This window comes from Saccoglossus kowalevskii, chromosome 15, assembly GCF_978046115.1.
Source record: "Saccoglossus kowalevskii chromosome 15, keSacKowa6.1, whole genome shotgun sequence".
Lineage (NCBI taxonomy): Eukaryota > Metazoa > Hemichordata > Enteropneusta > Harrimaniidae > Saccoglossus > Saccoglossus kowalevskii.
In genome coordinates this window covers 16,177,027-16,249,115 of record NC_140655.1, presented here as the reverse complement: position 1 = coordinate 16,249,115, position 72,089 = coordinate 16,177,027, and the positions used below count along the sequence as shown (strand labels likewise).

The 72,089-nt window shown below is 36.0% G+C and overlaps 3 protein-coding genes across 3 annotated transcripts in view; 1 reads left to right on the top strand and 2 right to left on the bottom strand.

The window, feature by feature from the left end:
* Positions 1-23,083: 23,083 nt before the first annotated feature.
* On the bottom strand, positions 23,084-27,243 carry LOC100375774 (nicotinamide N-methyltransferase-like). The gene is made up of 3 exons (XM_085508479.1): positions 27,114-27,243; positions 23,975-24,182; positions 23,084-23,534 (listed from the first exon to the last, which is right to left on the bottom strand). The coding sequence occupies exons 1-3, from the start codon at positions 27,241-27,243 to the stop codon at positions 23,084-23,086; spliced, it is 789 nt and encodes a 262-aa protein (XP_085364605.1).
* Positions 27,244-30,896: 3,653 nt separating this feature from the next.
* On the top strand, positions 30,897-69,401 carry LOC100375631 (high affinity cationic amino acid transporter 1-like). The gene is made up of 4 exons (XM_002737494.3): positions 30,897-31,398; positions 64,156-64,604; positions 64,883-66,038; positions 66,721-69,401. Exons 1-4 carry the CDS (start codon positions 31,167-31,169, stop codon positions 66,876-66,878), a joined length of 1,995 nt encoding a protein of 664 aa, XP_002737540.1. The 5' UTR covers positions 30,897-31,166; the 3' UTR covers positions 66,879-69,401.
* A 1,920-nt stretch (positions 69,402-71,321) lies between these two features.
* LOC100375482 (uncharacterized) overlaps positions 71,322-72,089 on the bottom strand; it is a 2,948-nt gene continuing 2,180 nt past the window's right edge. The window contains exon 3 of the mRNA XM_002737493.3: positions 71,322-72,089. This exon is cut by the window's right edge and continues 43 nt beyond it. Coding sequence (XP_002737539.2) covers positions 71,360-72,089 — 730 coding nt within the window. The 3' untranslated portion in view covers positions 71,322-71,359.

The window sequence follows — 72,089 nt, the reverse complement described above, 5'->3', positions numbered from 1 at the left end:
GTATGCTTAAAGGGAGATGGTCACCGCGACTCATTGTGTATGCTTAAATGGCGATGGTCGCCGCGACTCATTGTGTATGCTTGAAGGGCGATGGTCGCCGCGACTCATTGTGTATGATTTAAGGGCGATGGTCACCGCGACTCATTGTGTATGCTTAAAGGGCGGTGGTCACCACGACATATTGTGGATGCTTAAAGGGCGATAATCACCGCGTCTCATTGTGTATGCTTAAAGGGCGATGGTCGCCGCAACTCATTGTGTATGCATTAAAGGGAGATGGTCACCGCGTCTCATTATGTATGCTTAAAGGGTGATGGTCACTGCGACTCATTGTGTATGCTTTAAGGGTGATGGTCACCGTGACTCATTGTGTATGCTTAAAGTGGGATGGTCACCGCGACTCATTGTGTATGCTTAAAGGGCGATGGTCGCCACGACTCATTGTGTATGCTTAAAGGGAGATGGTCACCGCGACTCATTGTGTATGCTTAAAGGGCGATGGTCGCCACGACTCATTGTGTATGCTTGAAGGGCGATGGTCGCCGCGACTCATTGTGTATGATTTAAGGGTGATGGTCACCGCGACTCATTGTGTATGCTTAAAGGGTGATGGTCGCTGCGACATATTGTGTGTGCTAAAAGTGGGATGGTCACCGCGTCTCATTGTGTATGATAAAGGGCGATGGTCGCCACGACTCATTGTGTATGCTTAAAGGGCGATGGTCGCCGCAACTCATTGTGTATGATAAAGGGCGATGGTCGCCGCGACTCATTGTGTATGTATAAAGGGCGATGGTCGCTGCGACACATTGTGTATGCTTAAAGGGCGATGGTCACCGCGACTCATTGTATATGCTTAAAGGGCGATGGTCGCCGCAACTCATTGTATATGATAAAGGGCGATGGTCGCCGCGACTCATTGTGTATGCTTAAAGGGAGATGGTCACCGCGACTCAGTGTGTATGCTTAAAGGGTGATGGTCACCGCGACTCATTGAATATACTTAAAGGGCGATGGTCGCCGCAACTCATTGCGTATGCTAAAGGGCGATGGTCGCCGCGATTCATTGTGTATGCTTAAAGGGAGATGGTCACCGCGACTCAGTGTGTATGCATAAAGGGTGATCGTTACCGCGACTCATTGTGTATGATTTAAGGGTGATGGTCGCTGTGACTCATTGTGTATTCTTGAAGGACTATGGTCGCCGCAACACATTGTGTCTGCTTAAAGGGCAATGGTCGCCGCGACTCATTGTGTGTGCTTAAAAGGTGGTCGTCGCGACGGATTTTGTTTGATACAAAAATATACATTGTGTAAAATATAGTGTTTGGACACACAAGACACGCGCTGCACTACCGTGAAGACCAGGCTGTGTATTTTGATTATGACAGTTTTTTACATCCCCGCCGAAAACTACGCTGATGACTAAAATCGGAGCCTGGGCTCGGAATCGAATCTGATTGGCTGACACTTTCAGCTTCATTCCAAATATAAACATACGTGAAACGTGTATGTGACGTAATATTTCTTATATCGTTTTAATCTGTTATCGCCCGTATATGAACAAACAAATGAGGGTTAGTATTAAATACATTACAAGTCAGAACACATTGAAGTTGGTATCCGCATAATGGTATAAATTAAATACATTACAAATCAGAACACATTGAGGTTGGTATCCGCGTAATGGTATAAATTAAATACATTACAATTCAGAACACATCGAGGTTGGTATCCCCGTAATGGTATAAATCAAATACATTACAAGTCAGAACACATCAAGGTTGGTATCCGCGTAATGGTATAAATCAAATACATTACAAGTCAGAACACATCGAGGTTGATATCTGCGTAATGGTATAAATTAAATACATTACAATTCAGAACACATGGAGGTTGGTATCCACGTAATGGTATAAATTAAATACATTGCAATTCAGAACACATGGAGGTTGGTATCCGCGTAATGGTATAAATCAAATACATTACAAGTCAGAACACATCAAGGTTGGTATCCGCGTAATAAAATAAATCAAATACATTACAAGTCAGAACACATCTAGATTGGTATCCGTGTAATGGTATAAATCAAATACATTACAAGTCAGAACACATTGAGGTTGATATCTGCGTAATGGTATAAATCAAATACATTCCGATTCAGAACACATTGAAGTTGGTATCCGCGTAATGGTATAAATTAAATACATTACAAATCAGAACACATTGAGGTTGGTATCCGCATAATGGTATAAATTAAATACATTACAAATCAGAACACATTGAAGTTGGTATCCACGTAATGGTATAAATTAAATACATTACAAATCAGAACACATTGAGATTGGTATCCGCGTAATGGTATAAATTAAATACATTACAAATCAGAACACATTGAGGTTGGTATCCGCGTAATGGTATAAATTAAATACATTACAATTCAGAACACATCGAGGTTGGAATCCGCGTAATGGTATACATCAAATACATTGCAATTCAGAACACATCGAGGTTGGTATCCGCGTAATGGTATAAATCAAATACATTACAAGTCAGAACACATCAAGGTTGGTATCCGTGTAATGGTATAAATCAAATACATTACAAGTCAGAACACATTGAGGTTGATATCTGCGTAATGGTATAAATCAAATACATTCCGATTCAGAACACATCGACGCTGGTATCCGCGTAATGGTATAAATCAAATACATTACAAGTCAGAACACATTGAGGTTGATATCTGCGTAATGGTATAAATCAAATACATTACAAGTCAGAACACATCGACGCTGGTATCCCCGTAATGAAATAAATCAAATACATTACAAGTCAGAACACATCTAGGTTGGTATCCGTGTAATGGTATAAATCAAATACATTACAAGTCAGAACACATTGAGGTTGATATCTGCGTAATGGTATAAATCAAATACATTCCGATTCAGAACACATCGACGCTGGTATCCGCGTAATGGTATAAATCAAATACATTACAAGTCAGAACACATTGAGGTTGGTATCCTTGTAATGGTATAAATCAAATACATTACAAGTCAGAGCATATTGAGAATGGTATCTGCGTAATGAAATAAATCAACTACATTATATTACAAATCAGAAAACATTGAAGTTGGTATCCTTGTAATGGTATGAATCAAATACATTACAAGTCAGAACATATTGAGATTGGTATCTGCGTAATGATATAAATCAAATACATGACGAATCAGAACACATTGAGATTGGTAGTTGAAGTGCTATTGTCAGTTTTCCAGTATCCACAAACATGTCGGCGACCGATTTGTCTATACAATAGTACATTCTGTATAACTAGTTCGTACGTCGAACACGTCGACACCGTAAAAAGATGAAGTAAGCAATATACATTTGATTTCAGATTGCTGGTGGTGTTGTGGTACATAGTAATTAGTATTCAACTCGCGTATGTGACACATCGCTATAATCGTAAACAACACACGATTATTAGTACTTTTTCAATTATGACCCCTATATGACGAAAATGTCGGGAATAAATTACTGGGTGATAATTAGATTATTGTGAGTGAAAAAATGTGAGCTAGGAGCAATTGTAGACTAAGATAGATTGGAAGGTATTACGACCAAATGCCGTGGGATATACAATGGGTTCTTAACCATCTATGATGTGACATTTGATATAAAACAAAATGCCTCAGGATCAATTAGTCTTAGTTTCGTCTCCACTAAAACTGCTGTTGTGGCAGGAAGTAATATTTCATCGCCGCTCCTGTGAGATGTGTATTTCTCACGTTAGACGTGGCCTGTATTTATAGACTATGACGTCACACGTGTCATTCTCTCTGTATATTACAGTAGTGACTTTCAATATAACTACAGAAAAAATACATTATAATACACACGCGACCTTTCCGGAATACCGGAATAAAAAATCATAACATTGGTCACGCCCTCTAGTGACAAAGCGCTGCTATGGCTTCAAAATGCCGTAAACAAGTGTAAGGCAATGTCGTTAAAGTAAAGTGTGATTTGTTTTTTGTATAGTTAGTCGTAATTTGGAATAAAGCAAACCTGTGATAAAACAGTAATTCTACCAACGGCTACCGGTCAATGCAATATTGACGATGTTCACGTTAACTCTCACACGCACTTACGTAACTATGCCATCTAGGTTTGAATTTTTGTAATTTATAATTAGATTAACTTTGGGTAAACAAAAGAATCACCATATGCACTGCTGAGACCGTGGCAGTGGGTGCAACAGCAATATCATCTAATAGTCCGGATTTTTGCATCACAAGGAAAACAATTATATTACCAGTGAACAGATTCATGTAATAAAGTGCGAAATCTTCGAGACAAGTTAAGTCAACGTGTATAGAGAACTGTTGGATGAAAGGACTTGCTGTGTTTACCGATGACCGACATATTGAAGGTGACGATGACTCGATTGAGGTAGCCGTTGGCACTCCGCTGAAGCTATCAGACACTCCCAGCAGACAGTGGAAGCTAGCAGACACACTGACAGCCACAGCCTATCAGGCATAACAATACTTTAAATCAAAGTTCTTTACATCTTTTTGCATCAAGTAATCATAGTTTGACTTCAATATATTAATGTAAATGGCTAACATTCATTTAAACATAGAAATTCTAACAAATGTCTTCACTACCCCTGAATGTAATTCTATGTGCCTGTATATAAACACTATTCCCAATATTTTATTAAAAATATTGAGTGTGCACCTTAACCACTTGTGTGGTATGAAACATACATGTATTGACTGCAATTTGTGACAGGTGACATTTGATATTTTGCTGACAATTTTAAAATATGGAAATCATAATTGTGATAGAACTGCCCTATCTATTTACTAGCAGACACTAATTAAGTCACTAATTACAGTGAAATATTGAGTGTGCACCTTAACCACTTATACGGTATGAAACATACATGTATTGACTGCAATTTGTGACAGGTGACATTTGATATTTTGCTGACAATTTTAAAATATGGAAATCATAATTGTGATAGAACTGCCCTATCTATTTACTAGCAGACACTAATTAAGTCACTAATTACAGTGAAATATTGAGTGTGCACCTTAACCACTTATGTGGTATGGAACATACATGTATTGACTACAATTTGTGATAGGTGACATTTAATAATTTGCAGACAATTTTAAAATATGGAAATCATAACTGTGGTAAAACTGTCCTATTTGCTAGCAGACACTAATTAATTAAGTCACTAATTACAGTGAAATATTGAGTGTGCACCTTAACCACCTATGTGGTATGAAACATACATGTATTGACTACAATTTGGGATAGGTGTCATTTAATAATTAGCAGACAATTTTAAAATATGGAAATCATAATTATGGTAGAAATGCCCTATCTATTTGCTAGCAGACACTAATTAAGTCACTAATTACAGTACAATTTTGAGTGTGCACCTTAACCACCGATGTGGTATGAAACATACATGTATTGACTACAATTTGGGATAGGTGACATTTAATAATTAACAGACAATCTTAAAATATGGAAATCATAATTATGGTAGAAATGCCCTATCTATCTGCTAGCAGACACTCACTAAGTCGCTAATTAAAGTAAAAATATTGAGTGTGCACCCTAACCACCTATGTGGTATGAAATATACATGTATTGATTTGGGATAGGTGACATTTAATAATTAGCAGACAATTTTAAAATATGGAAATCATAATTGTGATTGAACTGCCCTATCGATTTGCTTGCAGGCACTAATTAAGTCACTAATTACAGTAAAATATTGAGTGTGCACCTTATCAACTTATATGGTATGAAACATACATGTATTGACTACAATTTGCGATAGGTGAAATTTAATAATTAACAGACACTAATTTAGTCACTAATTACAGTCAAAATATTGAGTATGCACCTTATCCACTTATATGGCATGAAACATACATGTATTGACTATAATTTATAATGTATTGACTATAACAGCACTGTAACGTTTTTTTGGGGGAAAGTCCAGGATTATTGAAGGAACCCGTTTTTGACTGAGTTGCTTTCGTGTTTTGACGCTTGATTGACACCTGCAACACATATTCATTTTTTTTCCCAATTTCATATTTTTAATTTTGTTCCATTAAATCATTTGAACACTGCTATTACAAAACTGGTAGGAGGTAATACATTTGGGGCGAAAGTATTCAAAAATCAGTTTTTGGCTGTTGCAATGGCAGTGGTGCGCCAGGATTTGTTTTCAATTAGCGACGGTACGACCTACCTGAGAAGTATGAACAAAATCAGCCGTTTTGTGTGTGTGTGTGATTTCTTGTGTTTTCACGTATTATTTCTTCCGTGATTCTTTTTTTTTGGCTTGACCGATTTTGCTCAAACTTGGCAGGTAGGTCACACCTTCACCCTAGTTATTAGGAGAAATCTGGAAAAAAAATGGCCCACCGTTGCCATAGCAACATCCAAAAAACTGGTGTTTTTTGATAGCTTCGTGCCAAATGTATCTCCTCCTACCAAATTTGGGATAAAACAACTCAGACATAGCTCATTCTACTCAGCTTGAGTGTGGGCACAAAGTTACTATTTGGATTTTTGATATCTTTTTTCATTATCGAGAAATTTGACCCCAAAGTTGGGTTAACTTTTCACCAGCAACGGCTTTTAACTCCTCTGAGATTTTTGTTTGGCTAGGCTGATGTTGTTGAATGAAATGCTTTTTGATAAGCCACAGACATGATTAGTTTAATGTTGAAAAACATGCATATTGATTATATAAGTACTAGTAGCTTCGCGGTAAGTGGCTTTCGCGGTAAGTGGGTTTCGTATTGGGTGGGTCTCACAGGTAGTGGGGCTATATGACAGTCTTTTCATCGTTGTTGAGAATTTTATATAGTTTTATATTTCTTCAAAACATGCGCTTTTCTGGGAATACCATTCTCAGAAGCTATTAATTTGCCCTTATGATTTGTGATGTTGCTCTGGCAGGAGTTCCAAAATAAGACCCATGCTCTGATAATGCCCATAGTTTCAAAAACCAAGAAACATTATCATTATGATCTTATTGCAAAGGATAGTTCCGATAATATTCCATCAGTGACACATCTCAAGGGCGTACTTCACGATCAGTATTATTTACTAAAATATTTGTTTGTAATTTTATAAATTAGCTTGGCAATTTCCACCCCAATTAGATATAATGTGTACATATTTTAATAAATAAAATTAAAGATACACCAACAAAAATTAAATATTAATTATTGGCGTTCCGCTCCGCTAGGATTGCCCTTAATTAACGCCAATTGTGACTTAGTTAGTGTCTTCTAGCAAATAGAACAGTTCCACCATAATTATGATTTCCATATTTTAAAATTGTCTGCTAATCACAAATTGCAGTCAATACATGTATGTTTCATAGCACATAAGTGGTTAAGGTGCACACTCAATATTTTTAATAAAATTTTGGGAATAGTGTTTATATACAGGCACACAGAAATACACTTTCAGGGGGAGTGAATACATTTATTAGAATTTCTCTGTTTAAATGAATATTAGCCATTTACATTAATATATTGAAGTCAAACTATGATTACTTGATGCAAAAAGATGTAATGAACTTTGATTCAAAACATTGTTATGCCTTATAGACTGCGGCTTCTAGTGTGTCTGCTAGCTTCCACTGTCTGCTGGGAGTGTCTGCTAGCTTCAGCCGAGTGCCGTTGACGCCCTTGTCAACACTGCAAATACACATAGTTTAAACGACTTCAATCAAGAAACGGTTGTGAAGTGGATCTGTGCAGATGACGACGAACCGACATTCGAACTTGTTACTGATGAGGCTATTGGCACAATCTTTCATCCAGAACCAGAACAGACAGACGACTCGGACGAAGATTATGGTACTGTCGACAAATAAAACATTCACCCACCTACAGCATCCGATGCCTTGCAAAAACTTCACACGGATTTATCATTTTTGAAGCGGTGTCCAGTGATGACTTGAATTGTTGCAATTAAACAACGTCAATCCAGTATCACTATTTGTTTTTAATCAAAATGGGTAGCGACCTAATCTTGATCGATTCGTATTTGAATACTGCCTGACACATGTATGATACAACATACAAGTAGAGGTCGACGCGAAGCGAATAGACCTAGCTCGAGCCATTCCATTAGAGCGCGTCCGTTCCATTACAGAGCGTTCCATTAGAGAGCGGTCACGTGACGTGTGATCACCTGACAAGTGCTGGATACACGCTCTAACGGAAAATACCGTTAGGTTTAACGAATTTACGAACCGTTACAAAAGAGTTTGCTAGTTCGAAGACCGTTTTTGTAAAAGCGACAGCCTTGGTCGATACACTGTTCATTTACACAATCTTTCCTGGCACCATACGCACTCACACTGTTAGCGGCGGAGTGAAACGCGCCCATGTCATGCCATTAACCGATTACTGACGTTTATGTATTTCATGTCTTTGGCATGAAAGCTATAAAATATATAAAATACAATGCCTTGCTATCGTTTGAACATTTCAAATATTTAATTAGTCTAGCGTTTTTTTTTCATTCCATTAGAGACGAGTCGCTCTTCATTTCATTACAGGACGGTATGACCCAATCCACTCTCTAACGTCGCTCTATTTACTTGAATTGATATGGAAGCTATTAAATATATTTAATACAATATATTCAAACAGTTTTGAACATTTCAATTATTTAATTTGCCAAGCGATATTGTCATTCCATTACGGACGAGTCGCTCTTCATTTCATTACAGGACGGTATGACCAAAACCACCCTCTAACGTCGCTCTATTTACTTGAATTGATATGGGAGCTATTAAATATATTTAATACAATATATTCTAACATTTTTGAATGTTTCAATTATTTAATTGGCCAAGCGATATTGTCATTCCATTACAGACGAGTCGCTTTTCATTCCATTACAGGACGGTTTGACCCAAACCACCCTTTAACCTCGCTCTATTTACTCGATTTGATATGGAAGCAATTAAATATATTTAATACAATATATTCAAACAGTTTTGAACATTTCAATTATTTCATTTGCCAAGCGATCGTGTCATTCCATTACAGACGAGTCGCTCTTCATTCCATTACAGGACGGTATGACCAAAACCACCCTCTAACGTCGCTCTATTTACTTGAATTGACATGGAAGCTATTAAATATAATTAATACAATATATTCAAACAGTTTTGAATGTTTCAATTATTTAATTGGCCAAGTGATCTTGTCATTCCATTATAGACAAGTCTCTCCTCATTATTTAGAGCCCACTATGGCAGAAACCACTCTCTACGTCACTGTAGTTATTTTATTTTACATAGGAGATGAAGAATATATGTAGTAAATTTCAATTATTTATTCGCCAAACGATTTTCATTGTTTGAAGTACGCACAAAGGCTATTGCTGATTCAGTTGCTATTCAGTTGCTAACTGAATGAATGATGTCTAAACATCATATACATAAAACTATTTCCTGATTATAGCGACGTTAAATCCATCTCATTAGGCGTTGAATTACGTCACCTTCGGTGGTCGTCTAATTTATTCAATGACATATATCGCCGGCAGGCAAATGGTTTTTTGAGCTGGACCTGTATTTGGAGTCAATACAAAATATTTTGATGCATTTTGTTTCCTGGGACGATAGACTTGATGAATCGGTATGGTGGCATGACATCATCCTTGGGTATTTTTTTCTAATTTTGCATAAATCCGAAGTGGTCATCACGATACCATAACACGGCATATCAACACCTCCAATTAATATTTGTTCGTGATTTAAAAAGCGACATTCTTGTTAAAAGGTACTAGAATGTCTCTTGAGCGAATCATGTGATCATTTTAACATTCCTTATTTACATAACTCCAAGATAACCGCCTTAGTATTATACTATTGATTTCTCCATTAGAATTGTGTTTAGTTCAAAAATTAGTCTAGTATTTGTCAGATAAGAGAAGAATCTGTATCATTGGTATGTTTAATTCCTGCGTGATTTTTATAATTTGAATGGCTATAATATATGCATATAATAACATTAAAGTGCTTGTGAAATGCCTGCTATTTTTTGGCCAAAATCATTTATTGGTGCATCAATATCAGTATTTTTTACGTTATTAAGTGTAAAATAAATTTTCAAAGTGAAAAAATGGGTTTCAAATGTAGGTTTAAAATTTTATTTTAATGTATTTTAAAACGAGGCTCTTCATTAACTCCTCATTTGCATACTAGTACTCAAATATCCTTTTTGACATATGAAGGATAACTTGCTGGTCAGCGTACATTGCCGTTAATGTATGTAAGACGCATTTCTTATTCAATTTTTTTCAATTGTCTTTGACTGAATTGCTACTCAGGTATTTGTTTCTCGAGGATGAGTGGACCATATAGACCACATATTATCGTTATAAGTTTATCGTACAGGGTTGAGTTAGATACAAAATATATCCTTTCTGACGCGCCTGGTCGCCGCGATCAACCGTGTACTGTACAATCACAGTCAATTGCATTGTGGTCGATGAAGTCGATTGAAGTGCCGACTACTATTGCCGTACAACTCTCAACGATCGCCATGTCTTGAGTTATCGCGATTGTCATAATTACGACATCACATTAAAGAATACGTGGACGCAAAATATTGACAGTCCACTTATTACACAGATCAAATTGCAAGAAAAGATCACAGAAGTGTGAAATCAATACCAATCACAAAACAATTCAGAAAATTTTAGACAGCATAATTAAAAACAATTGCGTGTGAATGCTGCGTGATTTACTGTTGACGCATCGGTTTTCGCGTCACGTCATTGCTACCTCTTACATAACACGAACTATATTAGTCTGGAAGCTACTTCTCAAAAGCCTTCTAAAAACGGTTTTAGCTGTACCCCACGTCAAACATTGTGGAAACAGACTTTTCTTACGCAAAATGATCTGACATTTTCAAAAATGCCTGTTTCCAGGGCGGAAAATGCCCTAAAAGTGGTGAAAATTGACATGTTATTATGGCAACCTGAAAATATTATGAAATCATTAAAAGATCTATATTTTCAATACATATGAAGATATAGAAGTAAAGTTGGTACCAAAATGTAGATCGTGGATTGGCCCAATTATTTATGACATCATATATGCTAATTAGCTAATTTGCAATAACACTGTCTTTTTAAAGAAAATTATATATATTGCGTGATAGTTTTTTCAGGAAGATACAGTCTTCACAACACTATTTGCCCAATTATTTATGACATCATATAAGCTAATTTGCATATTAGCTAATTTACATATTACTTAAATAACATTGCAATTAAGTTAACCATGTACAAGCATTTATCTTATCGGAAATAGATAACTAGGGGTTATCGAAATCCATAGGATTGTGTGTAGTCATAAAGCTAAGATCCCACGGAAATCTCGTCTCGTACACTGCGATATTTGGAACGTATTTCAATGAGTACGCGACAGAACCCGGGACGCTTTAACAACAATGCGATTGATACAATTTCCGCTTTGGGAGAAGTTGTTTCTTTAACCAAACAAGGTATATATTTCAGTGAAATATTCAAACCATAGATTTTGATATTTAATGTCCAACAGGATTGATAATCGCCAAATCTTTCAGTTCTTTTACATTTCAAAATACGAGACAATGTTTTCATGGGATCTTGGTTTCATGACTTACAACATACTAACACTTAATTATGTACCCTTGTCTCATTGATACTAAACATTTCATAAACAGTTGTTCCTTACGCAAGATGGTTCAGAAACATTCTATTGTCACTTTCAGCTTAGAGTGTGGTCACGATTATGACATTTGCATCCCTGGTAAATAATAAAATCAAATCATGTTTGTTACCAGCGATCCAAGTGCCATTTATATGATTACAGTCTAAGCTGAAAGTGATTGTAGACCATTATGCGAGGTGTGGGGAATACTAACTAAATGGTCAGTTTGGTTTTCAACTATCAAAGTAAAATCCATTTGCGAAGATTTCCTATTGAGGAAACAATAAACAAGAGGAGCAAAATACCAGGAGGAATTCTTGGAAAAAGCAGAAATCAAAATGCAGTTGGGAGATGGATTGAAATAACAGATGACCGCTCATAGATAACTGAAAACATCAGAAGATATGCTGGTATATCAGATGAATGCAAGTGGCTCTACAAAGAGGCAGGACCCTCCCGGATAAAAGAAAAAGATGAGAAAGATGTGAGACGTGTAGTCAAGGTCCTTGCCAGCATGTTGAATCCATTTTCTAAATCAGAGAAGTTAACTTCAATTTCAACAGGGGTAGCAGCAGAAGATAAAACAGAGAAGTTTCTACTACTCAACAGAATGGTGATCAACTTTGTAAAGAGTTTGTGAAATGTCGACTGATCAAAGCTGAATCATCAGAGTCTGCTGAAGCATACATTTTTGAAACGCTATCGAAACAGAAGCTTCAAACGTAAACTTAAAGTTACGGGGCGAAATTTAATCATCAAGGCAGAACATTAATTTTTCTGCAAATTGGTGTGTTTTGCAAGGTCACGAGAGCTTCACCTATTTCAGGGCAGATGCAGACAGTGATTATGACTAGTGATGATTTAAAACACTTTAAAAACACAATTGAACCTTGAAAACATTGGACATGTATTAATCTAAGAAGGTTTTGTATGATTTCCCAAAACTAGTTTTGTAAAGTAACAGAACATAAATTTGAAGTGTTTGCACAATTTGCTGCAGTGCAGATGCACACTTTCTTCAGGGTTATCATTACTGTTTTCATGTAAAACCAAGACACATGACATGGTGAATAGTTTGCTATAAAGCTTGTTCATTTTGCATAATTGTGCTTAGTTCTGTATGCAAATAATTTGTATAAATATTTTTTTTCAAATCTGATTGCCATGTTCATAGTTGTATTGTCTTATTTATAACATGTTATAATTATAGAAAATAAAATGATAACCTTCAGAATAATATTGAGCAAAAATAGTGTTGTGAAGACTATATGTTCCTGAAAAAACAAAACACGCCATATATACAATTTTCGTTGAAAAAACAGGTTTGTTGGTAATTTCTGAATATGCAAATTACCTAATTAGCATATATGATGTCTTAAATGATTGGGCCAATCCACGATCAACATTTTGGTACCAACTTTACATCCGTATTTTCATATGTATTGAAAATATAGATCTTTTAACGATTTCATGATATTTTCATGTAGCCATAGCAACATATTAATTTTCAGCCTTTTCAGGACATTTCTGTTCTGGAAACAAGCATTTTTGAAAAAGTCAGAACATCTTGCATAAGAAAAGTCTGTTTCCAAATTCTTGGCCTTAGCTTCCAGACTATATGGTCTCTTCAAAATGTTATCCAAAATCCCAAAACATTTTGCCAAGTTGTTCTTTTATAAATGGGGGCAATTGTTTCGCGTGGGGGTTTATGGTATGACGGTATAAAGAGAATGTCCATCCCAACTTTTTCTCATTGATTTTAGGGTTTTCGTATACTGATGTTACAACTTCGGATCGTTTGAAAACGCGTAAATTCGCACACCATTACGCCAAAAATATAACGTTTAAAAAAAACGCTGACCGGAAAATATATATCGTTAATATTATTGTTAAATGACGCAGTATTATAAAAGTATAGTACAAGAGCATGGCTTCCTCTCATATTTTGGCGTTTGATGGAGCACTTTTAATTCGGCTAGAGTCGGAAAGCCGAAAACAGTCGACTGTTTCAGGATCGGTGGGCATGGCTACAACAAGAGAAATATCTCAAATTTACTCGGATACGAATAATCATTTTCAACCAAAAAATCAATAATTGTCTATTTCAGTGGAACACAAACACAAAACGGTAAATGTGTGGTTTGGCATTTCACAGACACAGGCATGTTCTTTGTAGAAATCATGACTATTAGCATAAATATATAATAAGCAATCAATAACATATTATAATAACAAAATATACTGGTTCAAACAATAAAAACTAAATACATGCTAGTGCACAGCTAGCTGATCTTGTTGTAACAATCTTCTATGTGACATTCACATATAATACATGGTAGTCATTTTACTTTATACAGTCATGCATTTTTGGTACAGGATACTCTCACATGAATAGCTATATGAAATGAAATACTATATTGGAACACGCACCGCTCATCAAGTATTAGTAAGACTTTGTAATCTCATCACACATTCAACAGTGAAGTATAATATCTAGTGCCGGTGCACCATACTTAAATACATGTTTCATCACAAGAGCTTGCAAGTGAAAACGTTCTCTTTTTCAGTTGTGGTGGTAGTAGCGTTTTGTGTTGACATGCTATGTTTGCGAACTTTAACTTAACCTAACCTAAGGGACCATATATGGGCATCAGATTTTGTGAATTAAAGATAGATAATTTATACATATTCCGCAGTAGATTCATCGAAAATTCTTCCAATATTATACACATAACCTCAAAATTTTTATTATTGGATGTAGGTACACCAATGAAGAGATAAGTCATGAAGGAGAAGTGATCCAGCATCAGCATATCTCAACTTCTCATGTAAAGAAATATTAAATCATTACGCTACAAGCAGTGATGAATGTAAAGCTAAATAGATGTACATGTATAATGTATCGGCAGTTGATACTTATCATCTGTACTATGTATATATCCATCTCATACTTCACTATTGAGAGCCACATCTTAATGTATAAACTGTAATTAACACCGGAAATACACAACATAGCACAATACCTAAGTGTTGTCCATGTATGCTCTTTGACATATTTGGCTGTTATTTTATAATTAAAGAAAGTTCGTCATAAAACACATTTAAGAATGCTATTTAATGTCATAACATAGCAATGTTCATGTGCTCGAACCTATCATAGCAACACACTAGGCTACAAAAGCTTATAAACAGAAATATTACCTGCAACAGAATTGCAAGATGAACATGAAACACCAACACTAGTTCATGTTATGCAATAGCTATTTCTTTGTTTCAAATACTATACTCGATAGTGTTACCCTTTCTCAATGCGATCCTGTATGAACGAGTCATGAAAATACAAAACTACCATGTGTTATTATTTGGATGCCACACAAGTCGCCTGTAAAAATGAGATGACAGCAATATGAGATATATGATGCAGAGAACTATACTTGATATGTAAATTACAGTGCATGTATCTTCTGATTATTAGAGATGTATCAGTAACATGAACATGTACAGGTATGATAGTAAAACAATATATAGGTTTCATCAAGGTATTTGTATTACAAGCATTATTAGGAAGAGTATTCAATATCTTATATAATGCTGACCATTATTATAATTTAGTAACTACTGGTGCCACACAGGCATTGTAACTTCGAGTTACGGGTGACATAGATTTTTTATTTTGTTTAATGTGTTATGTTTTCCGTAACTGGAATTTCAGTTAACAGTTAATTCGAAATTTATTAGGTGGTTGTCAAAGAAATTTTGGTCAATAAATGCCATGTGGAACTAATTAATTATTAATGTAAGTCAGTAATTTAATTACGTATATTAATAAGCAATTAGTAGTTTCTCCATATGTATCTCAAGAACCACTTAACAAGCATGAGTAAAAGTTGAAACTCTGGAACTATATATGTATGGTACAACAATTTTCCTTACCCTGTTGTATCGTATCTTTGGTAGAATTATTAACTTCATTACTGTTGATCACATTTCGAATTGTACATCTCTGACAGTTTAGAACGGTTTAACACAAGATTGAAAACGCATGGGTTTTGGGACTCATAGTTACGCGTAGTGAAAAAATGAACGTGTAATTATATTTTATTCAGAATATCTGGGAGTTATACACATAGTGGTTTTCGTTTATGACAGTTGAAGTTGCTGTCATGATTTATATTTACATGTATTTAGTGTATATGAGTATATATCTTTATTACCATCAACTTTTAATAATTTAGGAAACAACGATATATAATTCATTCCACCACATCAACACCGATGTATGCGGTCAAACATGGGGAAATATATTTTGCTTGAATAAGTTCCTGTAGGAAGATGTAATTAAAGATGCATTCACACAAATAATTTGAATGTTATATATTAAAAGAAAAGTCTGACAACATAAGAACATACAATTTACAGTTTTTTCATATCACTGTTCATTCTCTAGATATTTAACTTTTTAATAATTTATGTAGTATTATGGGTAAAGTATGACATCATATTCTCTGTTGTCAGAAATTGACAAATGATTTCATCTATAACTTCGAGCTTCAAATTGGCTGAAAGTGTAGAACGTGGTAGCATGCATGTACCGGCGCCAAACAAGCATATAAAAATAGTTGTCAGGACGGAAATGTAAATACTAGTATTCATTTGTGTGTTTTTCTACCAAATGCTCAAATGTCCTTATATTGTATACAATTTATCAATGTGAATATATTATACGGGTGATATATAACCTGTTGGCAACAAAAAGAAACAAAACAATGTCATTCTACTTTTAATGATTAAAATAATCATTGTTATTGTTTTCACGTTTTTGGCATTATTTTCACTTTATGTTTATTTGTAACATTCTAATTTCCATTACTACAATTATACACGTGAGTAATATGCACACTGACAATTTGAACAAATTCGCTTCAGTATTTTCTCAAATTTTTTAAAACAGTGGATATGATGTCACACTTTACCCACAGTTTTTTGCTGGAGAATCAATATGACGGACTACATAATAGTGATGAAAAGTTGAATATATAGAGAATGAAAAGTGATATAAAAAACTGTAACTTGCTTGCTACAGTTGAAGAGGTCTTTCTTTAGGGAGCATTATATTGTTTGGCTTGACTTCAAAGTACATATCATGCACAAATCATATCTACTATATAACTGGCCCTCTAAGTAAATAAAGCCAACTAAGAGTAATTTAAGAGTGCTGCGTTAAGTCACATTTGAAGTAAATTTCTCGCTACCTAACCACTATATAATAACATGCTACATAGTTATCTACTAAATGTGTCTAAAGAGCCGCCATCTTATAACATTCCAACATTGTAAACTATTCTAACAAAAAAACAAAAAAAACTATTCTAACATGCATTTTTCATCAATATTTGATGCCCTTTCTTAGAAAAGTTTGGTGACCCTATATTTTTATTTCAGAATCTTTACCATTATAGTAACCCAATCCCTCTAGCTGGATTTCTGAGTATTTTTAGTGGTAGAAAACTACCCTAAGTAGGCATTCACTTTTTACACCCTCTGGAAATCAGTTATCTAGCGTGTTTAGAGTGCGTTATGATCCTCGCTTTGGACTCAATTCCGGCGTGCGCAAGTGACGACCCCCGCTTTAACTAACTTTGAATTAAAGGAAATACTACTATGACGTTGTGTGTTTCATGACTTCATTAAATAACATGTTTTTATCTGATCAATAGGCATGTTTACTTCAAGCATTAAAATCGTGTTTACCATATTCTGTTTATACTTATCATATTAAATCGATGGTTTGTGGAATAACTATAGGTAACGGGATGAGCACATAATACGTGAATATGGCTAATCAAATTATTGAAATGTTGGAAACTGTTTGAATACATTATATTAAATATAAAGTATAGCTCACATTTCAAATCAATAGGATGACGTTATGGGTGGTATTGGTCATACCGTCCTGTAATGGAATGAAGAGCGACTCGTCTGTAATGGAATGACAATATCGCTTGGCCAATTAAATAATTGAAACATTCAAACCTGTTAGAATATATTGTATTAAATATATATTTAATAGTTCCCATATCAATTCAAGTAAATAGAGCGACGTCAGAGGGTGGTTTTGGTCATACCGTTCTGTAATGGAATGAAGAGCGACTCGTCTGTAATGGAATGACAATATCGCTTGGCCAATTAAATAATTGAAACATTCAAACCTGTTAGAATATATTGTATTAAATATATATTTAATAGTTCCCATATCAATTCAAGTAAATAGAGCGACGTCAGAGGGTGGTTTTGGTCATACCGTTCTGTAATGGAATGAAGAGCGACTCGTCTGTAATGGAATGACAATATCGCTTGGCCAATTAAATAATTGAAACATTCAAACCTGTTAGAATATATTGTATTAAATATATTTAATTGCTCCCATATCAAATCGACTAAATAGAGCGAGGTTAAAGGGTGGTTTGGGTCAAACCGTCCTGTAATGGAATGAAGAGCGACTCGTCTGTAATGGAATGACACGATCGCTTGGCCAATTAAATAATTGAAACATTCAAAACTGTTAGAATATATTGTATTAAATATATTTAACAGCTCCCATATCAATTCAAGTAAATAGAGCGACGTTAGAGGGTGGTTTGGCTCATACCGTCCTGTAATGGAATGAAGAGCGACTCGTCTGTAATGGAATGACACGATCGCTTGGCAAATTAAATAATTGAAATGTTCAAAACTGTTTGAATATATTGTATTAAATATATTTAATTGCTCCCATATCAAATCGAGTAAATAGAGCGAGGTTAAAGGGTGGTTTGGGTCAAACCGTCCTGTAATGGAATGAAGAGCGACTCGTCTGTAATGGAATGACAATATCGCTTGGCCAATTAAATAATTGAAACATTCAAAACTGTTAGAATATATTGTATTAAATATATTTAACAGCTCCCATATCAATTCAAGTAAATAGAGCGACGTTAGAGGGTGGTTTGGGTCATACCGTCATGTAATGGAATGAAGAGCGACTCGTCTGTAATGGAATGACACGATCGCTTGGCAAATTAAATAATTGAAATGTTCAAAACTGCTTGAATATATTGTATTAAATATATTTAATAGCTCCCATATCAATTCAAGTAAATAGAGCGACGTCAGAGGGTGGTTTTGGTCATACTGTTCTGTAATGGAATGAAGAGCGACTCGTCTGTAATGGAATGACACGATCGCTTGGCTAATTAAATAACTGAAATGTTGAAAACTGTTTGAATATATTGTATTAAATATATTTAATAGCTCCCATATCAATTCAAGTAAATAGAGCGACGTTAGAGGGTGGTTTTGGTCATACCGTCCTGTAATGGAATGAAGAGCGACTCGTCTGTAATGGAATGACACGATCGCTTGGCAAATTAAATAATTGAAATGTTCAAACTGTTTGAATATATTGTATTAAATATATTTAATTGCTCCCATATCAAATCGACTAAATAGAGCGAGGTTAAAGGGTGGTTTGGGTCAAACCGTCCTGTAATGGAATGAAGAGCGACTCGTCTGTAATGGAATGACACGATCGCTTGGCCAATTAAATAATTGAAACATTCAAAACTGTTAGAATATATTGTATTAAATATATTTAACAGCTCCCATATCAATTCAAGTAAATAGAGCGACGTTAGAGGGTGGTTTGGGTCATACCGTCCTGTAATGGAATGAAGAGCGACTCGTCTGTAATGGAATGACACGATCGCTTGGCAAATTAAATAATTGAAATGTTCAAAACTGTTTGAATATATTGTATTAAATATATTTAATTGCTCCCATATCAAATCGAGTAAATAGAGCGAGGTTAAAGGGTGGTTTGGGTCAAACCGTCCTGTAATGGAATGAAGAGCGACTCGTCTGTAATGGAATGACACGATCGCTTGGCAAATTAAATAATTGAAATGTTCAAAACTGTTTGAATATATTTTAATAATTATATTTCATAGCTCCCATGTCAATTCAAGTAAATAGAGCGACGTTAGAGGGTGGTTTTGGTCATACCGTCCTGTAATGGAATGAAGAGCGACTCGTCTGTAATGGAATGACACGATCGCTTGGCAAATTAAATAATTGAAATGTTGAAAACTGTTTGAATATATTGTATTAAATATATTTAATTGCTCCCATATCAAATCGAGTAAATAGAGCGAGGTTAGAGGGTGGTTTGGGTCAAACCGTCCTGTAATGGAATGAAGAGTGATTCGTCTGTAATGGAATGACAATATCGCTTGGCCAATTAAATAATTGAAATGTTCAAAACTGTTTGAATATATTGTATTAAATATATTTAATAGCTCGCATATCAAATCGAGTAAATAGAGCGACGTCAGAGGGTGGTTTTGGTCATTCCGTTCTGTAATGGAATGAAGAGCGACTCGTCTCCAATGGAATGAAAAAAAAACGCTAGACTAATTAAATATTTGAAATGTTCAAACGATAGCAAGGCATTGTATTTTATATATTTTATAGCTTTCATGCCAAAGACTTGAAATACATAGACGTCAGTAATCGGTTAATGGCATGACATGGGCGCGTTTCACTCCGCCGCTAACAGTGTGAGTGCGTATGGTGCCATGAAAGATTGTGTAAATGAACAGTGTATCGACCAAGGCTGTCGCTTTTACAAAAACGGTCTTCGAACGAGCAAACTCTTTCGTAACGGTTCGTAAATTCGCTAAACCTAACGGTATTTTCCGTTAGAGCGTGTATCCAACACTTGTCAGGTGATCACACGTCACGTGACCGCTCTCTAATGGAACGCTCTGTAATGGAACGGTCGCGCTCTAATGGAATGGCTCGAGCTAGGTCTCTCTCACGCGAAGGTGTACTGTCTGAGTGCATACTTTGAGGTATCTTCGTAATAACCTTATTATTATTATTCCAAGGATACATCATGGGAATGCCGGAATCTAAAAAGTTTAGAATACAATCAGCGAACTTCTTTGTGTAGAGTCCTGTCAAATCCGGGTGGCAGCCATGTTTTTATTATTATTAGAGGACACTTACGCGCGTAATCATTCCATATTTGGAATTCGCATTTCCTTATATGGGAGGATGAAAATACCGCGTAAAATACCGTAAAATTACGGCACGCTGTAACTTATGGCGTTACGGTGATAGATGTATAATAATATGTAATAACATTTCAATTAACTTGTTTAATTATTAATCACGACCGTGATATTGAAAACACACTATAAATAATCCCATGTGTGTGTAAATGCTTTCTATTTATTTCCAATGCATTATTCCCTTTCACGAGACCCCTCGGTAAGTTTTTGCTTGGATCCCGACACCCGCGACTTATAATTAGCGAGGGGCCACCATATTACGTCAATGTTGACAAAACAGTAATATATACCTTTCCTGAAAAATTATGGAAGCGGTAACCTTCATGTAGTATATCACCCGAAGCTATGTTATTGAACGATAATTAGTCATATACAAAAAAAATAACACTTCGTGAAAGGTAACATTTTCAAGAAGTCACGTGATTTTAAAATCTTTAACACCAATCAGCGTAAGGGATTGCACACAATGCTCCGCGCTCATGTCGAGCTTAGGATTCCCACTTTTGTTGAGTATGAGAATACTTGTTTTGGGTGAATTTCATTTGACATAAAACACTGAAAATGTCAGATGTCGTCATGACATTAAATGGTTAATTATAATGTATAGAAGGTTATCAAAACAACTGACAGAATAAATTTGAATTACACGAAATTGTAAAGTAATTATTTAACTTTAAATACAGAATTAGACCCAACGCTTGACCAACAGTGTAATGCTGCCCTCTACGGGAGAAGCAGTGACGCATACGTGTAACATTGCTCTCCTAATACCATGGTAACCATAGTCAGGGGAAGAGTGAACCTGATGACGGCAAAGAATAGAGCTCTATTTGAGGGCAACAACAAGTCTCGTGTCTCTCCCGCTGTCAATGAGATTTCGTCGGCCATATGCAAATACGGTCCATTGTAGTATATTCGCAAATCGAAGATAGTAGATTTCATTGGCTATGTTTCAAAATATGAGGAAACTTTCTACTGATATCGATGACGTTAACATCCCACATTCCACATTTCATAGATCTTTGCTATTTTGTTATATTTCATATTTCAATAGAATGATACATACATTTTTCTAACATCGACAAGCAGAATCCCAAAGAGTATAATTTGGTTTTGTAATGTACCACACAGCACGTATATAACATTATAACATAGGTAAGTGAGCAAAGCACACTGTCTTAAAATGGTTTATTAATCAATGTTCCAAAAAACACAAACATCAAACCATGTTTTGAGTTTTTTTTCTCAGAACTGAATATTTGATTGAGAAACAGACTGTGAAGTCAAAAGTGCAAAAAAAAAAAAAAGGAAAATCAGAACTGAGTCAATACAATCGACTGTCTCTGCTACACTAGCTGGTTTTAAAAATACGGCACGATAGTAATCACGATAATCTGTCAGTTTTACTGCTATTCAGATGTGTTGAGTCAAGAACACATGACACGTTAAATGAACCGACAAGTTTTCACCATTGACTTTTGTGCTACACCGAGCCGCACTACTTTTTACGTGTCAATACAATCAGATCGCATATAACACCTAACAACATTTTATATTCTGATCCATGAAAATAAAGTAGTCCCGAAGGAATGACGTAAGATGTAGTTATCGTAGAAAGTCCTCAGTTATTTCTTCATTCTGGCCATTCTTTTCAAAATTTTAATAACTCGAAAGTTGTAAAAGTGAGTTTGATATTCTATGTACAGTAACGATGCACACATCAATAGTAACATACCCACGTTATGTTGGTGAAATTATATATATGACAAATGCACAATACCTTTTGCTTTGATGATTTAGTACTGTAACATTTCTTCTTGCATTGGAAATTCTGGTGCATAGAGGCAAATACGGTCTATGTAGGTACAGTTTAACACATGCTACGACAAGTGCATGAAATTCACAATAGTTAGTTTTTTACCTGAATTAGTCGGCGGCCATGCATATAAAAACATTCAATCAAACGGTACTGTTGTACGTATATTATTGAGTGCTTTCACATGGTACAATTTATCGCAATTGATCGATATTTTCAAATCAATTATTATCTTAATTGCAAATACAAATGTTCTAAAATGTCAACGTAAAAGTCAATGTATGTAGTAATAAGTAGTAACACAAAGTACATTAGGACAACAGTCTTGGATGGAAAGATTTTTTCGATTGTTCCACCTTATTATCATTGCGTATTATACTACTTTCGCACGCTCTGCGTCCTAGCTTTCTTAGTGGCTGTCAGGTAAAGAAACCCACCAATATTTAGGGCCGTCGTATCTGAATCCTCTCTATAAAACACTTGCGTTGTTTCAATGTCAATAAACCCGGCTTCTTTGAGCGCTGATTTCACAAAACCTTCGCTGACCTTCAAAATAGGGAACTCCGTCTCCCCGATAGTGTACGATGTACCGTTCAGGAAGCTCCACAAGATAAGACGACCGCCCGGTTTTAAGAGTGACGCCATGTTCACGACCGCCTGGCGATACGATCGGCTATCGGGACTTGCACATTCTAGGCACAGCGAAGTAAACATCGCATCAAACGGGTAATCGCTTCGCGGCTCCAGAGGATTTGCTTTAGTGACGTCACAAGGGATGATCTCTTTAATTGCCTTCCTTAGATTGTTTTCTCGTTCTTCGGGAGTGTCTCTATCAGAAAATAGCATTCCACTTTAAGTTAGTATTACTCACAATTACAGGTTACGCCCACTGTTTATGTTCTAGAGGTAGTACTAAATCACTCACGTGACCGATTCGTGTACAATCATTAAAACTCCCCTAATCAAGAATACATATGACTTACTGTAAACAAACGTGCGTAGATTAATATCCCTATGACTCCAGTCTATAAAACACATCTTAGTTACTTTTCGCAAAGATGTATAATCTATATATACTCCTACATTTTGAAGTGATCAAAACCGCCATCAACGCGGATTTCACAAAATGTCATTGTCGCAGTCTCGCATGTGTGGCATTTGAGGTCACACACAAGGCATGTATAACTTTACAGTAAATGCCCGCCACAATTATTGCTTCAAATTTACTATGCAATTCTCCACCGCTCTAGACAATTGGTTTCGACTTACTTATTTCCTTCTAAACCACATACATATTTAAAACATGGCGTCCAGTCCAATGAGCCTCGCTTCTTCTCTTTCCAGTTTTGCAAAACTCGCCTACACGACTCGGTGTACTCGGCACACACTATTTCTTTATAACGCATACATAGTGGGATCAATTGATGTATGTTCGGCCCACTACCAATATCGATCATCCGATCACCACAGAATTTACCTATGAACAACGAAACAAATTAAACCTTCAATGTTCGTTTATTCATATAAAAAGTATACTAATGACGACCTGCACGAACAAAATCCATTTTATTAAAATATCGACTACAATTTTAAATTCTAATGACATCATTATAATTACCCAATGTCCTCACTTTATATACTAATTTCATATAATTTTGAGTGAGTGTCATGCCAACAATTACGAGGGATTTCCTACATAACAAGCCTATGCTCGAGCTGTATTACACGAACACACAATGGCATTTTGTAATTATATCTTAATTATGAGTCATGTTATTTATATTTTTGAAGGTACTTATTTGTGTAAAATTTGGAAAGAAATGTTTGCATCCAAGAAACTGATGATCGCGCTGATAGTGACTTCACTATCATATTGACAATTCCATCTTAATTAAAAATAAACCGGCGTTTTCATAAACACTTAAATAATTTTATCGTAAACGTATTTAAACTGATGTTTATATAACACAGAAGTAGGCTTAACCATACTACTGCTGTTATCTGGAGTAATGTATTGATTGGAAACATTCTATTTTATAAACATATAAGTATACCAATCATCCTAACATTACATAACACTGTGTGTACTGAAACAAGACTTGCGTACATAATGTCAAATTTAGATTTCAGTCTTTTTTTAACTTGAAAGTTGTAGGCATAGATCAGTGGTTATGTACATTTTATCAAAAGAGTGGTCAAATTTGTATATAGAATGATTTTCATTTTCATGTAATTTGCGCACAATTTGTAAATTTCAGAGCATTATCTCTACATCATTGTGACAACATTGTACATATTATGAGCTCCAGTAGTGTTACTTTAAATCCAACAATAAGTTCGCGGGTTTATTGGTTGATCTTTATTATAATTATAAATAATTTATCTTTCTGATAATATGTATTCGTTTTATGCAGGTACAGATATCAGCCCACCATTCAACAAACAAGTAATGTTCAAAAAGTATTAATTTTCCCCCACTTCTTGAGCAAACAATACTTGGTTCATGTAAAAAAAAAGTAATTTTTTAATGTCACCAATCGAAGTGTGTTATGTTATGGTCGAACACTTTGTTTCGTGTCAGTAAAATATCATTTTGCGGGTTTCGGTATAACATGGTATTTTGTCGTCTGAGTACGTCGTGCACTGTGACGCCTCGTTGGTAGCCGGTAAAGAATATCGACTAAACTCAGTCCCCAAATTTAAATCTATCGTACTATTGCATAGGAGGTAAATGTCTAATTTAAAACACCACAACCTCTTGCGTTTGTCCGCCAATTTGTCTGTATAAAACAGTGACCTTGCGCATCTTGAGTTAACTGCGAACGAGGCTACACAGCTGAAGTAATCGGACAGAATGTCACGTCAACGGAAAATGAAAATCTATCTATCGTCTGCTCACATTCAACATTATTGAACTTTTGTAATATAGGTAACGAATTATCATACTTATTTATGTGTAATTTTTGTTTGTCACAATAAATTAACCAACCCAGTGTCAGCTTATTGTATGAATGTATTGTCAATTGCTGATACTAATCTGAAATTGCACAGACAAGTAAAACGTATAACTAAATCGAAACAAAGACGGAGACATATAACATATGAAAAGTTGGTTTAATCTTTACGATTGGAAAACATTTCAGCCACAATTGATTCCTTAACATATATCACCAAATATCACACATATATTACTGAACATAGATAACTTTTAAACATCGACACAAGTTACAATGACATCGATGATGACATGGAAAATGGGTTTGCAGTCACGCGGTAACATAAGTCGGCGCAGAATTTCAGTGATATCGTCAACGCCTTTCAAAAGACATGATTGGTTGAAGACGTAGTTTACTTTTATATAATATATATGTACGAGATTATGATATATATATATATATATATATATATACAGTGAATTATCTAAAATAGTTCATAATATTACGCTCATAGCGTTGTTTCGAAAAGTAGTCGTGTAATGACTCCAGGCACCCCTATGATCAAAATGGTTTGGTCGTATCAACATAATTCGAAACTGATCCTTACGTTATTTCATGGCGTGCTATTTGTTGATGTAATAAAGAAAAACGTGATGTAGATCATTCGTGAGTGTCATTTATCATATTAGTTCATAGTAACTAAACAATATTTATCTTTTCTCAAGAGTCCGTACAACACCACTTGAAACGTTATTTGATTGCATTCTCCGATGTATTTCTTATATTGTATTCGCTGCTAGTACACGTAACATTTCTATTGTTATGTGCAATATCCTGGTACAGATTTCACTATGTTTAAACATGCTTTAATCATTATGAAAATGTATATAACAATGGATAATAGGAAATTTTGTAATATTATAAGTATATAATTCATACTGAATACTGGACAGAATCTTATAGAACACATCGACATGGTACAATACGTATACGTAATTGGCGCATTTAAAAATGGAATAAATGATTAGGCGATTGTTTCAATAGAAAAGCCTCCATACTGAGTGTAAATGTAATGAGAACAGTCTAATGTATATGAACGCGACAATCCTAGTGGAATAAATGGACTGTGTCTATTGACGTGTTGTGTTATCAACGCATCTAAATCTACGATAACAAGAGAGTTTGACGAATTGACCTTTGACACAGTATGTTGTAAACACATCGAAGTGCAGAAATCTTTAATTTATTGGCCCTCTCTTCTCCATCGAGGAATTCATAGGTAACCTCATGAATTGAACAGATAACTTTAATATAAATTCCACGTTTTTGACGTGTCAATTATAAAAATGGCTGCTTATATTAATAAGCTACAGTAATATTCCAGGAATCATGAAGCGTTTATGCGTTATCCTGCACTACTGGCCAGGATGCTGGAGTGAGAACGTGAATAATGTTGTCCGCTGCATACCTACCTGTGTCCAATGACTTTTGCAATAACACGTGAAATCGTCGGTTATACTCAATCAAAGACATCACAACTTGTATGTACTTTTCTGGGTTGAAATGTGTGTCATAATCAACTCGATGGTAAACCGCCGCCATGTTTTCAAATGCACGTTGCAGGAATAAATACAGGCAGGTCGGTGTTTTCCCGTTATGGAGTCTGTAGCGTGTACCTGGGTGTGACTGTACTTTGGCCCATGGAACTTTTATCAGTCTAGCATTATTTACTTTAGATATTTTAGTAGGCAGATTGGTTAAACAAAACACTACATGGGCAGCCATGCCTACGAACACGTGGCGCCACACCTGTTAAAGTAGAGCCACTTGGATCCTATGAACTAGACATGTAAAGGTGAGGAGTCGACAAAACGTGGATCTAAGTAGATGAACGGATAATGATAAAGGGTCATTGCCGGAAACTCGTGTGAATAGTCACTTATCGGTCCTAGCTAATGTCTTTCGTTTTTAGAAATGACGCCCGGTGTATGCTGTGTTCGATTAGATGCGTGAATGGGCTATTCGTTCGTCATTTTCTGTTGTTAAAGTTCTCTAAATCATTAAGATAACAGCAGAATACAAGGTTCAGGTTATCGATCATATAAAAAGTATTGATTGTGCAAAGTTTGCACTGTAAGATATTGCCTGGCGACGGTTAAATTGTCATTTTTTGGAATGATGTCCCATATTCTCTTCATCTCTACCATGAACTGGTTTATTCCATCTTGCATGACTCTATTTGTTCGACTAATTAAACGCACGAACTCCTTCTACACTAGATTTAACCAATTTTGTTGTTGTTGTAAGTTTTTGTTTTTTTACCAATCAGATTTCTCATTATTCGCGACAAGCATGTGGAAACTAAACCTCTGTTCTGGCGGTCGGGAAATTAATTGAAGCTACTCACGAAGCTACTCACCAGTCAACGCACTTGTCAGGATTTGGGCGTAAATCAAACCAAAATAGACACAATAAACACACTGGATAAACACTTGGCACACATTGATGGTATATCGTAATAATAATAACGAGCTCCCCAAAATAGCATACTATGAAGTTATTACGAGGATACCTCAAAGTATGCACGAAGACAGAACAGCTGGAGTATCGACGACATGCATACTTTGAGGTATCCTTGTAATAACCTTATTATTATACATTTTTTCCTGCCAAGGGTACACCATGGATATGTCGAAATCCAAAATGTTTAGAACAGAATCAGCGAACTTGTTTGTATGGTGTCCGGTTGTTTATATTATTAGATGACGCTTGCGCGCGTAATCATCCCATATTTGTAATTCGCATTTCCTAATATGGTAGGATGATAATACACCGTAAAATGCCGCAAAGTGACGGCACGCTGAACTTACGGTGACAAATGTATAATAATAATTAATATGACACTGAGTATTGATCAATATTGTATATATTCTCACTGCTACATATACAACCTTTTACGAACTGTATAATAGTTTGTGGGAAAATAGTTAGATAGAGGGACTGTGGTATGACGGACCTATTACCAAGGATAGAGGGACTGTGGATAGACATTATTGCATGACCCATTTACCACAGTAATTTTGTGGGAAGGCCACTGCAAATGATACATACATACATACAAAATAACCTATAATTTTCTGGGAGAGGCTGCATGCGTGGTGTTTTTTTTTCCATCGAACTACTAGTAGTCAATGATTTTGTATAACACCGGGGGCCGTCCGACTCAATCAATGACTTTCGTTAATGGAAATCGACAACATGTAAATGGAGACTTTGCTGTCTTACGTCATTTAAAGATTCAGATACAGCGTGGGAGTTATTAATGTAGTCTGTGCTTAATGGCGTCTCCAGTGTGTCTCTAGCACAGAAAACTAATCAATGTTCTGGTAATTATCTGGCTCTCATTAAAGAATAATCATAACATTGAAATTTACATGAGCGGTCCTGGACATTGGGGATTAAGAATTACGTATCAACAAACCATATCACCACACATGTGCAACATTTGTCTTGATAAACACTGATTTTCCCATAATTCAACGCTGTCTTCTAATGAAATCACAAGTACATATTTTGACCTGGGCGCGGCGTGTACTAATTACAGCTGTCGACTCCTTCGATATCCTCCACTCACCAGAGAAATTACATAGTTAAACCTCAGTAACGTATCAGCTTGTACGCGTTTATCTACGCAACCAACAAAGTTGCCATCTTTGTTTATAAGAGACCCATATCTCACGCATGCGTGGCGCGACGACCAACACCCTTTTAGTATTGGCGATGTTTTCAGAAATGTTCCGCCACCTACAGGCCGCTAGTATTAGAACTTTCGTCTACAGAAATGTGCAGCACGCCCTCTTGTGATACTATTAATTCGTTTACTAAGTGTGTTTGTTTAAACGGATATTCGTTTAAAAGTATGTTCGTAGTCATTGCGGAGCAGCTCAAAGTGCTCGTTACAAAACATGAAGACACTCTGTACGCTTTACCAGTTTTTTATTCATTCATTATTCTTGACAGAATCCAATCAAATGATACAGAAGTAGGTGAAATTAACATGCCCGTCCAAAAAATACTTTATTTATTCCTAAAACAAATTAAGTACCGAAATGTCTTCATTGACATACACAGTTCATCGTCTGTGGCGCCGTCACAGTGTCGACCACGCAAGCTTTTAAGAGCATTTAATATATTGCTATGCTAATTGTTATTTCTACTGTACTTTCCCAATTAAAGAACAAGTTTATGCAGTCTGTTTTTTTTTCTAGACTCGGTAGTACACTACTTGCGTGATATTCAGATAGATTGCGTGACCAACTGTTAGTCTCGATTGGGGTTCACGACACAAACCAGCTCATATAAAACCTAAATTGCATGTTTTTTATCAATGTAATGAATACACAACAAACCTATACGTATAAACACACAGTGAAACAAGAAGAAGGCGCCATTGGGTGTATGAATTCTTGCGTTATAAGTACCGAGTAAGCTGTCTTAACATATTTATGTTATAATTAATCAGTACTCTTAGCCATACATGAGTTTATAATACATTAATACCACCGACCGACGACTATTAATTAAGCCAATAGACGGACAAAAAGCTGCATGAATTATGTATGGCTGCAAAGGAGGCAAAGAAACAACGCACTATATTATACTGTAAATTATGTGTTTCTGTGTTAGATGTATTATTATAATTATTTGGATAATTCGAAATCGATTTTAATATCGCCTGTTGTTCTAAATTTTGTGTTTTCCAACAACTTGATGTTCGATTGTTGATATGATAATATACTTTTGTCTAGTAGTTCAGTACTACTGTAACAGCTGCTTCTGTCAGGGTTCAGCACGCCTTCAAGTAAGGGAAATTTAATTGCGTTTCTAGGAATGCTGATTTCGTTCAAATTCTCGAATTGTATAAGCCGCAGGGGGAGTTTTTTTATGTGACCGCAATGAACTGTGGGTTACTGAAACACCGACATGACGCCGTTTTTCAACCATTGTTCACTCGTGTCAATTAGTTACCGTGAAATTATATTGCTCTTTTTTCACATACTACATTTTATTTTTTTTATATGAGTAATGTTTTGATGTTTTGTGTTATTTCTCTGCGTAATATATTAAATGTTATTTGAATTTGTTTTCTAAGATCGGCCGAAATACGTCATCCTATTACCGCGGCAAATAACGAGATGTTGTTACGCGAGACTTATATGTACCCTATTTGACGTCTGTACACACACACACACACACACACACACACACACACGTGAGTGTGTTCACTCGGTCGTTCCAGCATTCAAACGTTACTACGGCATCGCTGTGGGTAGTAAGGCTTGTTGGCATAGGAATAATTGGACGCATTCAACATCACAAACACGGATTATTAGTCGAACATCGATTGATGCGGTTCTAGCAGCGTACGCTTACAGTGAGCTGCCAGCGAGGAGAAGAAAACAGAGCTTAACATAGTCAGTAGCGCTGCTTGCTCCTCGTACCATAGTTTAACTCGCGCGGTCGCCATGGCGTACTGGTTGCTGAAACAGTTTAGTCGCACCAAGAAACTTGACACCGATTACTTGAAAGAGACCAATTTGTCCCGATGTCTGGGTGTATTCGACTTAATGGCTCTGGGTATTGGCAGTACTCTAGGTGCAGGTATATATGTCTTGGCCGGCCAAGTGGCGAGAACTCAGGCAGGCCCAGCGGTTGTCATTTCATTTCTGATTGCTGCCATGGCATCAGTACTATCAGGTAAGACGGATTACTTAATCCTGTTTTAATTCAGGACATCACATTGACATATGTATTCAAGATAATCATCATCATCAACAACAACAACAACTACTACTGATAATTTCAATTACCATGTGAGTCACAAATCAGGTGAACTTTTACAATTCACATTAATTTGATTTAACGTGTGTAATACTACGATTGGAAGAATTGTGAAAAAAACACACACATACCAATCATTAATGTCGACCGATCGTATGTGAACATATATACGTACAATCACTCAAATTCACGTTTTGCAAGAGTATATCGCATAGTATCATTCTCTAGATACGCTTCGAGTACAAGCAAATTCGAAATACGCAAATCAGCATTATACGCTTGGAACTAAATAACAGAAAGCGAAATTGGAGTTTTAAAGATCTCACATCCCTCGAACCATTATACACAGTCTATCATCCATTAGGCGCTTGTTCACGACTCTGGCAGAGAAATAAAAAGAATGATTGACGTATTACTCCTTAATCTATATGCAAATATTCAGACCGAGGGCACTTACAAACAAACTATTCATACGGCCCTGACGTAATCAATATTTCACGCGATAACCCGTTTCAAGGAAAGTAGCATTATTAAAGAGAGAGCATATATTCAATTCTGCCGACCTTTGTTAATTGGATAATGGGCGCCAGACATTCTATAGAACGTCAAGTTAAGCTTGTAAAATTATATTTGCCGTTGAATAGAACGTATGATTATTTTAACCGCGTTTCAAGGCGTGTATATACTTGCAGATTATCGTGCATTCTGTGAGTGTATTCAGTGGTTAATTTAATGCTTTTTGAAATTGTCCATGTCATCAGCCGCTATTCATATGACGTAAGACATACGAATAAAGAAGGTGTGTGTATTTGTCTGTGAAGGCATATATTAAATAAGATATTTTGAAATAGAAATACACATCGCAGAGGCCAGACTTCGAGACGCGGATTGGTTCAAGGAGCTAAGTACCGTGCACGGTTAGTCGGGAATAACAACTTGCTTGGAGACAACCCAGGATAAATAAACCACTTACACGTATACATATATCGATTATACGTCATCATAATAACTGCTGTTATTCGGCAGATTTAAATATCGGTTCTAAAACTTGTCAATTTGTTTTACTAAATAATGCGGGAAACGGCACGTAGTAAAAATAATTGATTATTACTTGCGACATCCTTGCAAGCAAAATATAGTTTGCATCACGTGACTCGAATTAATTTAAATGTAGAGCGGGGAAACAAAGAGAGAGATAGAGGTGAGATGAAATACCTTATATATAGATGATACACTACTGGGTGTGATTTATTGTAAAGTGCAACTAATAAACCAGACAATATATATACCTCTCCTCCAGTGACGAAGTGCTTCCATCAGTAAATGGGTGACACGAAGCCGCTAAAAGCGTCGATATCGTTTTGATCTGTTTTTGATAGATTTACTTGTATTTTAGATGACAAGCAACTTCACAACCAAAAGCACTTATCGACACTTATTTCTTTTTCTCACAAACATCATTTTAACATTTGTCACTAGAGGGCTCTCTGTCTTTAGAGGGCGCGACATATTTGATTGAACGAATACTATCCTCGGGGGCGGACATCCGGGCATTTTCTACCGCCTGGCAACTCTCGCGGTGAAAACAAAGACCAAAAACTCGCAGAAAACGGTACTTTGCGATGGTTGTTGAGAGTCCCCTGAACAGTGTAACAAGATTAGCCCTACGTGTGTAACATATATGAATTTGGTTGTTCATGATTACTTCAAAGTTGAGTTTGTGTTGTTTTCTCGAGTTTTCACCGGCTCCACCGGCGTTCCACAGCAGCGCGCATAAAGCCCATAGAAATACGTGGTACAGTGGTGCGCGTCTTAGCAACGTAGAACGTCCGTGACGTAGCTCCGCCCCCGAGGATATTGAGTATGTTGCGAAAAAAAAAACACATTTAATAATTAGTTTTAAGCGTCTTATTCGGCGTACCGCGTCGCGTTCTTTAACTTTCCTGTGCAACGTATACAGCACGTTTTAAAATGCGTGACGCACTTTAAGTTAGCTTTATTAAAATCAGAATGTGCATAATAGTTGTTGTAATTACTCAAATTCATATTTTTATTTCTACATGCCGGGAGAAGTCACTTCCCATCATTGCTATTATAAAGAAGATCACTTTTGTCGAGAGCTTAACATATCTTTGAATTAGTTGACAACTAAATCAATGGCAAGTTGCTTTGTAGAGATAAAATTTATCGATATTCTTGAAAATCCATGTTGCCCGAAATAGAATTCAATGACTGTTTTAAGTTTTTGCATGTCATCGACACTTCTATCAATGTTACTTATAATGCCAAGATTTATGATTTTACGTGCTTGGGCATTAATTTTAAACAACAATGACAGCCAATGAGATTAACTCAGTAGGTCATTTAAATGTTTACAACGTGTTTTCTTGTGCGCGTGCGCATTAGAACAACCTGCTAAAATCGGCATATTAAGAGCTCAGTCACAGGATAGTTCCTGAACTCACTTTTGTTTGTTCGTTATTTCTAAATCTAAAGTGTTGCTTTGTAAATCCGTGATGCGGTGTAATGCCCATATATGGGTAGTGTTATTATCTTAGTACAATGATATTTTAATGAAATGCATTGGACAAAATGCCAGTGTTTTAAAATAAGACTTTCTCAACTCTGATATTTATCAGAGTAATAAATTACCGATCCTTCCCGCGCATCGATTCATATATCACATATGATTTACGGATCTTTCATCACAAACCAAGCTATCGCCACGTTACTATCACATGCTAAAACACTGTAGACCAATTCTGGTGGTTACTGATTACTGAAAATACAGTGTTTTCCCGTCAATCCACAATACCACGCGAATATCACATAAGACAATAATGCTTAGTCTAAGACACGATACTCGACTCCCAGCTAACCCAAGTCATATGTTGGATTCAATGAAAGAACCTTAGCGCTTGATGCATTGTGCGTCGAGTGGCCAACATTGTTACCTACGTCTGAATATCTAATAGATTACAGGTCCACAACGCCGAAGAATGAAACCATCACGAAACATATTATGATTTGAAATGTATACGTGACCAGCCATGCTTTAATGACGCACTGGTCGCTGTAGGGAGATTTCTGTATTATAGAAATAATCAATCGATCAAACAAACAAATCAGTACTTATTTGAATGTTTGGCTAAGTGATTGACTAATATTTTTTGCCGTCACACGCATGGCAATATGTTTTCTGTACTGACATTTTAGTAAATATGTGAGGCGGTTAATAACTGTTTTCTTGTGACGAACCACCAAACAAATCTCTTTTATAGTGGGAAACGAATAAGCGCACAAAGCGTAGTGGATTTTTTTTTTTTTTAATTTCAAACATTCGCCGAGACGTCGAAAATAATTACTTTTGCAGTTGCACTCACTCACACACTCACCCACGCACTCACTCACATTTACCAATTTGTAGCTTGAGTTCATCCTTCATTTTAATGAAGAGCAGAACTCCATGAATGTCAATTGTTTTGCGGCACGGAGTGGGGGGAGGGGATCCTAATCTGTACTACGCATCTTAACATTTAAAAATTGATTCTTTACCCAAAGGTGTTGAATTCCCATTAATGAAAATCTCGATTAAATGGTATATGAACTGCTATTCCATTTTTGAATTAAAACGACTGATGTTGTATTGGCATATGTTATTAGTATTTAAAGAAGGTTTGAATCGAATTAAAGATTATATTTCATATTCGCCATATTTATTATTATGGATTCATGCCATCATATTTCGGCGGAATTATTTCTTCAGATCTCATATTCTTTTCTCGGTAACATGGAATGTCATATTTCTATAATATACGAATCCTAATATTGTGAAAAATTAACATATAATTATTTAGTTATATATTTATTTTTATGCGCAGTAGAATGCACAATAGCGTAAAATTTGAATGCAGCTCCTCACAAGATTATATACGGATTAGTGTGGAGTGGGGTCACTTAACACAGTATTGCGCAAATGGTACTATATACATACTTGCATAAAACTGGGCTGATATAAAAGCCATTATTTAAATTGCATTTCAGGGAAGGACTGATATGAGAGTTATTACGTAAATATGATAAATATAAAAGTACTTAATATATATAAAAAAAATCACAAAGCATGCCTATTATAAAACCAAATCCACATGAAATGATCTAATTCTGAATAAAAACAAAGAGGTTTGGTTTGAGATATTATGTAAATGACATAGAAAACTATACATACTATTACATGCGGGACTCGTAAAAAACACATTACGCTGTAATTATAACTATCTCGAAGCCATCTGGGATCCATTATATTTTCTTTTGAAAAAAAAAGATTAATCATGTCTTGACAACTTGATAATTAGTCATCTCACTTTTCTTGATGCCAACATTACTAGAGTAAAACTAGTGGAAGGACCATAAATGTAATGGACAGTTTAAGCTCCCCACCCTCGAAGTAACATTAAGGATGTGCTGGTTGGACAGACTAACAACTAGTCTGGGTGTGCTGGAGAGCATCATCTAGCAAACTGCGGTGAAACAATGGTAATGTGATGGTAGCATAGGATAACAACACGCGATATACCACTCTGGCTGTGCTGGACAAAATACACTTGCAAAATAAAATAAAATAAAAAATGGGCTGGTCAGAATACGCGGCCAAGATTATAACATTGTATATCGGCTGAGCAGGGTATGCTCTCAAGATAGAACAATATGGATGGGCTGCATCGTGTCTTTCTCCCAAGATAGAACAATATGGATTGACTGCACCACGTCCTTCCCTCAAGATGGAAAAATTGAATGGAACATTCTTCTAAGATATAACACTGTGTGGATAGGCTAACATGGTATGTCACCAAGATAGAATAATATTAAAGGGCTGGACAGGATTTGCTTCTAATATAGAACAATATGCCTTGGCTGGAAAGGACACAAGATGAGTAAACGAGTTATGATACCAAGCTAGAACACTGAAGAAGCTAAATAGGACATGCTTCTAAAAATAAAACACTCTGAGTGATACAAATATAGAGCACAGTATATTTTCCTATCTGGAGAAATATGAATGCACTGAGCAGGGTAGGCTCTCAGACAATATGGATTGTCTGAAAAAGATACGCTGTCAAGATAGTACCTTGGATGAGCCTGGCAAGGTGTTCTCTCAAGTTAGATCACTATATAACACTATGAATAGATGAACATCATGTGCTCCGGGTGGAGGGGGGCACTATGTGGAAATTATCTATTGGAGGAGTGCCACTGAAATGAGTTATGTTTTTCAAGATTGTATAAATATATATATATGATATATAAATTCAGGGTATATGTAACTGCAATATATGAGCTGTGCGCTGATTATATACGAACTGTTCCTCAATCATCCACAGTTTCTGTTGGTATGAGAAGGACAAACGGACGGACTGCGAAATCTCATTTGGCAAATTAAATCAAGTAACAAGTAACAAAGTGTTTTCCTGTCCTTATTTGGTATAAACATGGATTTAACAAATTGTACTTTGGTATAATTATGGGTATGGGTTTGTCAAAACATTGGTATTAACACTCTTTTAAAGGCTCAATGGCATCCCTCTACCTAGTTTTAGGTTTTAGAGCACTATGGTAGGCTGGATAGAATATATATATTCTTTTTATTTAATAGTTTGTTTTTATTTTGCACACAATAAAAAGATAATATTTTACAGTAAAAAAGCGTACACATACTGATAACTGTAAAAACCGCTGAAAGACTAAAAACGCTGGATGGATAGAATACGCCTCCAAGATAGAATACGATGAATATGTTGAACAGGATATCATAAATAGCGTCATTAGTTAAATATGTAAAATCATAAAGATATATCTCTATTTAACGTTTAAAACATTGTTCAATTAATTCAAAATAACAAAAGTATTTCATTAATCATGATTTTCCTTCAAGCCAACAATTTTCCAATTGACAATAATCCCATAAAAGAACCAATGGTGTTCTATTACTGAAAAAAAATCCACCATTCCACAAACAAACTACATACCTCATTTTATCGAAAATAAAACATAAATTCCATAGTTTTTAATTCCAAACTTTTGAATTGATCAGGAGTGTAAGATATTGCGAAATTGATAAATTCTAGTGAAGAGGTTTCTAATTTAAATATGCGTACCTGTAACTAGGATGGGAATGTGTTTTTGCTATATTTGTTCATAAATATATATGTTTATGTGTCGCAGTCCATGGGTACAATTTAAACGCTCTCCAACGTACATTGAACTAAGAGAGTAGAAAGAAACAAATTATAGTTTAATTTGTCTAGAAAGAAATTTATAATGCATTCATTAATGCATGAGCAGTACGCAGTGAACTAAAACGTGTGATCGCATATTTTTCTTCCAATCCAAACATAGAATGATTATACATAGATGTTATTCCACGTCCTGTTTTCAGGTTATCGATTACCGATCTATCTCCATAACTACAGCATACTACTGTGTTTCAAATCGCTGCAAGTGTACTTCACAATGTGCGCCTATATCTAAAATGTATGTATGGTAAATATGTAAGTGGTTAGTCAGCGATGAAGAACATGTTGGTTTATCAGGGTCGACTCACAGCATCTCCAATAATTTCCCACAAAGCTTTGAGAATGATGGAATATATAAGAATACTAAATATAGCATTAGTTTTGTTGAATGTAAAATATAAGAAAAATATAAAGTATATTCGGTGGATTTTATTTTCACTGAATCATTCATTCAGCAAAAATAGCCAATATTAATTCAAAGCGAAAATAAAGTACTCCACAGTATATACAATCAACAGAATTATGTTATTTGTATTTGAAATTCTAGCACATTGTTATTTCCCTATGAACTCAAACACCGCTTATTTATTTGGAACAGTCAACCATTGCTAAATAATATAATTCCTATTTTTTTGTTAGCGTGAATCCCTGCTCAATTGTCCGTAATCGTGATCAGTGCAAATAGGGGTATCAATGTACTTATCACGTTTCATGACTAAGTGTTTTTTTCTGTTTTTTCGCTAGCTGCAAATCTCATCCGTCCATCAGGGTCATACTGATTTCTGGAAAACAAGAGTGAAAGTGCGAACTGCTAGATTTTCTGGCAACTAACCGACTGAAAAATAAAAAGAGGCATTCAAATAACAATTATTTCATGTACTTCCTGTTCAGGGTTTTCAAGTTCAACTTAGGTGGGTTGTGAGGAGACTTCAACGACCATGCGCAGTTAATGTTCCCTACATGTATTATCCATCATTTTACTAAATGCATACACTTGAAACCCGGGTGAAATGGGGGGGGGGGCAAGGACAGCACTAACGAATCAAGTCCAAATTACGTTTATTAAATCCTAAATTAATATCTCTACAACTGCAATTGTTTTTGAAATTTGAAGCTATATTAAACCAATTAAACCAGAGTTAATCATTCATACTATGCATATATTAATAATGTGTTAAGAATTAATAATTTTTCAACAATTTCAGGCCATCATTTACAGATGGTTATAGTGTTCTCTAAATTAGTGCAGTGTGAAATGCAGTTGGTACCTCACATACTGTTACAAGTTTACATAACTGATTACATCTATTATATGCTGTACGTGAAAAAAATCATCGTTTCGAAATCTTGTCAAATTGAGTTAGAGAGACACACTGAAATAAAAACCAGCGGAGTAATTGAAACATGAATGATGCTATGTGCTATGTTATCGTACGGCTTCTTTATAATGCAAACATACATGCCGTTTTGACATTTTAGATGGTTTAAAAGGAATACGGGATATCAAATATAAATCCAGATATACAATAATAGGTCGATCGGTCATGAGAGTGGGATAGCATAAGACGCCGTTGATGATTTGTTTTGTCTGCTTTTAAGCTTGTGTTGCACTGTTAAAGGACGAAGAGCACTTGTTAGGTTCAGAAGTTGTTGTCATGTTCTGGAAGTAGAAACCGGTAGGCATGAATGAATTGACAGCGAGATGAGATTTTGTAGTTTATGCCACAGATGCATTGGTGATGAATACTATTTATTACTAAAATGTCGGCATGGGACTGTCTGGGAAACTGCCATCTAACTATAAAAGAATTATATGCGGACCCGTCTCTCGAAAAATTCAACCAAATTACTGACTTCAAAAAACACTTTTGTCTCTCACTTTATTTGTCAGGCATTTGAACTAAAGGAAAATGTTAATGCACTAATTGTGAATTCATGAATGCAGAAATACTTTGGTTTTTGCAGAAATGCACTTAAGTTTATCATTAATACAAAAAATATAAGTCACAAGAATACGTGACTGACTAGTTTAGTTTGGCGGATAACAAAATATTTTGATTGTTGAGATTATAGTTCAGCTGTAAAAGTACAATTTACTGTACTTTATTATGTCATAGGCGAAGCCACTCTGACTGTTATGTCTGATAATTGCAGAAGTGTATATATTTGAGATCGTGTCGTTTAATCTATTTTTGTGAAGGAAAAAGGTTGGAAATATGCACGAGAAGCCACCGGGTTTTTTAAATGAACTTGTTTATATTTGCATGTACAATCAGGAAATTGATTCACGGTCTATTCACATTGCTGAAAGCACTTCAAACGTTACGATGACTTCCATAGTGTATTGGCATTTTGTACACTGCGCGATGTAATCCCAGCAGCCTTTGCAGTTCAAGGTGATCAATCGCAGCCTGGAACGAAATTGCAATGAATGATGATGTCATGGTAACTTTAATTTACATCTACTGCACGAGGCAAATTGTATAAGCTTTCACCATCTGTGTTAAAGTGCCTGTGCAATGCCCACCCTCACGTTTCCCATTTTAGATCTGTGTCCCACTGAAATGGGCAGTTATTAATTTTTTTACTGAAAATGATTACTCGTATCCAAGTAAATTTGGGATATTGCTCGTGTTGTAGCCACGCCCACCTATCCTGAAACGGTCGACTGTTTCCGGATTTCCGACTCTCGCCGAAAATGCGCCACCAAATGCCAAAATGTGAGAGGAAGTCATACCCCTGAGCCGTAATAACACTGGTCATTCAGTAAACTTTTAAACGATATACATTTTTCGGTCGGCGTTTTTTTTTTCCGTCTATTTTCTTTTTTTCTGAGAGAGAGAGCTTTTAGATGTTGTGTTGTGGGCAGTTGCAGTGAAACGTATAGTCATAGTGTAAGTATTGACACGTTTCTAATCGATCTGAAGCTGCGACATCAGTGGACGAAAGCCACTTAACCTCAGATTCTTTTTTTTTTTTTGGAAAAACTGTCTTCGTCCCTGAAAAAAAAATAGGTTTAAAGAGAAACGCCGACAACATAAACCTGGTGCAACACTTTTGAAAGAAATAGATTCCGGACCATGATCACCGAGGCGGATTTCAGAAGAGAGAGAAACGTCCGGCAAGTGTTTCAAATGAGTTGACTTTTTTTGCGATCCTGATTATCGTTTTATAGAGACCATTTAGTCCCTGTTAAGTAAAAAGGTAGCAATAATTTTGACAGTGACACGAAAACGAAGCGTCGGACAAACAGGAAATTATACAGCCTTACACACTGCTAATTGTTTTCATTTTCAAAGGCTAAAAGTTTCTGAATTGTTTGGTGATTGGTGTTGAATGTCGAATTCACACCTCTGTTCCTTTTTTACCTCCGTGCTTGCAGCTTGATCTGCGTAATAATTTATGGTTGGCTTTATCATCTACGAATTCCAATATGTCTGAAAATCGTGGTGTGTACTAACAATTTGGAAAGCATTCTGAAATCCAATACATGGGTAGCGTGTTTCCAGAGTGCTGTGAGTAGAACAAAGTCTTATTGAGCCGAGGAATGGTGAATCGAATTAGCATTTATTAGATTATACGTTGCCAATATCTGGAAGGACACCGCTGAGTAGAAAGAGTATATAATGTGCTACGTGTCGATGTCAATATGAACATTATTATTTATCGCGTCACGTTGACGTGTATATTTACAATGAATTTATCAAATGTATTTCTCACTTGGCCAATTACCATTAACATATTAAAGCATTAACATATTCGACCCTTAAACGGACCAATCACATGAGCTAGATGGTTGGATTTAAGAAACATGGATGTATCTTCCGAGAAAGTCAAGGAATATATTATTAACCCCACACACATGACAGGTAAATTGATTTCGCCGTAGAAATGTACATTATATATATGATTATTATCCCCACTCACACAAGCATAAAATCGGACTATTGGCTGTGTTTTCAAGCATCGACTTCTAATTTCCGGTCTTGGCAATATTTCACTAGTTTTCTTCTACGAAAATTACCCACAACGATGTAAATACGCATCGTTGATTGACATTGGCTTAAACAAGTGTGACGTTTAACAGTCTGCACATGACTACATATGTGGGTCGTTCACAATCTGCATACAAATATGAATTGTCCGCACAGTGATTGTTTACAATCAGTACGTGGATACGAGTGTGATTGCTTACAATATGTATATTATCACAAGTGTTTCAGTTTACAGTTTACATATGAATACATGTGTGGTCGTTTACATACTGCATATGACTGTAAACGCGTTTGAATATAATCTCATATGAATACATGTAGCGTTTAAAAGACAATGCTTTTGTTCTGTAAACTCCGCTTGTTCTACTCTATACACTGCTACGTGTGCATGTTCTTGACATACGTCCCTGAACCGTGCAGAGAACACATGTGACTATTTCCCAATATATCACGCTTCACTTTACATCGGTCTGACGTTATAATCCATGTAATTCTACATTACCCGCAGCGGCGTGTTCGTAAGACGATGTGAGAGATTACCCTGGGTAACTATTGGTGTGTGACATCATTTATTCATGTGTTCATTTATCAATAACTGAGAGTATTACCTTCCTCTGTGTCGATGCTTCTATATACCCTCGTAATGTGTTTCCATGGTAACGTTGAAGCGAGTTCCTCAATGATCAGTTCAAACGACACGTCTGTACTGTTGCCATGGCAACTCATTCAGGCCTTAGGACATTCTATCCAGGATGGTATTATGCGAAGATGTATTCGGTAGATCAAAAGAGTCTGAGAAAGACGATAGGGGAAGCCATTTGGTGCAGGATAATTCAACCATCCGTAGAAAGAAATTGTATGTTGAAAATTAGCTTTTTAACGAAAAGATCCTCTGCGGCCATTCGCATGAGATTTGAGCCGATGGTGTATGTTCATTGCGGCAGCTTTTTATCAATCGCTTTTTTCAGAAGGCCGGTTTAAATTCTTATTGTATCACGTTTAACCAGCATAAAAAGTAAATTGATTTTTTTTTCAGTCCTGGTAATTGGACAAAAACACATGACTTTCAAGTGCCTTGACTGGGTTCTCATCTCACAACACGTGACAAGTGGCAGTAAATGATTTTTAATCAGAGTGCAAATCCCGGAAATGAAGCATCGCGTTTCATCTCAAAAGTGCACGACTACCGAGACCGTTATTGCATCTTTAGCATATTTGCCATGATTTTATTATGACAGCTGGCGATTATGTGACTGTTCCTGTATGCGAATCACTGTGGTCCACGGTGAATCAATATAAGTACGAATACTGTATATCACACAATCTAACGCGCATGTGTGTATTCGTATACGTAGAACATACCAGAAAATCATCAGAAAAATGATATTAACGCTTTTGCAAATAAAAATTAGAATATTAATTGTTGTTAGTAGCTGCCTCCATTCAGGCATTGGGTGAGTATTCACCGTCGTGTATGTTTCTCTTTGAAAATACAACCTTCAACTCATCCCTATGCTTCCCTATCATTCAAGTCAGCAACTAACTACACAGTGCAAGGACGTGTGAACAGAAAAAGGCAATTATAGACGGCGTGGTAAATTGGCACAGAATGCATTCTATTGCACCTATTTGTCAAATTGATTGACCCAATCACTGTCAGTAGTAATATAAGCGATAACTGTATGGGTTAATTGTGACTATTTTAGTGTACTACGTGTTATTACTATCAACGATATAATGTTGTAAAATGATTCGATTCTCCCAGGTTCATATAAATGCAAATCGCTGACTCGTTTTTCACTTAATTTCCCTACTTGTCAAAACTACAATTGGACAGACACCTGCGATATATATATACGCCTTTTGTGTTTAAATCGAAAGGTTAAGTAAAAATGCAGTAGTCTATCCTGTGTGTGCGACATCATTCCGTCCTTTGCATATATATAGTCAAACTTATAGTCAAACAAATCAATACACCCAAGTGGCTGATTACTTGTACCCTCTGCCAATTACTAATAAAATGGAAATAACGTTGCCATATGTTGAGATAGACTTAAACCACATTATAATAGTACTACCCTACAAATCGATCGTTTTATTTACTATATACATGTTTCTTTTCAAAAGCCACGCCATCGCCACGTTAGCTCAACATGTGTGAAAGTATACCATACGCCAATCGTTTTAAATCAGCCAAATTTTAAAAGCTACAACATCACGTCTTTTATTTGTATCCCCAAATCTACAGATATCCTATATATATTACTGTATGGGAATCAGATCTCGCCGTTGTAATATATTGATTGTATATACGTAGAAATATCCCCCATAATTTATTCAGAGGAATCCGATTTGAAGCGACTGTAATTACTAGGTGTATTTCTATTTTAAGAAGTACAGCCTTTGTTAACGAGCATACTATCTTTTAGATTAGCTGTATTGTCAGGGCGCAGTATTTTATAAAATCCCGTACTTCTCTCTCGTTTATCGTCTTTAACTTTCAATACAAGCGAACTAATCAGTGACGTAGGAGTAAAAGTAGGGATCGTCTCAAAATAGTAAATATCCATGATATCTATTTGAGAATAGTTCCGCGACATTTTTTTTTTGTTATCAATGTGGTGCGCAGTTTTCTTCTCACTGTGAAGAGATATATTTTATTCTAGCGTCTCAAAACTTGTTTTTTGCCCCTAAAGAAGTATTTTATTTTGTTATATCATCGCGTCGGCTGTTCTAAATTACCATGGTCACATAGGTCTGTGAAACGTCATGATGGGCTCGGGAGAGAATTGAACACTCTCTGAGAGGCAAATACAGATCCTCAGTTCTATCGCTCTCAACGAGATCTCGGCGATCATGTACAAGCGGCACCCCAAATATTTGCCAAGTAGCTCAATTGTTGACTGTGTTGACGACAAAGTGGCGTATACATACAACACTAATTAACGAAAAACGAAGAATCTTATTGCCAAAATGTTTCTTTTTGCATAGATGGCCGATATTTTAAGAAGTTCCTGATTAGGCATATTTAGATTTTTGTTTGACAATGTACGCAATTACACCTACATTCACCCACCTTACTACTTAACGCGATATATCAAACTCTTGAAATTATCATAGAAACCAGAACGTATCCATGACGACTGCTCCATCGCATCGGTATTCAACTTACATGGTCACCTAGGCGATCGGTAGGAGGATAACGAGTCGTGGAACCTGTCAATGATACATTTACTCGGGACGTCGACTGATTCATCAATTCCACAGTTTGACGTAGTGTGACTAATGTAGCCAATTTGCAAGTGATGTGAAATGGGGCGAATCATTAGCAAGGAATGTGAGACACATTGATGAATTATACTCGTAGTTCAAATCAACCTTATACAGGGAAGACACGTTGGTAGATTATCTGTCGACGGTTACAAAATGGCGATACATATGTCTCAACGCACTGCAATGAATGTGAACGACATACAAAACAATATTTGAGGAAACAAGGTCTACTAAATGGGGCTAAATAGTCCATTATTGTATTTTTTCATAATGTCGCACAATGTAATTTATTTAATATTCTCCTGTACAAACTCATATGCCGTAATTAATTGCAGATGAAAACTCGTTTTTATATGTATACGGTAATTTAGTTCACTAAAAAAGTTTCTGTTTATTATTAGTTTAACATTTGCAAAATACTATATTTTAAGGTGTATAGTATATATTATATATATATATAAATAAAACCAACCACTTGTACTTCTCTTCGTCACGTGTTACAGCCAGTAAATGTGTCACGTGGTACGTATTGAACTATTAATGAGTAATTGACAAAGCATTCCGCAGACCGAGCTGTAATGTTTGTATTACTACTTTTGATAATATTCTGCTTTTTTTAATAGTTGTATACGCACTTTTGAGGTCAGAAGCTTACAAAAGATATTCATATTGGCCTTCACACTGTGGCTCGTTGCAATTACCTTACTCTAATGTCTCTCATTGATTCCTATTATTCCCCTGGATACGATGAAGAAAGACAGCCTTTTCACGCACTGCATGGCGCTATATTAATCAGATGGTGCACCTTTTTCCGTCGTCGTGATTAGAAATTTATTATCAAGAAATAATCATGCAAACAGACAATTTTGTCTGTCTGTCTGTCTGGGTAATTGGGTATTTCTATATAAAAAAAAATAAGTATTGTCTACCGATTCTTAATAAATTGGTTTTGTAAATACACGTTCACAAGAAGCCGACTAACGTCACTGGTTTATTGAAACATACAAACTGATGTGCTTTTCATTTGCGATTTATCACGTGGTACGCATATTACAGTGATTATTAGATAAAACCGGGGAATTATTGGCTCGAATCAGTAATACATATTAATGTACGGTTTTAGTCCATAAATGTATCTATGAGAAACGATTTATTGGGCTCCCTATTAAGTCAGTGTTGTAAGGCGGTGATTTAAGTCGTGGTGTATACGCACGTCTGGAAACTGTTGCCATGGAATCGTCCTAATTTACTGAGGATAATGAGTCATCAAATTGATCATCAATCATGATTTAGATTCCTCTTTGTGCATATATTAGCGGTGTGCGAATTCTGATTGGATAAAGCACATGGTAAGCATGGAGGGGTCGTACACATTGTATGGTCATAAACATCAGAATTAGTATGACCTCATTTTCTAATATAATTAGGATGGCGTCTTGGGCTTTACCCATGTTAAAATAATAATAAACACAAAAATAGTAGAAGGGCAACCGGGGAACACCTTGGTAAGAAGGTTTTATGTTCCGTGAGATTTGAACTCTCGCGTGGATCGTCATAACATATCACGTGCAACTACATAGATAAGTAAACAAAGATGGCTGCTCACATGTCGTATATGCTCATTTCCCAAATCGCTGGACTCACAGTGAATGTCTTGTCAAGATTTTATCCACAGAATAAATAAATAGTATATATAGATGAGCACATGCGAGGCTATTTGTCACCCAATACCGCACCTGCATCTTGAGTTATTCAAGGACTTGTTCCGCTGAATAACAGCTGTTTAAAATAAACTAAAGAGCAATTAATGTTTTCAACTTCTAATCTGGCCACTGAAAATTAGCATAAACACCTATATTTATGTATATCATGCATTTGTACACTTAAATTGTCTGTAAATATAGAAGGACTGACAAAAACACGGTATTATTCATAAAATACAGAACAGATAACACACGAGGGAGGAACGCCTTGTTATTGAAGCAGATTTATGAAGATGACAGACTTTTCCCGTTTTGCATAATCTGTGAAACAACAATTGAAATGGCGCCATCCGCATATCGACCGAAAGTCTACTATTTAGAAACTCTTAAAGAAATAGATTTATTTTACATTCTTCAAATTCGATACACACATGTTGTTTATAGAGTGAGCTGACCTCGTTATCATACGAACTTTAATGCATCTTTCCATAAACAGGTAGGTGTTTATATTACATCTGCACACATTCGCCAATTATAATACCATTGAGAAAAATGAATACTCATTTGCATACAAATTATCGTTCTTATACTGACACTACATGGCAATAATATTCTAAGTACATAATTTAATTCTAGTACATTGTTCGATTATACTATTTTATAAATACATGTTATTTATTTATTTATTTATTTATTTATTTATTTATTTATTTATTTATTTATTTATTTATTTATTTATTTATTTATTTATTTATTTATTTATTTATTTATTGTTGTTGTTGTTGTTTGATATATAGAGATCATCATCACCAAATAAACTCAATTTACCATTGTCCTAGAACGTTGTCGTTTTTTTCGTTTTTAAATACACTATGCGGCCTACTTTGGCTTATAATATGGTTCATTTAATTATTTGCAAATAAATATTCTAGCAGTCCAGATATACGCATCATTTCCTTTATTTGTGAATAATTCAAGACCCGTAACGATATATAATAATATATTTCTATTTAAAGAAAAACAACATTAAATATAGATAACTATACATGGTAGACAATATTTTACATATTTACAAATAATTCATGGCCTTACATGTAGCCATTGGTTTGTCTATGTCGGTCATTATTTATCAACGCGTATGAAATGATGCATTTGTAAGGAAGTCCAACGGGGAATAAGTAATTTAACACGTTATATCACGATAATAAAACATTATCTTGTACTATTGCAACAAGATATCAGGGAATTTTAAAAGAATCTGAAACGTCGATTCATATTTAAATTGTCTCAAATATATAAATACGTGGCTTTTAATAATATTGTTTTATAATACTTGTTGTTCAGCCGGGGGAACGAATGACGCGATCCCAGTGACAACTACCACTGCTAAGCGAATATGCGTAATAACATTCGGGATTATTATAATGAGCTATTAGCATATGTGACGTCCTTTTATGTCAGTTTCAGGTGCATACGTACGCTTTTCTTACGATACGATACATATAATAAATAAATGGCACTCAGAAATAAGTCAGACTTGTTAAATGTCAATTTATTCACGTAGGTATTCAAGCGAATGCAGACATATTACTAGCAATGAAAATTAAAGTGACCATCATATTGGAGTTGATTGGGAACAACGTGTTAACCGTTCTTCACGTTTCAATTACGTCATCAATTTGAAATATTATAACAATTTATCAGTACATACTATATACTATCTGCTAGAATATATTCAGGAGAGACGTAAACGTGACGAGATATGGATGGTAACAGGGGAGAAAATATTTCATTTTGCATTTGACATCAATATCATCGACATCAAAAATATTTGTTTTAGTAATGTATTGCATGAATGAGTCCTCGGCTGTCGAGTAGTTTTTAGAGCACGCCGTTAATAGTGCAGCGACTAAAGGCACCAAATAACCGAGGGTCATTTTGTATGAGATTAGTGCCTCGATTAAGGAAAACGATCAACGTATATATTAGGTATTAAAAAGTAATTTACAGACCATCCCTAGCAGACTAATAGTCCCCGTTCCCATTAAACATTTATATGACATTTGGAAGTCAAACAAGCATTTAGGATATATACATTGTCATGTCATGTCTGTTTCGTACAACATTCTAGTAGATCGCATAATTCTTGATTCCCGTATAAATTACAATTATTTACTCTTGCATGCATTCTAGCTGTGAATAAATTATGTCTTTCAAAGCCACATTCGTAAGATCATTTGTTTCAAATGCAACATTTCCTAGAATCACAACAAATTGTGGCATATATTTAAACGCGATTGAACATTATCTACATTTTGGTATGGCAGCTAAAAAAACGTCCCTGCTTAATTAATCGATTGATCTATTAATTGGTATTTGATTATTAACACTCGTGACTGCATAGCACACTGCTATCCATGCGGGAAGTTCAATCCGTATTACTCTAACACATCATGTGTGCACGTGCTTTTAAAAACGGTAACAGTAATCTTACATGCACAATTTATGCAGACAAGAGTTATCTAATTGGCTACTGTCTGCTTCATGAGATCACAGACTATTCCAGGGGACCACTTTACCTTGGTCACGTGTTTCTGCCATCAAATACGAACACATTCGCGTACCCTGGTATCTTGATGTACACGAGGTAGAGTGCCCAGGGCGATATTCTGAAATGTATGACGTAAGGTGTCCAAGGTTCACATTTCTGAACACACAGATAAATTCTGATGTTGGGTTCCAGTGGGAGCAGTGTATAAACTAGTGGAAATCACGTGATATTATTTTTAAAATTATCATTATAATCTGTCACAATCGATAACGAACATCAGATAAGGATTATATTTGTGAACACGTTTTTCATTTCCATTCCATTTACTGACGTAATCGTTCAAAAGTCCACGTGCACCTGAAACTCACAAATGGCCTTGATATGAATAGTTCGACCAACACGTTTAAAATGATAATAATAATATTAATATTACAGTCTTAATATCCATACTACATCATACTACAGTCTTAATATTCATACAACATCATACAACAAATGCTCCTTTCGCATATTTCACGAATTAATAACTACGATAGTCATATTTCACCAGTAATGCCTTACACATATAGATTACTGATCACAGATCATATATTATAACTGTGTATCACGATATATTGTAAATCGAAGTATGCCGGAGATTCGAGCATTGCAGGTTACGAGAAAACTTTAAATTAATCGAATCTCACGTGACGGATTTCGTAACAAATGTAGTCTCCCGGGAGCACAGTCTGCATCATTTGTAAGATACGAACAAATGAGATGTCTAGATCTAAAAAAACGATTTAGAAGAACCCGAGAAATGCCGTCGATGGGCATATTTAATGGTCTCATTAAAACCCCCCAGTAACGTTTAGGGCAAACAGAGACAGTCGAGTTGTCTCCAGTGCGAGACAGGGACAGAGATTAAAATATTCAATGTCAACTACAGAGAATATATTATAATTGTTTTGTATTGAGAATGAATGTCATGCGCAGTACCAACGTGCCCCTATTTGGTTTGTTTCACATTGTTTTCTGATATACGAAACATGCATACATGTTTATTATATGGACAACTGTGATATACGTATTTCCCTATTGTTTTAGCTGTGCTAATGTTCGTTTCAATTTGTTGTTATATCAACAGCAAAACAATTGCGCAACTCCAGTGAAAGCATACGTTTGTCAGTGCTTGTCACTTTGTAGAAAATCACGATAATCAACCTATGCCTAAAGTTGAAGTGAGCGAGACAACGTCTTGTTTAGTTTGGAACGTACTGCAGGCGATTCCATTTTCTGTTGTGGATATTCTAGCTATGTAAAAATCCAAAATCGTTCGCATATTAACATACATTTACATATGCTAATTTACACAGTACTTTGGGATAATGTCAAAATAATTTAACTTTCACTATTTTAAGAAATACATTGATATACGTGTATTCCAGGTATGTCTTTCGTTTCCTGGAAAACTCGCGTTTTATATTTCAAAAATGTAATTTCAAAGATTTATATTCTCGTCATATGTACTGAGTATAACACAGTGTTTTCAGGGTGCGTTTGAATTCGTTTGAGTATAGGCGTTACAGTTTTTACGTCAGCGACTATTCGAAGAAGACGCAGAATTTTTTTTTCGGCTGTGAAAAGAACAACGTACCAGTGTGACGCAAACTATTAAAACTTGAATACCATTATAAAAAGGTTGGCGACCCACTATTTTTATTTGTAGAAAACGTCCAGTCATTACTCCGAGTGTCAAATAAAATACAATATTTCTTTTTGTACTCGAAAAAATCTTGTTTTACTTTTTATCTCGTAGAACCTGTTTTTACGTCCGTTTCCTTCCGAATTGTAAAGATTTTTTTTTTTTACCTGATGATTGAACATCGGCAAGCGTCGGTGTATGATGGATTTTGTCACGTCGTCGTGATGCAATAGCCATTTTTGTGGACGATTAACGTCACTTTCATAAAATGGGCATCATCTCCGTTCGTGTTTTTTGGTTGGTCGAAGAGATTGAAAATTAATTAGCTTCCACAGTTTTTGTCAGTTTGTCTTGAAATTTTCACAGTATTTTGACGACGTTTCTACGTACAAAAGGACATTTTTAAAGCTGTATATTCTCGGACAATGACATTCGAAGTGTGAAATACTGACTGGGATTGAATATACTGCACATTACTTTTTCACCATGTTTCTTTCCTCATGCAGCAATGACCGTGTTATGGTAGACTGGCTCTATCCCTGATGTATCGGGCAAAATATCACGCTCCCCGGCAGCCAACAAATATGTTCAGGGAATTCGATGGTACACGTGTTCGTTATACACATTCGAAATCAGATATACGCCATATTCAAATGAAAATCATTAGCAGCTGTAATTTTGGAATCGTATTTAAATCATGTCGTGAAACGCGCACATGCGCACTGGTGCGTGTAAACCAACCCAATACCGACTAGTTTTTATTAAAATAATGTATTTCCCATTAAAGCTTATATCAGATTTGAAGAAAATAGTCTATTCACGATATTACCCCGAAGGCTGAAATTCTTTTTATATAATATTCGATTATGAGAAACCACCAGAGAATAGAATATGATTGTAATGGAAATGTCAAGCAAACGAATCAGATATAAGATCATATTAAATCATGCTATGGTTGTATTTTATTTTAATTGAACTTTCATTTTAAGAATCATTTTAAGGAGTGACATTTTGTGATTACTATTTTGCTTCTATTCCATTTAAATACGTATTTTTTTTAATTTTCACCGCCACCATTTGAATGCATAAACAATGAACAATTGTATAATATGTGTTACCATGTTTCATAACATTATACAACATACAACACACTATCCAGTACCGAGTATATTTCTTGCACATAAAAAATACAATTATGATGCAATTAAATTACCAATAAGTGTCATTATCACGGATGTAGATTTCCTTAATTACATTTTACGATTATTGTATGATTAGGTGATATGTTACTGAGATGGAAGCGTTAATCTGTTAATGGGATGTACGCGCCGAACCATTCCCACGAGGGTAACAACAGAACGAGTAATTGATGATCTAGATCACAGACGTTCCACTTCTAATCACAAAACGTATGTTTCTTGTATTTTCGTCGTACGCACATATATATAAAGCAGGAGATATGAAAACCTCCATATAAACGGATATTCATTATCCATCTACCATTGTTGACTTTCCATTCATATGTCATTCTCGCATCACTTCAAACACGCCATCGGTAATAAAAAACGTGCCGCAGCGAGAACGTGGTGATATCACTAACTAATTCGAAATGTAGTTACCTAACAAATAAGTAAACAGAAATTCGACGGACATATTTATAAGTGTTGTAACGTTGAAATAATATAGCATGGGCCTTGTTCACTTTATTGTCTAAGTTGCAAAAGTGATGATTTGCAAATCAACTACTATTCCTGTTAGTTATTTCGACTTTGAATGAGACGTAGTGACGTCATTTTTAACTGGAACACGCGAGTAACGTATTCTGCTACTTAATAACCGTAATAAGGAATAAGAGGCAATTTGCTTTGTAATTTCCGATTTGAATTCGTATCCCACGTCGCGGGATTATCAGTAATGTACTCTGTTTCGAAGAACGAAAATGCACATTCCCAGTTAAAAAAAAAAAAAAACTGTCATTTTATTCTCACTAAATACGGATTATACACTACAAATATACTCACACTAAAAGCAACACAACACAGGTGCACTAATAATTATCACAGATAACATCGAACACTATCATATACGGACTTGCCGCGTGATGTTTTTTTTCTTTTGTTTTCTTTCAAACTACGAGGCATAATATAACTCTCCGACTCAGAAAATATACATTGTTGAGATAATATTTCTGAAATCAGAATAAAATATACTATGATTAATAAGGATATTGTTCTTGAACTGACTGTACGCACTCAATCAATGTAGAGACATGTAACTGCTCAGTGTAGAACAATAGAGAAATTAGAGAAATCTATCATCAATAGAGAGTGGTTTTGAGGTGACTACTGTGTATACATGAATTCCACAAGGACTCTTTCGAACGCCGCAAAAAATACGTAGGCTGTCCCGTTGTATGTTCGGGATGAACGTTGGCGTCTGTGCCGTCATACTATCTGAGTGGTCTGGATGAATACACAAAGACAGTAACAATACAGATAGAATCATGAAATTCATCACATTTTACGCACAAATCCACCAATTCTATGCTGTACGAAATTGCGCCTTTTCGGCATTTACTGTGCGTATCAAGATAACACAGATCATTTAAGATCAGACAGAAATTCAGTTGATAAAAGAAAAATAATGTTCAAATCTTTTTAGTTCTCGTGTTTGTATTAATGCACTTATGTTGTAATTTACATATAGCTGAACAAGAATTTGCAAAATCGTATCTATATCTCAAATTCTACATCTTATATGCTCTGGGGATAGTTGACTCCCTCTATTTAACACGCGAGGTGTATCATGGGTGGCTTCACAATTCACACCGTTATTACTTAGTTCAACAGAGGGTTGCTATGCTACGTAATCACTATTTGATCTTACAAAGTCCATGACTAATGTAATTTGTACAATACGAACAAATAAAACAACATATTATTAAAAAAAAGCAAGAGCTTGGAAAAAGACCGTCGGTGTACGTGTTTAATGGCCTCATTAATCAGGGGAGTTTGCTTTGACACACTGCCGTATACGTTAAGTATGAAAAGAAGCCAACGTGAAGTCTTCCGCTTTGACGCTACAATGAATGCTGAATGTCAATCAACCGAAATCAATGATATCAAATACCGCACGCTTGTGGGGTGAAAAAAAACCCATAACATTATATTATATTCTGATATAAAATTGTTTCGATTCTTCCGTTTACAAGTCCTGAAACCATTTGATAATTGTTCTCCCTGTTAAAATCATTAAAATGACAAGCACACTTTTGCGTTTTAAAAGGCGGTGGTCGTCGCGCAGCACGTGTTCGAATTTCATGTAAACAAACAATGTATTTTACACGCGTTGTATACGTCGCTACGAGTCCCATATCGAACAGGTCGTGAAAATGTGAGAATTTCAGAATGAACTTTGTGGTTATCAATCCTGCTATATGAACTATTGCTCGCTTACGCTTAAAGGAATCACGTGATAACAATTTCTAAGCTTATCTCTCGCTGTTGAATAACGTTATCTGCGAAAGGTCATTTGTAATGTATTGATCCTCCAGCATGGTGTCAGTATCGCGAGATATCACAAGCGGATTATCGATACGAATGCGCGAAAGTGGCATTAGCAGCATATAGTGCAATGTGAACAGAATTAAACGTAGTCAGGTAATAAACGAAACGCTGATAAATATAAATCTAAGTTGATAAACATAAACTGCAGCGATGAAAAAAAAAATGGAAAAGTATATCCAGGCAGAAAACTATCTGAATACCGTAAACATCTGAAATTTCAAATCATTGTGCAGTTGAATATGTCGTGCACTGGAACGGTGTGTTGTAATTGGTCGTTCGGTATCACGTGCTGTCCATATATTAGACGACTTTTCAAGCTAAAATGTTGGTGGAACATTTTGCACAGATTTGTGGATTATTTAAATATTTTTTATGTTAATTTTGTAACAAATGTATATAATTTCTTGTTGATTAAAAGTCTAGATCAAACAGTTTTTTTTTTAATTTGTAGAAGATACATAAATTGACGTTGGCGTTCGAAAGCTCGTCTAGTGTTATGTTGTGTTCGTTTATTCTCGTTTATTGTTTTACGTGGAAAATGTATACAATTAAAGCGGAGGAGTCACCTGCGCATGCGTCAGATGGTCATAGCGTGTCATTGTTTACAAACAAGCGTCTACCCATGAGCGTTTTTAGCGTGTGTTGTTATCGTCGCTTGGGACTCAATTCCCGCGCGTGCGCAGGTGACGACCCTCCCGCTTTCAATGAAACCAAACAATAAAGATGATTTGAAAGTTCAACTCACAGTTCTACTCGTTAACATTATATATTTACACTAGTTTTATGAGGTTCTAAACTAGACATATTTATACACGAACATTTCTCAATATTTACGGCGAACAATCCTTGAAATTTAAATAATGACGAGTCAGATGGGAGAGCGTACGCTTTCGGTCTGTAAATCCTGCTGCCGGCATAACCGTCAAGGCCTTCTCCTGAGGTTTGTTAATGCTATCGTTTAGACTACACGCATTGTCAATATAATGAACTTTTTGTATTACCCTGCCGGCTAAGTATAAATCCTATTCTAGCGCCACAACGACTGTGCTCACTAGACTTGTAATTCGTCGCTGGAGACTCGACGTGACCTCTCACAGCTTGTTGCCTGACCTCGAATCACTCCGCGACTAGTAAAGGTCTGGCTGTAAATCATTACATACACCTGCCTGATTCATATTAGGCGTTCATATTTTTGCGAAAAAGCGGAAATTACGGATATGTGGGCGTCATTATTTTTGATTATGTAAATGAGTCGTATATACCAAAGACGACTGAAGCGGAAACGTGTGATCAGTCACCAATTCATGATCAGTGAATCGAAAAGAGGAGAAAATGTGAATTGTTGTCATGCAGGAGAAGGAAATTTCAATCTATTTCGGTGAATCTATGGTGAAAGCATCAACCCCAGTGGGAGTGTGGGGGAATACAATAACATAAAAGCAAATCAGATATATTGCTACAGGACTTTTCTTCACGTCTCTTACTCAAATAAGACGCCTGAAGGTTTTTTTATCAGACAGGCGCACAGGTATATCTCGGAGATTACGAGAATACCGTTTAATTTCACCCCTGACAAAATTCGCAACGTGTTGTGGGTACATAATTTAATGGGGAGAATTGTGACTAATGAAAACAAGGACAACTAACGCATTGCGACCTGGGAATTAGCGCATTGCAACATCTTGTATGCTAATAATCATACCAACCAATAAACAAGCTTAATTTATACTTTGCATATTGAATACCACAAGGGCAACACGCCACAAAATCCGTTGTGCAACGCATTTTTGAATTTTGCCTATACAACAATGCATTTTACGCGCTGTATACGTCGCATAGGACGCGTATCAAACACGCGACGCCAGTAACGCTTCTAAGGGCGATAGTCGTCGCGCCGCGTCCTATTCGACATGGGACTCACAGCGACGTTACAACGCGTGTATAATACATTGTTTGTTTACATGAAATTCGAACACGCGCTGCGCGACGACCACCGCCTTTAACAGAGTGTGCAGTAGATCAACAACCGACACCGTCTACAATATTCAGTTTTGTACATTGTTATATATATATATATATATATATATATATATATATATATATATATATATATATATATATATATATATATATATATCAAGTATCAAGTATCAACACCAATCAACTTTGATCCCATGACACATGACCCATACCCGTCGAACAATAAGTCTCTGTAAATGATGGTTTTTAAAAAAAGCTAACTAATGGTGAGTTTATTACTATCTCTTGAAACATCTCACCAATCGTTAAAAGCAATCTTTCAGAATAATAATTACATTGGGTTTATATGTATATATATATACCACATTGTACACATATGTCAAAAACGTATATTCAAATCATGCGGTTCAAATGTATATTTCAGATTAAAGGTCAACCAGGATAATTCCATGATCTGAAACTAGATTGAAAGGTATTGGCAGTTTGTTATTGACAAGGACTGCATTCCAAATTTGAAGCAGGTGGTTTCGACATTATCAGGACAATGGAGGCGGACATTTTGCACAATTATTGATGAAAAGTGATAATCTTATAAATAATACAAACGCGACTGGCACATTCAGAATACTGTCAAACCTCGTTTCGATAATAATGCAGTCAACATTTAGATTTCAGTAAATACACATGTACTGTACAGTGAAGTGTTCTGTATGTCACTTGAGAGGAAAGTTAATTAAATGATGGCGACAGATAGACGTGACGAGAGCGCCAGTGTATACATACACACTCAGCAAACTCGACGGAAACAACCACGTGTGTCATATGACATGTTGATGTTTGTGTTTCACTGCAGCTGGTTTTATAAAATATTCCAATAACGTTATAACATGGATTTTGTCTAGCATGGTATAATGTTCATATCTGCTGTTTTGATTTCAAGATGATCTACTACAATGTGTTATTATTGTTTACATAATCTAATACATTCCACGTAAGAATTACATAATATTATGTTCTTATAGAATAGCGACGGGATAGTTTATATCCCAACATTTTTTTTGTCCTGGATTTGAAATCGTTTTTTTATTTAAATTTTTGAGAATAGAATTTGGAAATGTAGAAATAACATCGTACAGATTCGATATTCGAAATCTGGAAGACTAATATCGATTAAAAAAACAAAAGAACCGTTTTGGACGCAAGTAAGGGGCGTTGCTGAAATGCTGAATTTATCTGGCATCGAATAATGTGGGAAATTATTAAATGAATTTGCGGTAATGAAAGTGGCAATGTGTGGAATTTTGACCCTGAGCTTTGGCTCAAAACTGTTCATGGTTTAGCTTACACTGCCGGCGTTAATAACCACGCTATGACAATACACGCCATGTGAGAACGAACTAGCTTTAGCTGCACAGATGTTTAAAAGGTCGCTCCACTCAATAGAGTAAGTCGGTCCTCAAGGGAAGAACATTTGACATCTCTCGAAGTACAGGTGCATTATGATAAATACGTGGTATGAACTCAACCTTTCAACATTGCTGAACTAATTAACCTGTTTTTTTTTAAAAGCGCCAGTAACGTCGAACGACGCGTGTTCGAATTTCGCGAAAACAAACAGACGAACAATGAATTTGTAAACGTTGTATAGAACACGTGTCGAGCACGGTGGCGCCTGTTTTATCACTTCTTCGCTGACGTATAGCAATTCTATTCAGACAGTGGTGGTTAATAAGTAAAATAAGTGATATTAGTCAACGCATGTAGCTTTTCCACAATAATCATTGTACACATTGGGCATATTCAGCTGTTCTTTCTTAGAAAGTTGAATTTGAATTTCTTTCAGTAGATTAAGAAATATTTATGTTTGTTTTTATTCGAATATCACCGTATTCAAAATGCCAAATAGTGTGGTGATTTGACACCAGGCATTGATCTTTTTGAAGTTAAACTCAACTTTCGGCACCTTTCACAAAATGAACCAGCATAATATAGATTTACAAAAATGATGAAAATTAACTTTATAGAAAAATACATAACAATGTGCAAAACCCATTTCATTTTGTTTTGCAATAATGTTTTGCAAGCTGCGATTATGTGTATAAATTGTACTGTCATAGGAAAGAGACACTGACCATGCGATAGTCGACTTTATTAGACTTCAATAAACTGTCAATTCACTGCGCCAACTCAAGTGGCGTATTGATATGAAATCTACTGAATATCAGATAGTCAATACAAGGTAGAAATGTCGAGAGCATTTGTGCTTTTTTTCTGAGGTACCATATTGCATTGGGATGAGGTCGAATGACCAAAACACACGAGATGCGAGTGTTGGCAAGCACTAATTCTCATTTTATTATACAAGCTTGGTTTTTCGAGGTTCTGAGAATAAGTCGTTCAATTTTATCAAATAGGAGTTGATTCATAGGTAAATTATATCAGTAGTTGTATTAAATCATCCCGCAACAGAACGTTATGAACAGCCCTACAAATAGAAAGTGGCACGAACATAGAAGTAAGATAGATGTATTGTAATATTGATAGGTATGTATTACAGTTACTAGTTTATCCTAAAATGTTGATTTCAAATGATGTTTAATACGAACATAAATACATTTTGTTTTTTTATATAAATTACGTTATTGCATAATGATTTGAATATTCATGAAAATTGCAATTAATATCGGATTATTTACATATTTAGCAGCAGCTTATATATCACATCGCTACACGTTGTGTTTCAGGTGATCTTGTTGGCGACAAGTCACTGCACATCTAGGACGATTTATCGCTAATAAATCATTCTATTTCTCAACATTATACGCAATTTATCCATATATCGCTAAATCTACCGTAAGGGTTGTTTATTTCACAACGCACAAGTATAGGCACCTGTGTCCTCCCTGTGTCATTCATTATTGTAAACTCACACAGACAGGTACGTTTGTTCGCATGACCTTTCAAAACAGTATAATGCACCGCCATCTTTGAACGCTGTTCAACACTTTTTTTTTCCATTTCTTTAAACATGGAGTTATCACGTGACCCGGTTGTAGGTGGCTCATTTAAAACCATGAATTCCAATTTGTAATCATGATTAAAACCGGCCACGGTATGTAGAAAGTTGTTGTTCCGGATGTTGAACTCAATTATGAATTCAATCCACCATTATGGATCACTTTTATTACAATCTGGAAATCACTAAAATAAACTCTCATTTTGACATTCGTGATCGATGTCTATCGACTCCTCACATGATTGTGAAAATACGGAATGAGGGCACATTTTGAGAGGGCCTTTTCTGCATTTCGTTGTTTGTTTCATTATACGTGAAGGAAACCTTATAGACAGGTTGTCTTATCGATTGTTAGATATCATTGTCGACTCATTACATGAAGCTAATGGTTTAATTTGCATCATGTGTGCGCAAAAAGACAAAAAAACGTTCCTAAGCTGCACATCGTAGGAAAACAATAAAACTGAATGATTTAGATGTTCCAATGTATAAGTGTAAAACATATAGAACCACTAACTAACAAAACGTTTACGCCGAAAAACTGCTACATTTATCTTTTTATCGTCAAGACAACGTTCGTCTCTTTTCGTCAAATGTCATTTTTTTCAAAAACTAAACCTGAATAATTAATATTTAAACAAATGTTGTTAAAATTTGCGTCCATTAGAAAATGATGCCCACTTGAACCCAAATTAACAATAACATTATTATCGAAAAATGTGAAAAAAACGGCACTCCACTATTTCACCCGAATAATTACTGTTTGTGCAAGCTGTGTGTGATTATGTGATTTAATTGTGCATTATTTGCACTGTAGTGCCATAGAAACGAGTCAGGCTCGCGATAGTCAATTTTATTATATTTATGTACAGTTAATTCGCTGCCTCAAGGTTTGTATTAATATAAAATCCATTAAATGTCAGATATACAATAGATGATAAAAAGGTCGCGACCATTTGTGGTTTTTCTGAAGTTCAAATGACCAAACCACTCGAGATGCGCGTGCTGGCAAGCTCTAAATTTCATTTCATTATACGACATTGCTTTTTCTATATCATGTGTTTTCTTAAATTGGGACTTGATTTATAGGTAAATTTTATCGAACGTGCTGCATTACCCTACTAATATGATAGACAGTGACGAATTTAGAAATGACAGATGTTATTTTATTAAAATAATAACAAAATGTAAAAGGTTGTATGCATTCTTTTATTTCGAAATAAGATCGAATGTCACATAGCATTGACGGCAATCGTAAAGAGCAACATTCATCTATCTAGAAATATGTTCACCGAGTAGTGTGGGTTTTATTTTTTATTAGTAGCTCTCTCTCTCTATATATATATATATTCGCATATTCCGGTAATCGGCGAAGTCTTAAAACAACCAATGTATGTATTGCGTACAAATCAAGCAACAACACAACAGCGAATGCGATATCATGTTGCTAATGGAAACGTCTGAAATATAATATCCAGCAACTCACCGCCGATCGATGCCGAAGGTTATGCGGTGTTATTTTCAACATGCTTTTGGGAGAAAAAAAAATGACTGTTTTCTTAATATCGTGGAGTATGATTAAGTGTTTGTAGCCGGTTATATTGATTCCACAATTGACTTCCGAAATAAACGAACCATGGACTAAAAACCTATGTCGTTTGATTCAATATATAGTACACATAGAAGAGACTACTGCAGTTAATAGCGTTCGTGGGCACCGCATTTCATCATTCCAGCGCATTTTTTGTTACATCAATCACACAATTCTAAAAAAACATGAACAGCAGCAACATATTAATTTGCCGCACAGGGGCACAGTTGCTCATCAGTGATGAAACAGCTGCCAGTTTGTGGCGCCAAGTCCATGACAGAAGGCGCTGTACACGATAGAAGAAGACGCCGTCAGATAATTAATGACTGAATTTTTTTTTTATCAGAAACTATGTTACTATTGATACTTTCCGTCTGAAATATTTATATCCCATGATACCTTGCGACGTTACGTATTCTCTCCGAGACGTCGTCGGTGGCGGAAATTTCCAAGCTAGATCGTTTGATTTTATATGATTTAAACATGGTCATTTGAGCCAAGAATCAATTTGTTTAATATCTAAAATATGTTTTTACACCCCGGTGTTTAATTCAAATAACTAATCTCAAATATTCACCATCACAATACAATTGGAAATTGGTTATCTTCTTTTCTCACTGCTGTGTGCAGGATATAACGTTGATAGAAGATATTTTATTCAGGAACATGCCTTTAATGACGTTAAACGTTGTATCTCCCGGGAATGCCATCTATTCAGACGCTGATCTGGGTCATACTGAATACAATTGTCCCATTCATTGTCACCACAAAGCTAAAATTTCCCCCTAAAACATAACAATTTAAATCATTCAATCTCTGTTATTAAATAAAAAATACTGAATCGGTACGGTGCTTCAATGATGGGGTTCAGAAACCCCGAGGCTATACCATCAGTGCTTTCTAAATATAACGTCTATTTACTCGAACCTGTTAACACGTTTCCTCTAACTAAAGCGCCTGCTGCATCTTGGGAGACGGTCTCTTGCTACAAAACCGAACAACTCGTAGAGGGCAGGCTGTATCTGACGTTAACATCATTGCTCGCTGCCGCATACCACGTGTGATCACTACGTAGTACAGTAAACTGCGCAAAAAACATAGAAGTGATAATAATCACGTGGTCATTATATATTATAACATATAGACTGCATTTTATATTGTCTCTCCAGTTCCTAAATCAAATTTCAAAGAATTAATACCATTTTGAAGGAAATTATGATCTTACAGCGTAATATTTTTGCCGCATCCGGTCATTCCGATTGTAATGTTAAACTGCTAACGTGGAGGCATAATATTAGGCAGAACTGTAATTATAAATTTTATTTCGAGACATATTTACGCTATAAAATATAACGATTTTTTACATTGGCTAATGGATTGATGAATTTTATTCCTAGCACGGAATTTAAAGTTGTATTTTGTAATTCAAAGCTATAAATTATTTTAGTGAGCAGTATTATCAGAAGTAAAATGCCTGTTTAGCTGTTTTATTGAAACAGCGTCGTCTTTTAGAAAAACGTGTTTGTGTATATGATATGATATATGTTCGAAAAATTATTTTTCATGGCAACATTAACAATTAGTAATTCCAACAACGATCAATCGTAATATTATAATTTGTATATGCTGAAAGAGGTTTGTTGATGCATGACTGTAAATGTGCCCTCATTGCATCATCGACAGTGTGTACATTTGTTTTTGTATCCCCGCTGGTATACTAGTCATCAACCGTGAAACTTTTCACATCGAGAATTAAACATATTATCGAACAGCATTGCTTGGAACGTTTAAAGACAATCCGATGGGACTGCGCACGCCAATGCAATCTACTTCGTTCTGTTCGCTATTCACCTGGGCGTACGAGCCTATTTCGCGCCATCCTTCCTGTAGTGCAGGAAAGGACTCCCAATCACCCAAGGACAGCCTTTCCATTAAATTTGCAGTTATTCTAGATAATACATTTGCTTACCGTATATCGTGCCAGAAGTGGACAGTTTGCTTGAAACAGTCAGTGATTACAGTTTTGCTGGTATTTGTAACACTGGTAGAATATGAATCTATACCTTTCGTGAAGCGTGACTTAACATCGTAGTTCTCCAAATAACGACAGCTGAATTTGTTTCACCAATCGTGCGTGTGTGTGTGTGGGGGGGGGGGGGCTGGCAAAGTCTGAATGATTTTCATAGTGTCAATTTCCAGTGAACTCGGAGTAGCTGTTAGCGCACACTTACAAGCCATATCATAAATTATACGAAATACACCGACACACATATACGTATACCTCACAAATGCAGTACATGTACCTTTCGCGTATAAACTATTGATGGCGTTTATTAAAATAACAGCGAATTCCCAGCATTTCCGTACTGGATCCTGCGTATAGTATATCATATTTAATAAATCAAGAGACAAAATAATTAATGGTTTTGGGCTCAGCTGGCTGTTGCAATGAATGCTTTTAGTCGAGTGTTTTTTTTTTGTTTTTTTCACCTGATGTGAATAACAGTAGCTGATTCAAATGGAAAGGTGAATTTATATCTTTTATAAAATAGCAATATGGCGACCAGTTAATATACGAACGTCATATCCGGAAATTTGTCGAGAATGGCTTCCGTCGAAAATGGTGTTCAATATAGTTTCCAGTGACATGATGTACGGTTTAGACTAGATTGCGGAACACTATAGGTGCGCATGCGCACACCGCACCGTTGTAACGATGAACGGTGATGTGGAATTTTATTACACAATAGTGCAGTGTATCCTGATTAAATTCGTTTGCGGCCAATCAAAGAAACAGTATATAAAACAAAATAACCTCAGAAAATATAGAAAAAGTAGCATTCTTGTAATGCGCTGCCATGGCAACTGTCTCATACGCTCGTATACCTTCTACCAGCTAGTTGATCGAGAATCAGGTTGGTTGTAAAAGATATCGTAACTTCTCCGTGGCGCTATGTAACCATTTACGCTCAATTACGAGTATGCGCTAGTTAATGCCGATGTTTTATTTCATTATTATAGGTCTATGTTATGCTGAATTTGGTGCCAGGATACCGAAAACTGGGTCAGCCTACACCTACTGTTACATTAGTGTGGGTGAACTGTGGGCGTTTGTCATAGGCTGGAACATGATTCTGGAAAACATGATCGGAGCTGCGTCAGTTGGGAAGGCTTGGAGCCAGTATTTCGACGCCATCTTGAACAGCACCATCAGCGACGCGTTACGAAACAACGTCGGTGAATTCGACGTCCCCTGGCTTGGAGAATATCCCGACTTCTTTGCTTTCGCTCTTCTAATTGTGGTGACAGCAGTGAACGCCATTGGGGTCAAGATGTCGTCTGTTGTTACCAGCGTTCTGACCGTAGTAAACTTAATCGTCATAGCGTTCATCATTGGCGCCGGTTGTTTCTACGTCGATGGTAGTAACTGGACAAGCGGAAAAGGCTTCTTTCCCTACGGAGCATCAGGCGTAAGTGAACTAACTATAATATATGGCAATTATGTTAATTTTTGCTTGACTTGCACGCTGATTAGGCACTTGATAAAATGAAATTCATTTGATGAAATACAGATTATGTGCGCATGGGCTTTGAATACATTGTACGTACCATTACAGAGGCGACATTCGATGCCGCATGTATGTATCTTGAAAAAAAAAACATACAAATTGTGATCATTTTCGATTTTTAAATGTAATAGATACCACTTTTTTCACAATATATCAACCAAAGCCATATATATTCGCAGGTATTATCAGGTGCTGCCACATGCTTCTATGCGTTCGTAGGATTCGACATCATCGCCACGTCTGGTGAAGAGACCCGCAACCCCGGCCGCACCATTCCAATTGCTATACTGTTCACCCTTCTGGTGTGCTTTCTTGCTTATTTCGGTGTTTCTGCGATCATCACCTTAATGGAGCCTTATTACAAATTGACTGGAGCCGCGCCGTTGGCGGAGGTGTTCGCCCAACGTGGTCTACCTGCTGCTAAATATATTATTGCCGTGGGGGCAATGTGCGGACTTACTGCTTCCATGATGGGCTCGATTTTTCCTCTGCCACGTGTCATTTTCGCGATGGCCAGAGACGGTTTACTATTTGCGTTTCTGGGAATCATAAACACGGCCACCAAGACTCCCGTATACGCCACTCTGATAGCGGGCTTCCTGACAGCTATCCTGGCTATGCTGTTAGACCTTCAACAGCTCGTTGAGATGATGTCAATTGGAACGCTGATGGCGTACGCGTTAGTCGCGATCTGCGTTCTCGTGCTTCGATATCAGCCTGGGCACTTAGGGATGGACAAAGAAGAAAACAAAGATTTTGCTTTTCAGCAGAGTATTGGAGAGAAAACAGAACTCATGCAATCGAAAAGTGACCAGTCAATGACAAAGTATATGGATCACAGTGACAAGAGCGGAATGAAACGTTTCTCGTCAGCTGACGCTATCCACGCCAGCGACGGTCGCACTGAGTCTACTTTTACCACTGACGGTGACACAAAGACGCAACTAGTCATAAACGAAGTGACTGAACACCCACCAGAAAAAGACAGCGATAAAAAGGCAAAACCAGAACCCTCGTTAAAATCCCACCGTATAGCAGTTTGGAGTATCATAATCGCTGTTATATTACTCATCGCTTTGTGTGCTCATATTATTTTTGCAACGGACTATATTGTTGCGCATAATTGGTGGGCCATTCTACTTACATGCGTGATTGGGGCTGCGCTATGTTGCTTCGTTGTGCTGATCGCAATGCAGCCTCAGAATGCCATGATACTTTCGTTTAAAGTGCCATTTGTTCCGTTCATCCCAGTATTATCCATATTTATCAACGTCTATCTCATGTTAAAACTATCTGTGGCGACATGGATACGATTCGCCGTATGGATGGTGATAGGTGAGTAACACTAGTATCTGAAAAATATTAGTACATACTAAGTATTTCCTGACGTAGAGGGCGTTTTCATTGAATGCAATATGATGTTTATCGGCGTAGAGGGCGTTTTGGGAAGCAATATACTATAGACAATAAACAGCAAAGCTTAGCGACACCAGAACCTTCGCACAGACTGCCAGTGGTAATAAATAAAATTAAAATACCAAGAATTTATTCACTTTGCAATAATATGTACTTCGTGTTAATATAAGGGTTATTTGGTTTTAAAAAACTGATAGTTTGATTTTCATTTTGTCAGTATGGTACCGCTTTTACTATTGCTCTCTATGGCGGAGATGTTATCCCAAAATTGTTGCCCAGTGACATGGGCTGACCATGAACTTTGGGATGTCCTGAATTATTCCAAAAATCTTGGTTTTGTGTCCGAAAAGATTACATTTTTGTTCCTGAAACTGTATTTAACATCGATGCAAATAATTGATCAAACACATATCATCACTTCGTCACAGTCACCAGTTCCTGCTTTTGGATAATATGTAAACAAATAAATGTATTTAGTTTACACTTGTTGTTTACGTCGCATGGGTCCCATACTTGTAAATCGAACACAGCGCGTTATGACAACTTATAATGTTTGAATTAATCAAATAATGTCTCATCTTTTCTTTCGATTTATATACAGGTTTAGCAATCTACCTGTTCTATGGTCTAAAACACAGTTCGGAAAATGATGTTCTGGCGCCATCTGTGAGCTCCGATATACTTTTACAAGGGGAGGCCAAACTGCAAGACGCGGCAACTGTTGATGAAGACAATGATGGTGTAAAAAAGGAGAAATAATTATTTTTTTATTTGAAAGAAAGTATAAAAGTCGATTTACAAAACGACCCCATCCTCGATCGCAGAGTGTAGATTTAACTGTGAAGTTACGTGTTTTGTGGGCTGTTGTAGGATTCTAATTGTATAATTTCGTTACTTATAATTATGTCATTTACCGTTACTCGGTAACGATCAGCAACTGGTTATGTGATAAGCGAGAAGTCCCCCTAAGTGAGGAATGCAAATTCATCAATACATTTTGCGAAAAGAGTATACCCTTCTAGAGTTTTCTGCGTAGAGTGTATCCACATTCAGAAGGCTATTCAGAAAAACTTATACCAAAAACAACCTTTGGCGGCATATGTATATGTTAGCTGTAATATTCCTCCCATGACGGCCATCGACTCAGAGTTTAGAGTTAAGGGGGGGGGGGGTATATGTCATGTTTTACCTACTATCTGATTGTCTCCCGTATATTGAAGCATTTCCAGGTAGTTAGTTCGACATATTAGCTTCATAATCTTAGTTCTATTGAACGTTTTCTCCCGCCTCGTTCTTTTGTGTTCCTGAACAATGGCAATCCTCTCTGCTGAGTACTGAATATCGTAACGTATCGAGTTTTCTATGTAGCATAGGCGCATATCTTTCATTCATGGTAGTATTGATGACTTGTTATATTATAAAGTTGTTCTACTTATCATACTTCCACAGATCGTTCATTATCTGAACCTGATGACAACACTGATAACAACATTTGTGTTTTTACGTCTCGATTACGCATGCGCACATACTACTTAATCATGCTTACGACGAATACGAAACTGAAATAAGCACTGACATTACATATCATTTATTTTTATAAATACATTTACAAATATTATATATCCTCGAGACAACTTTACTGATTATTGTGTACTATTCAATATAATTCAAGTATTATTATTATATTATCGGTTAAATTTAGAAGTTGTCTACATACTATCAATATAAATCACGTGGTTAAGCTGGTACTTAGTGAGCAACTGAAACAGACAACTACCACGTAACAATATTAAATAACAGACGTATAAATAGCATCGCAAGACCGGTGGGTATTTTCAACCTAGTTCCGTAACCGTAACATTATCTCAGCGATGAATCAAAGGTTCGAGATGAACACGAAAATGAAACTATTCCTTGTGAATATGAGAAGTGTTCATGGTGACGAATTCGCTTGGTTATTCGGGAGAATTGATTATCCCTCAACTTGAAGATGATAAATAGTAGCGTATTGTATGGACATTATGGTTATTTCTCACAGCATGGTCATACCATACACCGTGATATATCTCACGTGTTATATCACACAACATGGTATATCATACATTGTGGTATATCACACAACGTCACGGTGGTATATCAGACACCGTGTTATGTCACATACCGTGGTATATCACTCAACGTGGTATATCACACATTATGGTATAACACATACCGTGGTATATCACACAAACTGGTATATCACAAAACGTGGGCATATTCATACAACATGGTATATCGTACATTATAGTCATATCACACAGCGTGGAGTACCCTGCAACATCGTTGTATCGCATAACGCTGTGTATCATGTAAAAGTACTATGGGTATCACACATTGCGTGGCGTTGATCTTCACATAGCGTGCGCCCAGAAAACAACTGATTTTCCACAGTGTCGTTTATAATTACTTCCTCTTGATGTGAAATTAATTAAATAGAATTATATTGTAATTATATATTTATTGTATATTATATTTAACTGTTCACAGAATTTATTAGATAGGAACTAAACCGTTTACTCTTAGACATTATGGTGAAGTAATACAAATGAGATAATTTAACCCATCAAGTGTGAAGGAAGCTTAAGGGGTAGGGGTAGAAGTGTCTGTATTCACTGCACTTCACGACCAGATCAAAACATGCATTATAGGAGTGTTATAGGTTGTGGAAAAATTCACTGCTTATCAACATAAACTCGCACATGCATGGCGAGACGATCACCACTCTTTAGGTTGCGTACAAAACCTACCCCATCGTCTGTAAATCTGGAATTTTGTGTTGCAATACTTATTATTCATGATGTTTTCTATGTATGTAGCTAGTACGTGTATTTGAATCTAAAGTTCTGTTGGTATTTATTGGTTTCTCTCGTCTCGTGACAGTGAATGTGGAAAGGAATACTATCGAAATAAGTACCGTACAATCCCAATCTAATTTCGCTCTATGAGCAGGGATCAGAAGCATCTCGCTTCACGCACCTATATTAATGTACAATGTTACATATGGCGGGGATGGGAGGGGGTATACACGTTTACTCATTCTTTGTTGGGCTAGATAATCCCTTTCTAAAACGGAAGTCACTCCATACTACGAGACTGTGATGCATTGTGGCAAACCATGAGAAGGTTCATTCAATTTGTGGTACAGTAATGTATATTCTATTGTGTATATTTCGTTGTATTGTATAGAACGTTACGTGAATACATAATATACATTTGTAGTTCAATAAATTACTTTGCATCACATCTATTTGGTCTGTATGTTAATGATGACTCAGAAAAGAACACAATACCTCATGTCAGTCAACCAACAGGATGACGTTGCTACCCGGCCACATTTGCATATTTGACATATTTACATACAATTTGATGTAGGTATAGGCTTCGATTTTTTTTTTCGATTTCTATATATAATTTATTCTTGTTTATTGTTTTGTATTACTAGCAGTGCTTTCCTTTTAGATATATCTTGTCGCACAGCCTCGCTCCCATCGCAAAATTCCGAGTTTGTGACAAGAAACCGATTTTCATTTACAAAAAAATCACCCTAGTTGAGTTCATGCAAAATTTCTTTGCTGGAATTTAAACTATTAAACTATCGAACAATTGATTACAGAATCGATCAAAAAGAGCTGATAATCTCCCTGAAAACAGTATAACAATTCTGTTTTGGCCAATACTTGCTGGTGTCTTGCGTTTTGGAATTGATAACAGGAAAATATATGCCTAATTCAAAGTAATGTTCCCATGATACATTTCATGTTCTTCATTTGACAGCAGCGGTAGAATTAAACACGTGGTATAATATGTTTTCAATCCAGAGAATATATCTGGTCGTGACTGTTTTAAAGAGCCGTTTCATGACTTTGTTTCATGGGGAAATGTTTATTAAATTGATTTGAATCCATGATCATTGACAGATAGGCTATGAGTTTCTTGGGGAAAACCTTTCTAATTTTACGTTGTTATTCTTAATTTTGACTCATTGTTCTGTGAGAAATATTAGGCAAATATATTTACAGTGTTACAATGTTGCAAGCGAACTATTTACAAATAAAGAATCTTGGCACTCAGACAAAACTACCAAAAAATCAAAAGCACACTTTAAGAAGAAACCCCAAATATAGATCAGGCGCTAGAATTAAAACAGAAATTATCCCCGCCCTGCAGCTGTTTTCATTGAATTTGTTCCTATGTCAAATGAGTCTCTTACGATTTACATAAAAAGAGAACTTGCTGCTGCTGCCGCAAAAAAAACTATCAGAATATGTTAAGAGTGATTTGACCTTATTTCTCTGATTTGTAAATTTTTCAATATTTGGTTTTACCATACAAAATAACAACTAATACGAAGTCCAGACCATTATAATTTAAACTAGTTCACAAAATCATGTTCACCATTCACGAGTTATTTGAGATGAGACCACCGAAGTTAGAAAACCAAACCTGTTCACTCAGTTACAATAAATATACTCGAGACTGTTTTTGTTCATTCATCATGTGTTCAAAAACGTTTTAGTGATCAGCAATTGTCTTTGTCTAGGCATTTTGATGTTGACAACTTATCTATTACTTTTAGCTAAACAGTACGAACTCTAATCTGTATAGTACTACACTTGAATGCCTTCAAGCATCCAGTTGATCGTCACGGCGCACACGAGACGGAAGCACGTCACAAAGTAATAATGAAGAAGACTTTTTTCTGACTGCTAAGTGAATATTGAGCTTCGAATATTGCTATCTCAAATTCTCTCGCGTCTGTCAGATGAGGTAAAGATCACGTGATTTTCAAACTTTCACATTTGGTGTTTCTTGTTTTGCTAGAAACAGATTGAGAAAATCCAAGCACGGTAACAATAGTTCATAATCATGCTGTTAAGTCTGTCATTCTTTGAATTTTATGAAATATGGTATAAATTACATTAATAAAATGTGCTGTTTTGCTCGATAGTTATTTTTTCTCATAATGCAAGTCGCAAACGGAACGACGAAATGAAGAATTAGTTAAAGCGAGGGAGTCGTCACCTGCGCATGCATCAGATGGCCATATCCATGACCCTTTGCATTTTTAGCGTGTTTTGTTATCGTCGCTTGGGACTCAATTCCCGCACGTGCGCAGGGGACGATCCTCCCGCTTTAAATAAAATGAGTAGACAGTCACAACAATTGAAGTTAAAGAACATACATTTAATTATTTCTATTAATTATCGTGAATATTGCATTTTCTGATATTTGTTGTTATCATTGCAGTCTCTAAAAGTCACAATCAGAATTACAACCAGTGCTATCAGTAAAACAACAACGAAAAGCGTGAACACTTCATAACGAAGACACGACGAAGACGAAACTGACACTTTCTCTCCGTACTTAAGGTCTCTGTGAAACAGTGGAGCTGGAACTAAAGACGACACGACAGGCCACGAGACTTGGTCGATGACACCGCTATTTTTAGAACTAGCGAAAACCATGTATATACTGTACTGGAATAAGTACCAGACTTCGCTTTCAACAGGCGCCAGGAATGTATGTGGATTGACAGTCGGTGTCAAGACACCCTGGCCAAGAAGCCCGTAGGAGTAGTATAGTTTCTCGTCACCTTCTTTCAGGTATATCGTGACGTTGCCAAATGCATTATTTCCGTACTCTCCTGTGTACTCGACTAAAGAAAGAGTTGACTCAGTTGCGATCGCTATGTCGACGCCCTCGTCGGTGATCAGAGGAGATTCGGGATGGTCAGCATTTGAAGTCGTTGGTATCCATGGTGATGGATATGTACACGCCGTATCATTTGTCAACCATGGTGTTTTATCCAGATACAAGTCAGTGATATAGTCGTGAATGAGATTAATACGCAGCATAGCGTTAATGGTATGTGGGCCGTTAATAGCTGTGAATATTCCAAGTCCGATGGTTGGTTCCAGACTTACGGCTGTG

Excerpts from the sequence above, each read along its gene's own strand:
- LOC100375774 (XM_085508479.1), bottom strand. The coding sequence starts at position 27,243 with ATGGCGGCGGTTTACCATCGAGTTGATTATGACACACATTTCAACCCA. Across the intron at positions 24,183-27,113 it reads GCAAAAGTCATTGGACACAG|GTAAATTCTGTGGTGATCGG; the intron begins GTAGGTATGCAG and ends CGTTGTTCATAG. Across the intron at positions 23,535-23,974 it reads TGTGGTTTAGAAGGAAATAA|AGACACTCCCGAAGAACGAG; the intron begins GTAAGTCGAAAC and ends ATTTTCTGATAG.
- LOC100375631 (XM_002737494.3), top strand. The coding sequence starts at position 31,167 with ATGGCGTACTGGTTGCTGAAACAGTTTAGTCGCACCAAGAAACTTGAC. Across the intron at positions 64,605-64,882 it reads TTCCCTACGGAGCATCAGGC|GTATTATCAGGTGCTGCCAC; the intron begins GTAAGTGAACTA and ends ATATATTCGCAG. Across the intron at positions 66,039-66,720 it reads CGCCGTATGGATGGTGATAG|GTTTAGCAATCTACCTGTTC; the intron begins GTGAGTAACACT and ends ATTTATATACAG.